The sequence below is a fragment of the Nicotiana attenuata genome, chromosome 12 (assembly GCF_001879085.1).
Source record: "Nicotiana attenuata strain UT chromosome 12, NIATTr2, whole genome shotgun sequence".
NCBI lineage: Eukaryota > Viridiplantae > Streptophyta > Magnoliopsida > Solanales > Solanaceae > Nicotiana > Nicotiana attenuata.
Window position 1 is genome coordinate 30518989 of NC_032000.1, and position 72089 is coordinate 30591077.

Below are 72089 nucleotides of genomic sequence, written 5' to 3' on the forward strand. Positions count from 1 at the left end.
TGCGACAACATAATGTTTTGCCTGACTCTGCTTCATTATGCGACGCATATGCAGTCCGCATAGTCGTTTTGCAATCGCAAAATTGGTTGCAAATCCAGCCTTTGGTAATTTGATCATAACTTTGCGTAGGAATATCCAAATGATGAATGGTTTGAAGCGTTAGAAACTAGACTCGAAGACCTATCATTTGATAGGTTGCTCATCGCATAACATATTATATATATATGTATATATATATATATATATATATATATATATATGCTCGTCCAAAGTGTGGACTTGTGCGAACTCATTTGGAATTTTAGCCTATTATGAAATTTTCCAATTTGACTTAGACTTAGGCCTCTCCTTGCCCCTCTAAAATACTTACCACAAGACTTATACACTTATTTACCAAATCCAATTGATGCCCATCATGTTAATAGCACGTAAAATATTATAATTAGCCTACCTGGCACCACATAATCCTAAATTACTTAGCGAAATTTTCCGGGGCCTTACATTCATGGCTCGATCACTTAGAAATTCTCGAAGGTGGCCCTCGTTGAACAATCGAACCACCTCTTCCCTTAGCTGTCGGCAATCTTCTGTTCTATGTCCGTGCGTACCATGATACTTGCACATCAAGCTCGGGTTTCTTTGAGAGGGATCGGTTTGTGTGGACCTCGGCCAATTGGTGTCTTTGATTTTTCCAATAGCCGACACGATTCCTGATGCATCCACGCTAAAGTTGTACTCTGACAGTCGGGGAGCCTCGGCGGGGTCTGTGTGCTTGTCGAACCCACTCTTGCTCATGAGCCCCGGAGAACTTTGGCCTCGATCGCTTTTCCGATCGCTTCGAGGAGTGTTACGGCTCGAGCCGCTGTTTATTCTGTCGGTATATGGCTGATACCGTTCTTTGTTGAATCTAGATCCCCGATCTATGTCTCTTGGGGGCTTGGCCGCGAATCTGTTAGGATGAACTGAACCCGAGGGGGCTCCTAATTGATCATCTTCGACCCTGATTTTTGACTGGTAACGATTGTACACATCTGACCACGTCACAGCTGGATACTCGATCAAGTTCTACTTTAGCTATCGAGAAGCAATTGAGCTTCAATCGTCCAAACCCTGCATGAAGGCCTACACTACCAATCGTCGGAAATCGGTGACAATTCCATTCTTTCCATCTGAAACCTGGACACGAACTCCCTTAACATCTCGTCGTTCCGTAGTTTTATTTTGAAGACGTCCGACTTTCTCGTGGCCACCTTTATGGCCCCGGCGTGAGCTTTAACGAAGGCGTCCGCTAACATAGCAAATGAATCAATAGAGTTAGGAGCTAAGTTGTGATACCAAATCATAGCTCCTTTTGAGAGTGTTTTACCAAACTTTTTCAGCAACACTGACTCGATTTAATCATCATTCAGATCATTTCCTTTGATCCCACAAGTGTATGAAGTAATGTGTTCGTTAGGGTCGGTTGTCCCGTTATACTTGGGTATATCGGGCATGCGGAATTTCTTAGGAATGGGCATCGGGGCTGCGCTCTGAGGGAATGGTTTTTGTATGAACTTCTTGGCATCTAGACCTTTCAAAACTAGTGGTGCCCCAGTATCTGGTCTACATAGGAGTTATAAGTCTCCACCTTCTTGTCATTAACCTCAATTTTCTTTTCTCTGGACTCGATCCTCTTAGTGAGCTCTTCGAGCATTTTCATAATGGTGGGGTCAGTCCCCAAGTTGTCTCCATTTGGTCCTTCTGGCGTTGGTTCAACGCGTTGATTGTTTTCATGTTCAGCTACACTCGGAGTCTTATTTTGACTTTGCAGTTGAGCGATGGCGATTTGCTGAGCCCGCAACATCTCAAATATCGCCTAGAGGCTAACTCCTCCATCTCCTGCTCCCGGCGTTCCTTGGTCCCTAGGTCGAGCATCCCTGTGTACGCTTCCTTCGGGGTCTGTGCCTAGGCTGGTGTTTATAGCAATATGAGAACCAACATCAACTGGTTCCTCGTTTGGCATTTCCCCAAGGTTTATTGGTGGTACACCGACCCCTACATTGTTGTTTTCTCCAAGACCCTCATTGTCATGAACATGTGCATTTTGTGAGCTAGACATGTTTCAGCCTGAAAATCAAAGATTCTTGACAAGAAAAAGTATAAAAATAACGTGTGTAACAAGAATCAGTAAAGAAATCATCACTATTATCTTTAGCCCCACGGTGGGCGCCAAACTGTTTACCTCGAAAAATACGGGTAACAATTAAATTTGATTTGTGGTTTTAAAGATATGTGATTTAGTTCAATACCAATTAAGAATCAAGAAATTTGAAGTAGAAATGAAAGATAGGAGTGAATCAAACCAATATGACTTAGCAGTAATTGACCTCGAGACGATGACCTCGAGGTGGCTCAGGGCAGTAAGAACAATTAAGTAGAGAAATCAAAGTAAGAACAATTAAGCTAAGGGACAATTCTGGTGAACATCAGACCCAAAAGTAGAGAGTATATTCTTTGCTCAGTGAAAAAGTGGTCTTACGAATGATTGGGGTTCCCCTTTTTATAATAAGGTGAATCCTAAATAAGGAATATTTCTATTTACAGTAGGGAATATTCTTATTACAGCTGTCTTAACCGCCTAGTACGGAGCCGTACGATCCTATTCCGGAATTTGCGCCATGATCTCAGGGACGTGGCAGGAATCTAGCTGGCTCCGGTACAAATTCATAACGGTATTATTTCAAGGTCGAGCGCACTTGGCCTCGGAACTCCTCGAACTTCTGTTCCCGGGCATTACGCCCTTTCCTCGAGCTCGAGCCTAGTCCACTGGCTTCGAACCTGTCCCCTCCAGACTTGGACCTAGGGCGGAACCTCGAGCTTTTGCACCGGAGGCATATGATTTTGACCGTATATAATATCCTTATACACAACTAAACATGTTACAATTCATATAACATTGCAAGTGCAAGGACGAATACATTTCCCTCTACATTCATATATCTATGTAAGTAGCTAGAAATTTGCATAAATACATATGCTTTAATATAATTAGTTCTATTCAAAAGAGGACGAAATGAAGAAAGCAATATAGTACTGCATTTCTTTTCCAAGTTTGAATCTATAGTTTGGATGCCTACAAGCCTACAACTACGGTGTAACTGAACATAAATAAAAAGAAAAATGACGGATAACAGGTATAAACGGCGCAAGTAAATAGTCATGATTGTTTGTATGATATATAGATAACACATAATTACATATTTTAATCAAATGTAAAATTAATATTTATTTCTTGAATCGTGACCGGATTACATAAAATCTCCAAGCATGAGCAAAAATCATCTACCAGTTCATCCTCCGGTTCCACAATCTTCTAACATGTTACCCAAATAATACTAGAAATTGCAAAAGTCACGTGGGCAAATTTTCTCCATGAAAAATGTGTGGTAAAATGGTAGCCTCCTTATGGAATAAGACCCCTTATATAGTAATATGTTTTAGGGTTTAAAATCTTTTTCTAAACATGTTCGGTCTTTCTTTTCTACCAAGAAATATGAATCCATTTAATTCTTAATTATTCAGCCACAACAAGAACCACATAATTTAATTAATGAGTCTTCATATTATATATTGACTTAATTCGAAAGATCCGAATTAATAATATCATAATAAATTATGAATTGTTCCACTCTAAATTTACAATTGCACTCCTTGGTCAATTTCAAAATTCTTTCATTAAACCTTAATTAACTTTCCATGATAAGCTTAAGATATACTAATCAAATAAATTAAATTACTGACAATTTAATTTATTGGTTATTTCCTTAGACTTTCGCTTAGCTTATTTCACGTGACATATATAAAATCCACCTGCAAGACTAACACATGAAAACTTATAGGTTTTCATAAAGGTGTATCATCAATCTCTAGATCGAGACATGGATTCCATCAACTAACTATTACTTCACCAATCTATATTATTATTATCCAATTACCAGGCATATAGACCCACGAAAGAATCTCGCATTAAGAATATAAGTACATTTAATGCCCAGAGAATTTATTTTATTAAGTCAGTATAAAATACATATCTCTACTTGGTCCGTTCAATACATACAAAATATACTAGCACAAGAAGTAGGAATTAAATCATTCCCATATTAATTAAGATAAATTATATTTAATCTTGTGTTACAATCATTCCTGATGGTTTTTCCAATTCCATCATTAGATTGTAAACTCAAACTTTATACTTATAAGAAACGATGGTTTAATCTTCCGTGTCAAGCTAAATTCTACACACTAAATCATATGGTATATAAGTAAAGGACATAGACTAAATTTATGATCTATTTAATACTTTATTAAAATTGATCAATAAATAATTATTTTATAATAAATATTATATCCAAATTCATGTTTAATAGTATATATCCCAACAAAAAAATATTTTGGTTCCTTCACTTGAGAGGGATACATATAAGGAGTCCGAAACCTAAATGCTGGATTTTTGGACTCAAAATACGTTTCTACTGCTAAAAAAGAAGTTACATTTTTATATATAACGCGGTATTATACCGCGCTATACTTTAACGGTGTTTCTGCCGTTAAAGTATAGCGCGGTATAATACCGCGTTATATATATCACTATATAATACCGCGTTTTACTTATTTGTGGGCCCACCAATTAGTCTCCTGCGGTTAACTTATATAACAATAATTCAAACATATATAGCGCAGTATTATACGGTGCTATGCTTTTTTGTGGGCCCGCCAATAAGTGTCTTGCAGTTAACTGACATAACAATAATTCAAATTGGTATAGCGCGGTGACATCAAAAAATTCAGCCCACCGAGCTAGGACTTGCCTTATTTAAAGGCGTTAGGATTTTATGAAAATCCATTCAAAAAATATTCTAACTTCCGTTCAAACTTTTCTTCTTGTTATCAAGTATTTTTTATAATGTCTGAAGAGCCAAAAATAAGGGTTTCATTATACTGGGGGAGGGGGAGGGGGTGAGGTTGTAGCGGAGAATAACTCTGTGAGGTATAGTTTATCTCCACAACGTCATGTTAAATTGCCGCTTACAATGGAGTAAGATAAATTGGTATCGTTGTTACGTAAAAGAATGAGTGTGAGAAAACGTTCGGTGAACCTTAAAGTAACCGGTAGATATCTGTATTCTGTGACTCCGCATGGGTTTGCTTTTTATTCTGAGTTCAACATCGAAGATGATGAAACTCTTAGAGGTTTTTTGCGGATTCCGGATGAATACAAAGAATTTATTATGATAAAATTGTTGGAAATGTACGTCAAGGTTGAAGACGTTCCCAATAATGAGGTTGCGCATAGTAGGGATAACCCCCAATCATCGAGTGGTTATTCTGGAGCAGTTTTTGCCGGACAGATTCCTGATGAAAGAGTTTGCCTTGATTTAAACTTATCACCACCGGCAAATGAGCAGCGAGAAAATAATTTCTCTCCTACTTTACATAATTCACAAGACGACTGGTAAACTTCAATTTTTCTACGCTATAACGATGTTTATTTTTTGTTGAATTGGATTTCTATTAACACTCATATTTTCCACAGGGGGTACCGTCCGGATATGAATTTTACAAGTTATGACCCCACTCCTAGTTGGAATATGCGTAGTTCTGGCGTGTTGGATCACGATGGTCCATCCGAGAGTCATCACCAACAAGAAAATATCCATCATGGAAGGTCAACACAGTACGACTTGTAAGTGAGGTGATATAGCTATATGTAAAGTATTTATCAATTTGAGTAGCTTATCATTTTGTTCTTTTTGGGCAGTGAAAACGAGCAACTTGATGGTCCTGACCTCACTCAGTTGCCCGTAGACGACGTATTTACTCGTGATTTGGCAGATGCGCAGAGTCAGGAAGATAATAGTGATTATGAAAACAATGCTGATGAGTTTGGAGATGACACACCCTTCCTTGACGAGGGTGATTATGAGGAGGAAGTGAATGTCGAACCTGAGCTGACGAGGGAGCATGCTCCTCCACCTCCCGCTAGACCAAGAGTGTACGAGTCCCACGTGCCATTTCATGAGCGGAATATTCCCTACCTTGATAATTTGCCAAGTATGCCGGACGTGGATGCCCTCATAAGGGATCTTGACGAAGTTCGGTCAGCAATGCAGGATGAGTCTAGACCAATGGTGCTGGCAAAGGGCATGTATTTTCCCTATAAAGCTCGCCTAATCAGGGCTCTAAAAATCTACAGTGTAAGAGAGTGCCGTGAGATGACGGTAAGGGAGTCAACTCCGGAGGTATACAAGGCTGTATGCCGTAGAGACTTTATGGGTTGTAACTGGATGTTGCGTGCGAGCAAGAAGAAATCACGGTTGTGGAAATTGGGTAAATATATTAGCACCCACAGATGTGAAATAGACACATTCAATGAGAATCACTTCAACTTGGATGTAGACTTGATTTCTCTTGTCTTGATTCCATACTTGGAAGTGTCCATTAGGTTCAAGATCACAGAGTGTATTACAGCCGTCCACCAGGAATATGGGTGCACTATAACCAAAAGAAAAGCATATCTCGCGCGCAAACGTGCATTTGAAATTATTTATGGTGACTGGGATGAGTCATTTTCATCTCTACCCAGGTACATGGCCGCACTGAAACACTTTAACCCCGGGACTGTTGTTGAATGGAGGCATGGGCGGAGTCCGGGAATACCGGAATATATTTCCAACTATGTGTTCTAGTCATTTAAACCAGCAATTGATGGTTTAGTGCATTGCCGTCCGGTAATTTTTATAGACGGTACTCATGTCTATGGAAAGTATGATATTAAGCTTTTGATCGCAGTTGCAGTAGATACCAACGGACAAATATTTCCACTAGCTTTTGCCATTTGTGCCAATGAAAGTGAAGAGACGTGGACATTTTTTTTGAACCACTTGAAGCAGTACGTTGTCAAACAGTGTTCAGGTATTTGTCTAATATCTGATCGACATGGTGGTATTTTAAGTTCTGTATGACATTTGCCTGAATGTCAAGAACCCTATGCATACCACCGATACTGTGTGAGGCACTTGAAGGCCAATTTCCAAAAGAAATATCCCGACAAGGCCTTGTATGATTTAATTTGGATGGATGCAACTGAGCATCAACAGTGCAAATTCACGAGGCGCATGGAAGCGATCCGTCAGTTAGACGAAAGAGCCTATACTTGGCTGATGGGACATGAGATTCACAAGTGGACATTGCATGCTGATGGTGGCAGACGATGGGGAGCCTTGACTACAAATGTGTCGGAGTCATTCAACGGCTTATTGAAGTCTGCACGTGGATTGCCTGTCACTGCCATTGTCCGGATGACATTCAAATAGATTGCAGAGAGGTTTGTTGAAAGGCATAGAGCTGCATCGGAATTGATGGACAGGGGTGTTCAATTTATGCCAATACCGATGAGAAGATTTGAGAAATATAGGAGGCGAGCACATTGGCATTCATATTTATAGTATGATCACGACCTGGGTGTTTTTGAAGTTCGCACCGCTATTCACGGACACCGAGGGAATAATCTACAAACAGTGAATGAAGCCAGCAGGTTGTGTTCATGTGGGAAATGGACCATCTACCACATGCCGTGCGCACATGCCATGAAGTGCTCTCAACAAGTTGGTTTAGGGGCAACCAACTATGTTGATAGGCAATACAGTATTGCTGCATACGTAAACACTTATAGTGGGCAGTTGCAGCCATTGGGTGCTAAGCATTATTGGCCGCCGTAACCATTTAAAATACTGTGTAACAAGGACTATTTGCGCAAGCTGCAAGTGCAAAAGAGAACGCGTATACGGAACCAAATGGATGTTGGTGATACCGTTTATGTGCGTAAATGTGGCATATGCTCGCAAACAGGACACAACCGTCGTAAATGTCCTTCAGCTGGTCTAGGTGGCGGTGGTAATCCAAATCCTGGTGCAAGTTCATCTAATGTACCCAACTATCAAGGATACACCTAGTGTTTTGTTTTCGTAATGTTTTTTGTAATAAGTGTCTGTACTTGTTTATGTTGCAATATCTATCAAATAAAATTATGTTCCACAGTCTTGTTACATCTTGTTATCTAACATGACCTTTTCAATTGGGATGATGATATGATAGTTCCAACATTCAACTTATTGGTGTTAGTAAAGAAGACCAATATGAAGATTGAAATTTCATAACATAATACTTGAAGAGAAAAAAGCACAACAACCATAACTAAAGCAACATACATGAAAATAAAAGATAATAAAAGGATAAATCAAGACAAAGCTATTTCGTTTCAGAAAAATCAATATGTATAGCGCGGTTAAATACTACATTTTGTGTGTTGTCTTGTCGGTCTGAAAATCTGACCGGCTGCGAAAAAGCTGTTTCGTTTCAGAAAAATCAATATGTATAGCGCGGTTAAATACTACGTTTTGTATGTTGTCTTGTCGGTCTGAAAAGCTGACCAGCTGCGAAAAAGCTATTTTGTTTCAAAAAAATCAATATGTATAGCGCGGTTAAATACTACGTTTTGTGTGTTGTCTTGTTGGTCTGAAAAGCTGGCCGGCTGCGAAAAAGCTGTTTCGTTTTAGAAAAAGTCAATATGTATAGCGCGGTTATATACTACGTTTTGTGTGTTGTCTTGTCGGTCTGAAAAGCTGACCGACTGCGAAAAAGCTGTTTCGTTTAAAAAAAGTCAATATGTATAGCGCTGTTAAATACTACATTTTGTGTGTTGTCTTGTTGGTCTGAAAAGCTGACCGACTGCGAAAAAGCTGTTTTGTTTCAGAAAAAGTCAATATGTATAGCGTGGTTAAATACTAAGTTTTGTGTGTTGTCTTGCCTATAAATAACGGGCGCATTCTAGTTATTTTCTGCGCTTAACAATAACCAATAACAAATATTTCCATAAAAGCAAGGTTTTTTTTTACGCTTTAACAAATGTCTGAACCCCTTTATGTGCCAATGTGCGAGTGCGGCAAAAAATTCATGATGCAAGACTGTTGGGATGATGGTGAAGCTGGACGCCGCTACTGGGCATGTATGAACAAGTTTTATAGGGTTCTCGACGAACCTGTTTGCAATTTTGAGGTATGGATTGATGAACCCTGTCAGCAGGAATACTACAAAGAAAAGTTGCAGCATCTTCATTATTTGTGTTTGAAACAGTGGGAAAGAGAGTGACAATCCAAACGAGAAGTTGTGGAGTTGAAGGAGAAACTCAATGAGGTGGAAGAAGAAAAAAAATTTAAGTGGTTGGAGCAGAGAATACTAGGGGGTGGTGACTAAACAATGACATGTACATCTTGAGCGTAGTAGTGTATCTTTATGTTTCCCGTGTCATGTGTTTTCATTAATTGTACTGAATTTAAGTTATGTTAAGTTTCTCTGTTTGTGTTTGTGTTGTACTGTTAAAATAAAGAAGAAATGGTAATAAAAACATAATGCGCATATTATGTAAGCATAAAAAATTGTTGTTATTATTTATATAATTTTATTATTTACATAAAATACAAAAAAGAAAAAAGAAAATCAATGTGTCCCACATCCTTTGTGCTTCAATGCAGCCGCTGGCCTGAGGCGTATCCCCTCCCGCCCGGATACACTATCAGGATCATCCTCATCACGTCGCCTCTTTATATGAGGATGCGCTGCAGCATGATCGTCAGTTGGCTAGCAGGGTCGGTAGAAGGGGCCGTCGGTCCATCAGCAACCTACAAAACAATAAGTAAGCTCAGTATATGAAAATGTATATTAGTAATGTACCTATTAAGTCAAAAACATTTTCATACCATGGTCTCATCGGGCTCCTGAATATAAGCATCTGTGGTGTCCTCAGCATCGCACAAAGTGGCCTCCGTGACGGGCTGGGATGAAGCCTTAATAAGAAAATTAAAAATTAATTTATGGCAAATTATTGAGAAAAAAAACAAATTAAAATTTAATAGTAATACAAACATACGTGTGCCTATGATAGATCCGCCGCACCCGACGACGATGAGCCAAAACTCAACCTGCGCCCACCATCCACGTCTCGGGTCGGTCGATCCTCAGCTGCGATCGATGGGCCTGAAATGAACTGCTCTATATCTGCGGTGAAGCTCGTGCCCGTGATCAACAATGGATCTGACGGGATCACCTGCGATGCTGGCAGCTCCAGCTGCAGGCTGTACGATGGCATGCTGTTGGGAGGCTCGTCCTGCTGAGGAATGTAACCCGACTGATCAGCTCCAAGATCCTCATCAGGTGCCTCAACAGGTGCCTCAACGCCCCCTTTCTAGGGGCCACCTCCTCGCCGGCCCCACGACCCCGTGGGGCAATCTTGTCTCGTGGGGAACCCTCGCCTTGTGGGACAGCCCTGCCTCGTCCCCGTGCCCTCGGGCGTGCGACAGGCCTACCCCGCTGGTGGTGCTCTGGCGCCACATAATCAGGGTCGTGATCTAGGCGCTCACCCTGTCTGGCTCGCTGCAGTGTCCAGAGAGCCAGCTCTGTCACCTGCAGGCCATACTCAGCAACCGCAGGATCGCCGGCATGCTACTACATATGCAGTCCCAACTGGTAGAATAAATGATGACCGATAGCCTGCACAACATTTAAAATATTAATTACAGAACGCTATTTCACAGTTATAAGTAAGAATACCAAATAACATACCAGTGCCTCGTGCCTCCCGGCGTATCGTCTGTACCGACCGCCAGCTTGATGAATGGGGTTCCCAATAAAAAGTCGGGTTACGCGGCGGTACCAGGACGTATACATCTGAATAGTCGCCGCCTGGATCTGTGAAGGTTGGGGAGGAATTAGGTCCTCTCGCCGCTCCCAAGTATGGACATGCGCCTCTAGCCATGCTACAAATGCGTTGTCCGCCCTCGAATGATCATCCCGCTGATAATGTGTAGCCTCCCATGTAGGCCCCCTCGGTATAGTCTGCGGACAGCCAAACTGGCGAAGTATTCGCTCTGTGGCATGATGCTCCACAATATCGAGGCACATCAGCGGGACGGAAGTGCTCCAAATCAGTCGGCCTACCGAGCAATAATCGGGCAGGCCACCTATAAAGTCGTCGCTGTATGGCGTCCAGATGAACTATCAAATAATAACATAAAAGTGAGTATGCACAACACAAGTGAATTTATAACAAGTAATTTTAGGTACACATTTACCTGTGCGCCCTCCAGCATATCCAACACATCCCTGACAAGGGGGAGATTATGATGAGCATCAATGGCTCGGTAATTTCCACGTCGGAGAAGCCACCTCGTAGCTAGAGGGAGAAACGGAGGTTCTACATCCGGAGGTAACGGTGGTAGAGGTGGCTGCAACTACATGAACCGCTCCCGGGCCTAAACCTAACATACAAGGTTGACGTAAAGCTTAAGAAAATTTTTGACTAGATAGAATTGGAAGTACTGAACAGAGTATTCGAATATGTTGTCACCTGTAGAAGCGGCAGAAAACCACATACGTCGCTCTGGGTGCCCATGCTCGCCTGACACATATGCATGTACAGGTAAGCGAGAACAGCAATACCCCAGCTGTACTGGGGTAAACATCTAGCTGCTGAAGATGATGTAGAAATCGCAAACTTACTAGATTTCCCGAAGTGCTCGGGAACAAGACACCCCCAAAAAGAAGGAGCAACACCAACCTCGTGTAGCGGTAAATATGTAGATCATCTGTCTCGCCGGTGATGTTGTGGTGCAATATCTCCAAATGCTGTCTAATAGCTGTCAAAGCCATGCGACTGGCCCCTGAAGCTGCAGTCTCATCCTGTGGCCTGAAACCAGTAAACTGCTGCAGCAAGTCCAAATACTGGGCACGCGACATAGATCTCATATACTGTGGCAGTGCAACGGGCAGTCCATCAGCAGGCAGCCCATGAGAAACCTCAACATCCTGCAGCGTGATGGTGGCCTCGCCAATTGGCAGGTGGAAAGTGTGCGTCTCCGGTCGCCACCGCTCTATCAAGGCCGTGATCAGAGACCAGTCGAGCTGCAGCCGCCCAATCTAAAAAATCCTATAGAAGCCGGTTTCCCTCAGGCGCTGGACTACGCGGGGATGGAAATCTCTGCCCCTCATAAAGTCCCACAAGTCGTCCACTGTCCTGGCGCGGAGAGTCTAGTCCAGTAGCTCTCCCTCCCATACGTAGGCGGACCTATGATCGCCTTGTAACATTAATAGCTCATCGGAGAAAGATCTAGGATGCATAAGCGGCACGTCCATGTCGTCTACTGTAAATTAAACAATATTAATTATTTGTTTGTTTTGTAAATAATTAATATTTAATTATTTAATTAGACAGAGTATATATCTATAGGTTCCAGGCTCGATATTTGAGGCCCAGTAGCACCAAGCTATCCTGAATTCTTATGCGTGTCAATTTCAATTTTTTTCATAATTTTGTATGTTTGTTTTATAAATTAAATAAATAATTTTTAATTGGACAGAATATATATTTATAGGTTCCAGGCTCGATATTTGAGGCCCAGTAGCACCAAGCTTTTCTGAATTCTTATGTGTGTCAATTTCAATATTTTTAGAATTTTATGTGTTTGTTTTGAAAATTAAATAATTAATTTTTAATTGGACAGCGTATATATCTATGGGTTCCAGGCTCGATATCTGAGGCCCAGTATCACTAAGCTTTCCTGAATTCTTATATGTGTCAATTTCAATATTTTTAGAATTTTGTGTGTTTGTTTTGTTTTGTAAATAATTAATATTTAATTATTTAACTGGACAGAGTATATACCTATGGGTTCCAGGCTCGATATTTGAGCCCCAGTAGCACCAAACTACCTAAATTCTTATGTGTGTCAATTTTAATTTTTTTCATAATTTTGTGTATTTGTTTTATAAATTAAATAATTAATTTTTAATTGGACAACATATATATCTATGGGTTCCAGGCTCGATATTTGAGGCACAGTACCACCAAACTTTCCCGAATTCTTATGTACGTCAATTTCAATATTTTTAGAATTTTGTGTGTTTGTTTGTTTTGTAAATAATTAATATTTAATTATTTAATTTGGACAGAGTATATACCTATGGGTTCCAGGCTCGATATTTGAGGCCCAGTAGCACCAAGCTATCCTGAATTCTTATGTATATCAATTTTAATATTTTTCATAACTCCGTGTGTTTGTTTTATAAATTAAATAATTAATTTTTGTAAATTGTAATTGGACAGAGTTTGTGTTTGATCTATCAATATAGTAGATGCTTAAACTACAGAGATTCTACGCCAAAAGGCTCTACATTTTACTACGCTAAAAGGCTCTATATTTTACTACGCTAAAAGGCTCTATATTTTACTACGCTAAAAGGGCACTAGTCTTTAAGCAAATAAATAATCTAAACTAAATAAAAATAATAAATATATTTTAATAACATAACATTCACGAAATTATATATACAACAGTAAAAGAAATTTATGAACATTTTTATTAACAAAAAAAATTATTTCTCAACTTTTAACTATTTTTTTTAAAACACTAATATCTTAATCCGGATAAAAATAATATACTAGTTTAATCGCAAACAAAACACAAAACAATATAGAAACACATTCAAGACAACTAATATGAATTATTATACGAGTTTCGACATAAACTAAATCGGAATACCTCGATTTATGTTTTTAGAAAACTCGAGAAATTGAAATTTTGAGCCCGAAACGAGGAAACCACAACAATAGAAGGATTGGGTTGGATGCGGGATCTACAATCTTATCTTTTTGTGTGACGGGTGCGGTCCACTCGAATTTTTTTTGGAGAAAACGAGGAGGGGGGGGGGGGGGGGCACTGTTTCTTTTGAATTAAAAATGGGGCTCGATTCTGTTTCTGTCGTGGGAAGAAGAAGGTCATTTTATTTAACAGGTATAGCGGGGTATAATAACACGCTATATATAACGCTGTATTATACCGCGCTATATATAACGCGTTATTATGCCGCGCTATACTTTAACGGCAGAAACACCGTTAAAATATAGCGCGGTATTATAGCGCGTTATATATACAAAAATATCTTTTCTTTTAGACAGTAAAAACGTATTTTAAATCCAAAAACTTGGCATTTAGATTTCGGACTCTACATATAAGCACTAATCAGTATCAGCGCTTCCTTTTCTCTTTCGTTTCAGCATATGATGACTTAAAACTAGTGGAAAGAATCAAATCGAATCATTATGACATTATGGGAATTAAAGACCATCTTGTATCACAAAGAATTTTATACATGATTAATAGTGTAAAAGAATTTTTATAATATCAAATCACCTAAAAGATTATTGTAAACAATATTTTTAAAAAAAAAGTGACTTGATAAAATAAAACGTGTTACCTATTACAATAGGTTAAAATACATTGATGGTATAAAGGAATTTCACATTACTAGTGTATATAAATTTATTATATACATTGTATGTGAATTTACACACAGATACACTATAAATAGTACCGAAGTTAGGAATTTCTTCAAGGTTGTTCAAATTTAAAAGATGTGAATTTTTTTTTTTTCACAAAGGGTGTTCAGTGTGTGTTATATACCTCTAAAACGTAATATTTTATCTATGTATACAGTGCAATTTTTCGACGAAAAATGGTCAATAAGTTGACCACCTTACGACTATGTGGCTTGGCCACTGACTATAAATATTGGCAGGACGTGCAATAGTTTATCCGCTTAGTAAATTAGCACTGATTCAGCAAGTTTTGCTACAAAAGCTTCGACAACTCACAAAAGTGAGTCACCTTTAAGGAAATTAATAGACTTTGTCGCGAGGATGTTTGCATCTACAAATTGTAGAGAAATTGTATTATCTTCATCTTATTTGATGCGGTTCACTTTTCTTTTTATTTATACAAAAAATCCTATTATTCTCATTTTTCTATTAGTGGCATGATTTGTTGTTATATAAAAGTTCACATTTTTTGAGAGTTGACAAGATAAAATATGAAAAGATGTGTAGACCACTCACCACCTCTTATTTAATTATTGAAGGTAAAGATAATGTTGGTACATCGTATCACATAAAAGTAGACGGACGGAGGAAGTAACAATTTGAGACACTGTTCGGAATAAAGAAGGCTGACAGTGAATAGATTTGAGTTGGAAAAACCAAATGAAGCAATGATAAGTGAACAATAACAATAGCAATAGCTACAACAAAACAAGAAGATTGATTTGAATACGTAGAATTATGCTACAATAGTTGTTTGAGGGAAGAGATCAAGAACTGTATTGAGTATAGGTCACAGCACACATTCCAAATATATATGTTCATACGATATATAGTTAACTACTTAACTGAAAAAGAAGAGTGCTTTTATCTTATTTTATTTTGTATGTTTTATTACATAGCAGTATAATTCCGTTGTCATTTACTTTACGACCTAAATTAATGGGTGAATCGACGATATTCGAAGAGTTTCTAAATAATAAAAAGAAAAGGAAGTGTACCATCGCCGAAATGGGAGTAAAAGGAGACAAGTTTAAATGAAGCATGGAATTAAACAGACCCCTCAATTTTCTAGTAATGACAGACTTTAGTTCATCTGGTTTGGATAGTCAACCATTAGATTAGAACAATTATATATATCATTAAGAAATCGAATATGAACAAAAAAAAAAGTTTATATCTATATATAGCTTTGACAGAGTAAACCTTAGTGCTGTCATTGTCTAAGAGAATAAGAAATATAAGAGGTGATGTTGCAAGAAGTATAATATTAATTGGACATGCAATGATCATCTGCAGCTGCAATTGTTCACACCATTCATCTAATGTCGGCTCCATCTCTCAACTTCCAAGTCTTTTTCTGTCGAATTTGTACAAAGTGACAAACCTTTCTAAAAGCCCGTTTGGACATAAGAAATTTTTTTCTTTTTTTTTTTTGGAATTTTTTTTTTTTTTCGAAATCAGTGTTTGTTCATAAAATTTTTAATTTTCACTTAAAGATGCACTTTGGAATTTTTCGAAAATTTAAAAAACTCCAAAACGTTGTTTTTCAAAATTTTCACTCAGATCACTCACAAAACTTTAAAAACACCCAAAATTATATTCATGTCCAAACACAACTCTAATTTTCAAATACCATTTTCACTTAGAAATCTTTTTTCACTTTTTTTTTTAAAAATTTTTACAATTCTTATGTCCAAACGCCCACTAAGTCTCTCAAAGATAAGTTACAATCCTAGATTCAGAACCTACTAACCTGTCTGGCTTGCTTAATTCTTCAAGTTTTTTCCAATAATCAAATTTAATGGCATTTACCGGTCTTGGTTCTGTGCATATATATATTTGTCATTGATATCAAGCAGCCTTGAAAAATTCGGTTTTGTGACTGACCTTCTCTCACTCATAAAACTCTACATACGCCAAAAAATGTCATGTGTATTTAAAACAAGCTTGACTCTATTGTCTTATGATGTGCTTTGTGCCGTCTATTAATATCACAAAATTAGTCTGTCACATCATTATTTTGGATTTATATTTGTTTCCATAATTCTCTTCAACCAATTTTAGGAATCCTTTTTTTTGTTGAAGAATTAACCCAAATAGCTCTCTTAAACTAAAAATAGCCGGCGGATGTATAATATGTATAACTCATATATAATATGTGTATAATCTATATATACCGGCTAGAAAAAAATAATAGTAAATATGATCGGCTATTTGTGTAACAATCCCTTCTTTCTTTTTCATGTAGTTAACAGTGTGTATGAAATGATAGTGACCATGAAAGCTCAAATTGGTACATTATAGCTCTAATTATGATATCTTGGTTATTAGACTATTTCCTCAACGATAACCAATTTTTAGAGTTAGAAATTACCTAGGTTAGCAGTCTATTGTGCTAGTAGTCACCAAAATGAGAACTGAAAGAATAAGAGATTGCAATTCAAAGTGATAGATAGAGTTATACGTTCATCACTCATTAGGATTCCTCATCATATTTCCTAAGTATATTAAAAAAAAAAACATTGCAGCAACGGTACTGGATTTGAAAGGGATATATCACAGACCCTTGAGCTATCCACCAAATGTCAAACAGATGAGAAGCACCAGGCCCAATGGGCCCATTACTTTGCAGACATGGCAACGTAGACACCTGTGCGGCGAACAAACAAACCGCGTGTATGTATATAAACACATTTAAGAGCTTTTATTTGTAAAATAGCCGGCCAAGGATGGGCTGCATTAAGGCAGATTGGGCCCACGAAACAATTCTTTTTTACTAGCTTCGACATGGGCTTGAGGCCCACCAGGCCACATAGGGGGCCCATTGTTTATTTTTAACTTATCTTAAGAGGACACCTGGAAGAAAAAACAGTGAGGACTAATTATAGCCACTTAGTTGATGCCACGTATCCGCTTAGTGATTGAATGCAGCAGATACATATTAAGAATTGAGGTATGAGCGTCAAGTGTTAGACTTGTTCTAAGGTTTTTTCTAAAGGTGGTCATTAATTTTCTGCGGCCAACTGAAGTAAAAACCCTGGTGCAAAGCTTATTCACTTGAAGGCAGGCAGTCTTGTGTTAATGCTTTCCTTCGTTGGAAATACTTTAGCAATAAAGTTGATCCAGAATTTTAATCAATAGGTTTAATCTTTAAGACTTTGAATATTAAAGTCATCATATTTTTAAAGTTATTGGTTCATATCTTATTTATTGTAATTATAGCAAATTCCTAAATATACATTTATGCTCGGTGTGAAAAGCATTAACACAAGTTATTGGTTTACACTTTACATATACCCGGTACCGTAAAGTCGGATCCGGCGCTGTCTGGCGAGGGTCAGTGGCGGAGCAACTCATTGACAAAAGGAGTCAATTGGCAACTCTTTGTCGGAAAATTACTATGTGTAAATACGTTAAATTCTTAATTTTATGTGCATATACTATACATTTATTCCCATGTTTTCTTTGTGTGCTTACTTATTCCCTTTAGCTAAAATCCTATTCCGCCGCAGACGAGGGTCATGCTTGGTACTTGGCATGGTTGACAAAGCACACGACAATATAATATTAGCAGACCATTTCTCAACACTATCAAGTAAAACCACTGTTTGCCGACGGAGGACAAATCGGCCATGGGCCCTATATTTGTGTCTGGACAATAATACATATGATATTTGCGAGAAGTTTTATTGTGTGCCTCACACAACTAATATTAGTTGTGTGCGATCTTACACTTCTGGGTCCACAAAAATTTGGGTCCACAAAATTGTGAGACAAAAAAGATGCCTCATACAACTATAGTGTCAGTTGTGTGAGACACAAAATAAACTTTTCCGATATTTGCACATAAGAAGGCAGCTAAATCTTTGACAGAGGCGTAAGCCATAGTGTCATTGTCTCAAAGAAAAGAAACTAAGAGGTGGCGCAAATTCAATACACTCTTGCAAACCCTATTACTTGGACATGCAATCATTTGCTGATACAACAAACAGTTCGCTCCCTTTTGCCTCCGTCGACTTGACATTCCTTAAATACAGCTCTTTTTACTGACTGTCTAGAATTTATTTCTCTACGTATTTGTGAAGGATTATTAGCCGGCCTTAAAATTTTGAATTTGTAAGCATCTATCAAAAAGAAGTATGTCCTTGATTTGAAGAAAATGATTGATACTCGCGTTGCCTCTAAAACCGTTGATGTGAAATGTTTTATACTCACAAAAAGTTACGTCTACATATGCAAAAGTAAAATTTTCTTTCATGAGCATTTAAAGAAGTTTGACTCTACTATCTTATAATGTGCCTTGTACCGTCTATTACGTTAAACTGCACAATCTAACTCAATCTACTGACAAAATACTTGTTGAGAGATGCAATTGAGATCGAGAGCAAAAGTTTGTTCATTGCTTGAAGAGAAAGAAAGGAATGACGTGTTTTGTAATGTACAGGAGAAAGCTAACTACATAAATGACCGAGCTAACTGACTAACTACATAAGTTAACTAACTAATCAATAAGTGATTTGGTTAAATTAAACTAACTAGAGCTGCTACAGCTGTCAACTAAGTGACAATACAATTGTCATAGTCCTTCACAACCGGCCTCACTAAGCTAGAGGAAATAAAGAAGTTCTTCATCCCTAGCTTGGAAAGTAAATAGTGATGCTGGTGTTTAGTAAGTCCCTTGGTCAACATGTCAGCCTATTGTTCTACTGAAGCTAAGTAGAAAGTCTTGAGAAAACCTTGTTGAATCTTCCCTCGAATGAAGTGACAATTGATATCAAAATATTTACCAAATATTGGATCATCATACGAACCTATTGAAACCGTCAAATCCCGATTCCGAGGTCATTTACTCAAAATGTTGACCGAAGTCAACCTTGGCCTTTTAGGCCAACCTTAAGGAACCAAGTGTTTCGATTTCAACCCAAACTCTTCCCAAGTCCCGAACCCACCATCACCGCAAGTCATAAATCAGCAGAAGCAAGTAGGGGGAGTCTTATTTAGGGGAACGGGGTTATAAAAAGTAAAACGACCGGCCGGCTCGTTACACAATGTACTCCGTAAGTGTTTAGCCATACCTTGACAAGGTAGTGATGAGGCTATGACAAAAAACCTACGTAATAAAACCTGTACAAGTACATATAACGCAGCAAAATAACAATAAAATGATAAATACTAACTGGGAGGAGACATGCTAAAGGGGAAAAATATCATAAACACGGCAAGTACGAAATCACGAAATAATATCTTTCGAATTAAGCAACAATATGACCAAGTAAATCACTGAAATCGAAAGTCAAATAAATCAACGATATGAAAATGGCACGGCATCACCCTTCGTGCTTCTACTCTTGTCCTCACCATGCAATAATATGAATATAATGGCATGACTTCACCCTTCGTGCTTTTACTCTCGTCCTCACCATGTAAATAATATGAATGAAATGGCATGTTATCACCCTTCGTGCTTTTACTTTTGACCTCACCATGTAATAATATGAATGAAATGGCACGTCATCACCTTCGTGCTTTTACTCTCATCCTCACCATTTAACAATATGAATCCGAATAATAAACAATGCGGGGAATAATTTAACTTCAAATATGATGCCATGATATCACACTTTAACTTCCAAAAGATTCAACATCTTTAAAATAAGCAATAAATACGAAATAGATAGTTAAAGAAGTAATAATCTAACATAAATATGGATAGCATAATTAACAAGACAATATAATACAAAGAAAGAAGTTTCACCCACATGTTTTAACCCAATGACAACGCATAAGTACTATTCACCTCACATATACGTTGTCCCAACACATAAAACACGTAGCAAATAGACCAAAAAGTCCTAATACCTCAAGTCAAGGTTAACCACGATACTTACCTCACTCAAATTAACGCTCAACCGCGACTTTTCCTCTAGAATTAGCCTCCAAAACAATCAAATATAACCAAATATAGTTCAAGTAATTCAAATAAGAAAATACCCACAAATGAAAAAGATTCAATCTTTAATGTTTTTGGAAAAAGTCAACAAAAGCCAATCCCGGATGCGCTTGGTCCAAACGCGAGAATCGCGAAGCACCTGACGCGTTCGCGATGCACAACGGCTCGAATGGCCTATGCATTCGCAATGTACCTAACGCATTCACGAAGGCTTCACCCCCTAGCCTTCGCAGTTGCGAGCCAGGGCTCATGTTCGCGTAAAGTACAAGATTGCCTTCCCCCAGAATCCCATAAACCTTCGCGTTCGCGAGAGGACAGCCGCATTCGCGAAGGGTAAGCCCTCCAATGCTTCGCGTTCGCGACCATGCCTTCGCGTGCTCGATGAAGAAATCCACCCCAGCCCCAAGTTAACCTTTGCGACCGCGAAACGCAATGCATCGGACATCAGCAACAATAAAAAAACCAGCAACTTTCTAAACATGCATACAAGTGTAGTAACATCATACAAACTTTCTCGCACAATCAAAATACAAAAATATCACCTAGAACTACGAATCAGACATCAAAATACATGAAATTTTTAAAGAAACTCAAGAACTTCCAAATTCACAATCGAGCGTCCGAATCCTATCAATTCAACTTCGTTTTGCATCAAATTTTACAGACAAGTCTTAATTAGTAAAATGAACCTATACAAGTCTCGGAACAAAAATCCGAATCGGGTAGCCATAAAGTCAACCTACGGTCAAACTTCGAAAATCTTTAAACCTTTAAATTACTAGTTTTCAACAAATCACATCAAATCAAGTTAGGAACTTCCGAATTCATTTCCGGGCATATGCCCAAGACCAAAATTACGATCCCATCGGCATCGTCAAAATACCGGTCCAGGGTTGTTTACCTAGAATGTCGACCGTAGTCAACTCAAATCCGTTAAGCTAAAATTCATACTTTCTTCAATTTTTCACATAAAAACTTTCTGGAAAAAGACTAGGACTGAGCACGCAAATCAAAAAATACTAACTGAGCTAATAGAGGTCTCAAAACACTGAAATAAGTGCTCGAAGTCTAAATGACCTATCGGGTCATTACATTCTATACCTCTAAAACAAATGTTCGTCCTCGAATAGACATAGCAAGGTACCTGGACTGGTGAAAAGGTGTGGGTATCTACTCCGCATATCAGACTCGGACTCCCACGTAGCTTCCTCGATCGGCTGACCTCTCTATTGCACTCTAATAGAAGGATAACTCTTAGACCTTAACTTCTGGACCTGCCGTGCTAGAATGTATACCGCCTCCTCTTCTTAAGTCAAATCCTTGTCCAATGGGACTGAGCTGAAAGCTAATACATGGGACGGATCACCGTGATACTTCCGAAACATGGAGACATGGAACACCGGGTGAAATACTGATAAGCTAGGTGGCAATGCAAGCTTTTAGTCCACCTCACCAACTCTCTCAAGGATCTCAAATGGTCTGATATACGTAGGACTCAACTTGCCCTTCTTCCCAAACCTGATCACAACTTTCATGGGTGAAACCCATAGCAAAACCCTCTCTCCAACCATGAATGCAACATCACAAACTCTTTGATCAACATAACTCTTCTGCCTAGAATGTGTTGTACGAAGTCGATTCGTAATCATCTTGAACTTTTCCAAGGTATCCTGAACTAAATTGGTACCCTATAACCGAGCCTCTCCGGGCTCAAACCAACCAACTGGAGAACAACACCGCCTCCTATATGAGGCTTCATAATGAGCCATCTGAATACTTAATTAGTAGATGTTGTTGTAGGCAAACTCCGCTAGCGGCAAGAACTGATCCCAAGAACCACCGAAATCCATAACATAGGCGCGGAGCATATCCTCTAATATCTAAATGGTGCGCTCGAACTATCCGCCCATCTAGGGGAGAAATGTTGTACTTAACTCAACCCGTGTGCCTATCTCATGTTATACGACCCTCTAGAAGTGCGATGTGAGCTGCATTCCCCGATCAAAAATAATGGACACTGGCATACCGTGAAAGACGAACAATCTCGCGGATATAGATCTCAGCGAGCTACTCTGAAGAATAAGTAGACGCAACTGGAAAGAAGTGCGCCGACTTGGTCAACCTATCCACAATGACCCAATGTCCGTGGGAGCCCAACAACTAAATTTATTGTAATACGCTCCCACTTCCCCTCGGGAATCTCAAGTCTCTGAAGCAAACCGCTAGGCCCCTGATGCTCGTACTTTACCTGCCGACAATTCAAACACCGAGCTACATACGCAACTGTATCCTTCTTCTTTCTTCTCTACCAATAATGCTGCCTCAAATCCTGATACATCTTGGAGGTACTCGAATGAATGGAATATCGCGAACTATGGGCCTCCTTAAGAATTAACTCACGGAGTCCATCCACATTGGGCACACAAATTTGACCCTGCATCCGCAACACCCCATCATCTCCAATAGAAACTTGTTTGGTATCACCATGCTGTACCGTGTCCTTAAGTACAAGCAAATGGGGGTCGTCATACTGACGCTCTCTGATGCGCTCATACAAAGAAGACCGAGAGACTGTGCAAGCAAGAACTCGACTAGGCTCCGAACTATCTAACCTCACGAACTGATTGGCCAAAGGCTGAACATCTGATGCTAGTGATCTCTCACCAACTAGATTATATGCAAGACTACCCATACTCACAACCTTTCTACTCAAGGCATCAGCCACCATATCGGCCTTCTCGGAATGATACAAAATGGTAATATCATAGTCTTTTAAAAGGCGTAACCACATCAATTGCCTCAAGTTGAGATAATTTTGCTTAAGCAAGTACTGTAGACTCCGATGATCCGCAGATACCTCGTACGACACACCATAGAGGTAATGCCTCCAAATCTTTAATGCATGAACAATTGCTGCCAACTCTAAGCCATGAACAGGGTACTTCTTCTTATGAACCTTCAACTGTTAAGACACGTAGGCAATCACCCTACCATCGTGCATCAATATCGCATAGCCCAATACGCGACACATCACAATACACAATGTAGGATCCTGAACATGTGGGCAACACCAATACTGAGGCTGTAGTCAAAGCTGTCTTGAGCTTTTGAAAGCTCAACTTACACTCATCGGACTACCTGAATGGGGAACTCTTTTGGGTCAATCAAGTCAATGGAGCTGCAATGGATGAAAACCCCTCCACGAACCGACGATAATAACATGCCAAACAAAGGAAGCTCCGAATTTCTGTAGATGAAGTAGGTCTAGGACAGTTTTGAACTGCATCCATCTTAATAGGATCCACTTTAATGCCTTCGTCAGATACAACATGCCCCAAAAAGGCAACTGAATCCAACCAAAACTCACATTTTGAAAACTTGGCTTATAACTGACTATCTCTTAGAGTCTAAAGTACAATCCGAAGATGTTGCTCATGCTCATCTCGATTGCGGGAGTAGATCAAAATATCATTAATGAAGATGATCACCAAAGAATCCAAATAGTGCTTAAATACCCGATTCATCAAATCCATAAATGCCGTTGGGCATTTGTCAATCCAAATGACATCAGTAGGAACTCATATTGCCCATAGCGAGTCCAGAAAGCTATCTTCGGGACATCCAATGCCCTAATCTTCAACTGATGGTAGCCAGATCTCAAATCAATCTTCGAAAACACTTTGGCACCCTGAAGCTAATCAAATAAGTCGTCAATCCTTGGCAACAAATACTTGTTCTTGATAGTGACTTTATTCAAATGCTGATAATCTATAAACATCCTTATCGAACCATCCTTCTTCTTCACGAACAACATTAGAGCACCCCAGGGCAAAACATTAGGTCTAATGAATCCCTTATCAAGCAAATCCTGCAGCAGCTCCTTCAGTTCCTTCAACTCAAGCGGAGCCAATGGTATGGTGGAATTGAAATAAGCTGTGTGCCCGGAGACAAGTCAATATAAAAGTCAATATCTCTGTCGGGTGGCATCCCCGGAATATCTGCAGGAAACACCTGTGGAGACTCACACACATATAGTACTGAATCCATCGAAGGAACCTCTACACTAGAATCACGAATAGAGGCCAAATATGCTAGAATAATACAAATCTATTGGAACCGTCAAATCCCGATTTCGAGGTCGTTTACTCAAAATGTTGACCGAAGTCAAACTTGACCTTTTAAGCCAACCTTAAGGAACCGAGTGTTTTGATTTCAACCCAAGCTCTTCCCAAATCCCGAACCCACCATCACGGCAAGTCATAAATCAATAGAAGTAAGTACGTGAAGTCTTATTTAGGGGAACGAGGTTCTAGAAAGCAAAACGACCAGTCGGGTCGTTACACAATGTATTCAGTAAGTGTTGAGCCATACCTTGACAAGGTAGTGATGAGGCTATGACAAGACACCTATGTAATAAAACCTGTACAAGTACATATAGCACAACAAAATAACAATAAAATGATAAATACTAACTGGGAGGCGACATGCAAAAGGGGAAAAATATCATAAACACGGCAAGTACGAAATCACAAAATATCTTTCGGATTAAGCAACAATATGACCGAGTTAATCATTAAAACCAGAAATCAAATAAATCATTGATATGAAAATGGCACGACATCACTCTTCGTGCTTTTACTCTTGTCCTCACCATGCAATAATTGAATATAATGGCATGGCATCACCCTTCGTGCTTTTACTCTCGTCCTCACCATGTAATAATATGAATGAAATGGCACGACATCGCCCTTCGTACTTTTACTGTCGTCCTCACCATGTAATAATATGAATCCGAGTAATAAGCAATGCGGGGAATAATTGCAAATATGGTGCCATAATATCACACTTCAACTTCTAAAATATTCAACATATTTAAAATAAGCATTAAATACGAAATGAAAATTAAAGAAGTAATAATCTAACCTAAGCATGGATAATTAACGAAACAATATAATACAAAGATACAAGTTTCACCTGCATGCTTTAACCTAATGACAACGCATAAGTACTCATCACCTTACATATACGTTGTCCCCATATATAAAACACATAACAATAAACCAACAGGTCCTAATCCCTCAAGTCAAGGTTAACCACGAAACTTACCTTACTCCGCAATCAAGTCAATGCTCAACCACGACTTTTCCTCTAGAGTTCGCCTCCAAACCAATCAAATCTAACCAAATATAGTTCAAATAATTCAAAATAATCTTTAGAAACTACTCATGAGTGAAAAAGATTCAATCTTTAATATTTTTGAAAAAAGTCAACAAAAGTCAACCTCGGGTACGCTTGATCAAAACTAGAGATTCGGACCAAAACCCAATTATCGATTCACCCCTAGCCCGGTTATGTGATTAGTTTCGAAATCCGACCTCAATTTGAGGTTTAAATCTCAATTTCTCAAAATTCTAATTTCTACCTAAATCCCTAATTTCATCCATGAAAAAGCATAGATTAAAGGTTAAAATCAATGGGTGTTTATGAAAATATAAGGAAACAAGTTAGAATCTGCTAACCTATGAAGTTGGGATGAAAAACCTCTTCAAAATCGCCTCTAGGCCGAGCTCAAACTTAAAAATGGTGAAAAATAACTTAACTCCTGACTTTGGGATGTTTAAATCACTGGTCATCAGGTGCTCTTCGCGTTCGCGAAGCACCTGATGCGTTCGCGATGTACAACGGCCCGAGTGGCCTACGCGTTCGTGATGTACCTAATGCGTTTGTGAAGGATTCACCCCCCTGGCCTTCGCGTTCGCGAGCCAGGGCTCGCGTTCGCGTAGAGTATAAGACTGCCTTCCCCAAGTATCCCATAAACCTTTGCGTTTGCGAGAGGACGGTGGCATTTGCAAAGGGTAAGACCTCCAATTCTTCGTGTTCGCTGCCATGCCTCGCCCAGCCCTAAGTTCACCTTCGCGATCGTGAAGCATAATGCACTAGACATCAGCAACAGTAAAAAACTAGCAACTTTGAAAGTTCAAAGTGGTCCGTAACCTATCCGAAACTTAGCCGAGCCCCTCGGGCTCCAAACCAAACATGCACACAAGTGTAATAATGTCATACGAACTCGCTCGCGTGATAAAAATACCAAAATAGCACATAGAACTATGAATCAGACATCAAAAATCATGAAATTTTCAAAGAAACTTAAGAACTTCCAAATTAACAACCGAGTGTCTGAATCCTACCAAATCAGCTCCGTTATGCACCAAATTTTGCATACAAGTCTTAAATAGTAAAATGAACCTATACCAAGTTCCAAAACTGAAATCCGAACCCAATAACCATAAAGTCAACCTATGGTCAAACTTCGAAAATCTTTAAACCTTCAAATTACTAGTTTTCAACTAATCACGTCAAATCAAGTTAGGGATTTTCGAATTCAATTTTGGGCATACACGCAAGTTCAAAATTATGATACGGATCCACCAGGATCATCAAAATACCGATCCGGGGTCATTTACACATAATGTCCATCGTAGTCAACTCAAATCATTTTTAAAGCTAAAATTCATATTTTTTTTCAATTTTTAAAAACTTTCCGAAATAAAGATATGGAGTGTGCACGCAAATCAAGAAATATTAAACGGAGAGAATAGAAGTCTTGGAACACTAAAATAAGTGCTAGAACTCTTAATGACCTATTGGGTCATCACACATGGGGACCCTAAAAATCTTCACCGGCCACTCTAGTTTCCCGAATGAATTAGATAGGTGATGGTAACACAGGTGAGTCACAAGCCTATAATCCATACAATAATAAAAGCACGAAAAGCCTTAGCAAAATGTTATTACATTTTTAATCAATTAAAATAGCTTTTGTATTAGCGAAAATAGTCATTTAATTATTTTCCTAATATTTAGGACTTAAAAATCCATTGAAATTTGGTTATTAAAGCTTTCCTAATTTGAATTATATACCTTAAAACTATGACTTTAAATGTATTAAATTGTACCTTAAATAAATAGTTATAAATTCATCTATTCGGAGCGTTAATTTTTAACTATCCTATCCTTTTTTCGAAATCTAAATTGATAGAGTAATTACCTCTTGCATTGTCTTTGTTTTTCAAACATCTACTATCTACTACTTACTATTATAACAGCATGAAGATGTTATGTCAATAATGGTCAATGTTTTTATCCTTTGAAGATAAATTTACACTAGACAAATTATTATTACAGCACTTTAAAATTAACTCAAGTTTTAACTATTAAAATTTCTCTTATTTGAACAATGTATGAACTCAAACATTTAGGCACTTAAAGTATATCACAAAATATATCTTACTAAATTTAAATTTAAATAAACTAGTACTAATTAAAACTTCAAAGGGTAAAAGGTGTCCACGTTATAAATGTTTGGATAACATTATTGTTACATTTAAAAATTTAAATCTTGGATGAGCTAATATTAATTTGGATCAACAATTTTTTTGATTCCGTTTAAGGTTGAGAACAAAAAATTAATGTCTAAAATAATTAACTAATTAGCAGTTAGAAGTATCTTCAATTTCTTTCTAAATTCATTATATAAGTAAAATTACTTTTCAAGTTGAAAAAGCTCTTAGGCTACATGAAATTATCTTTATAAAAAGAGCATTGGTAATGAACGATATAAAAGATAAAGCAAAATAATTATTCTCCGGTATCAAAAGTCTAATTAGTAAAAATACAAACTTAAATAAAAAACAGTAGTAGACAAAATGCATTCTAAACTGAATTAATTATGTAATTAATTTTTTGCTTCTTTTAACTTTCATTTCAATGCATTATAGCTCCCTACATTTTTTAAATATTAAATTGTTTTGGTGAAATATTAACTCACATTAGTCATTATTAGACTTTGCATCATTACCTATCGACTTTTTCTATGAGTTATAGGGCAACTGCTTATTTCTAAATATCTAAAATACCAAAAAATTTATTTTATTTGAAAAGTATTTTTATAATTTATTTGTTTTCCGTATTAGGTAAATTGTACAAAATTTAAAATTAAAATAAGTCTAACGAACCGGCCGGTCGTTTTGAAAATTAACGCCCCGATCCCCTATTAACTGCTTCCCCCGCATCTGTTTTTGTTGTTGTAATTTGCCGGGATGGTTCATCTTGAGTTTCACAGTGTTTTGGGGCACTTAGTCCCAAAATGAGAGTTTAAGTTTTAGAATTTAGACCGTAGTCGGAGTAGTGTGAAGACGGATCCGGAATGGAATGTTGTTGATTCCGTTAGCTCCGTTGGGTTATTTCGAGCTTAAGCGCGTGTCCGAATTGTGTTTTTGAGATCCGTAGCTTATTTAGGCTTGAAATGTCGAAAGTTGAATTTTTGGAGTTTTTGGGCCGAGAGTGAAATTTTCATATCGGGGTCGGAATCTGATTCCGGAAGTTGGAATAGGTCTGTAGTGTTGAATATGACTTGTGTGCAAAATTTGGAGTCAATCTGACGTGGTTTGTTTGGTTTCGACATCGGTTGTAGAATTTTGGAATTTCAAGTTCATTAAGTTTGGATTGGAGGGTGATTCGTGGTTTTAGCGTTGTTTGATGTGATTTGAGGGTTCGACCGAGTTCGTATGATATTTTAGGATTGGTTGGTATGTTTGGTTGAGGTCCCGGGGGCCTCAGGTGAGTTTCAGATGCTTAACGGAATTGAATTTGGACTTAGGCAAATTTCTGATGTGCTGAACCTGTTGTTTTCGCACTTGCGGATTTTGGACTGCAGGTGTCCACAGAAGCGGTTTGGCAATCGCAGATGCGGTCTGAGGCAGGAAGACCACTGGTTGCAAATGCAGCTCAAGGACCGCAGAAGCGGAACCACATCTGCGTGGAATGGAGCGCAGGTCCGGTGCTTGGAGGTTTAATGAATTTTCGCAGGTGCATTTCCCTAGTTACAGAAACGGGACCGCAGAAACGGCCCCATGACTGCAGATGCGGTAATCGCTGGGCAAAAATATAAAATTTCGAGGGTTTGAAGTTCATAACATCAAATTCGATTTTGAGCTCGGGAGAAGGCGATTTCGTGAGGTTTTTGAAGAGGAAAGTGGGTAATGATTCCTAACCCTATTTTGTTTATATTTTATCAATATATTGTTGTTTTACTCATCTAATTAAGGGATTTGAGTGAAAAAATAGGAATTTGGGGGAAAAGTTCCCCAACCGAGTTTTTTGTGTTTTGATCGGGTTTTAGTTGTCGGAATGCAATAATTTTTGGACGAGGTGTGGTAAGTTTTACCTCATTCCGAGATGTGGGCCCGGAGAGGGTTTTTGGGTGTCTTTCAATTTTCTCGCCGTAGCTTTAAATTCATTAGTTAAATAGTTGATTGTAGTTTTATTTACGTTATGTAATTGATTTGATTAGATTTGGGCCACTCAGAGTTGGATACTCGTGGCAAGCGTGATATCGATTGATCTTAAGCTTGTTCGAGGTAAGTAGCTTGCCTAACCTTATGTGGGGGAAGTCCCCTTAGGATTTTGGTACTGTTCTTATATGAATGCCGTGTATGTGAGGTGACGAGTGCGTACATGTGCTAATTGTTGAAAACCCCCCGTTTTTATTAAGTAAATATCTATGTTTTTCTTTTAATTGAGCAAATGCTAGTATATGAAGCCTCCGGTTTAGCTTAGGAAAGCATGCTTATGTGACTTAACTGTCTTATCTGCTTTAACTGCTTACTTGGATTTTTTTGTAGCATGTTTTGAGTAGGAATTACCTGCCTTTTTATACGAGCTTGAATAGAACTGTAGATTTTCTTGTTGAGACTATTGTATATTTACTTTGGGACTACGGAACGGTATTCCGGGAGATCCCCCTGCATATTTATATTTGGGACTACGGGATGGTATCCTGGGAGATCCCCTTGTACTGGATATTTACTTGGGACTACGGAACGGTATTTCGGGAGATCCCCCCGCATATTTACAATTTGGACTACGGGACGGTATCCCGGAAGATCCTCTCTACAGTTACGTTTGGGACTACGGAACGTTATACTGGGAGATCCCCTGTTGCTATCTCTGTGTACTGAGTTATTTCTTTCTGTGATTTCATTCTTTACCGACTGTTAGTATTTTTAGCTATACTGTCGTATTTCATACTGCTTACCTTGTTATATATATAACCAGTAGGGCCCTGACCTTTCCTCGTCACTACTCGACCGAGGTTAGGCTTGGCACTTACTGGGTACCGCTGTAGTATACTCATGCCCTTTCCTGCAAATGTTTTTCGTGTGCAGATCAAGGTTCTTCCGCTCAGCCATACTATCCGTGAGGCGAGGAGATCCAGAGACTTCGAGGTATATCTACCTCGTCCGCAGACCTAAAAGTCCCTCTCTATTCTTCCTTCAGTTATAGACTTCTTGTATTTTCTTTCGTTTAGACTTCTGGAGTTAGAACACTATGTATTTCTTTAGCTTGTGATTCATGAGATTCCGGGTTTTGGAAGTGCTATGGTCTGTTGAGAGTGTTGTTATTGTATATGCCGAGCGGCATTTTAAACTCTTTTATTATATCACATGTAAATGGTTAGTTTCGTATCTTTATTTCATTTTTCTGCAAATTGTTAGGCTTACCTAGTCGTAGAGACTAGGTACCGTCACGACAGTTCATGGAGGGAGAACTTGGGTCTTGACAAGTTGGTATCAGAGCTCTAGGTTCATAGGAATCATGAATCACAAGCCGGTTTATTAGAGTCTCACGGATCGGTACGGAGACGTCTGTACTTATCTTGGAGAGGCTATGTAACTCTTAGGAAAATTCCACTTCATTTGATTTCCTTTTCGTGCGAGATTATTGATATCCAAATTCTAAACCTCTAACTTTTATTCTCTTACAGATGGTGAGGACACGTGCTACCGGAGATGACCAAGCACCCACGCCCCTTGCTAGAGCCGCCAGAGGCCGGGGCCGGGGCAGAGGTCGAGGACGCACATGTGGTGCAGCTAAAGCACCCATGCGAGCTACCACAGAGGAGCCACCAGCAGCTCCAACCGGAGCCCAGGCGCCTGATACTCCTACTGCTACTATTACTCCAGCTCTCCCGGAGACCCTTGCACAGTTCATGAGCATGTACACCACTTTAGCTCAGGCAGGGTTGATTCCCCTTGCTGCAGCAATATCTCAGGCGGGGTGTAATGACCCGACCGGTCATTTCGAGCATTTGTACATCGCTCACCAGTTCTCGGGCATGACTATCCCCATATTATGTATTGTGACTTATGTAAACCGTCGGTTGTGGTTTTCAGGTTAATCAGAATGGACATGGAACGATGGTGCTCAACTTGAAGCTTTAAAATTGAAAGGTTTGACTCAGTCTTGACTTTTTGATATTTGAGCTTGGATTTGGATTTTTATGATTTGGTTAGCTCTGTTGGGTGATTTGGGACTTACGAGCGTGATCAGAATGTATTGTGGAGTCCCGTGGTAAATTTAGGCTTGAATTGGCGAAATTGAAATTTGCTTTCAGTTGGTAGTGGAAATTTGATATCGGAGTCGAAATGGAATTTCGGAAATTGGAGTGGGATCGATGTGTCATTTGTGACGTGTGTGCAAGATTTCAGGTCATTCGGACGAGGTTCGATAGACTTTTTGATCGAATGCGGAATTCAGAACCTTAGGCTTGACTCCGATGTTGTTTTGTTGATTTGATGTTGTTTTAGGTGTTTCAAAGATTGTTATAAGTTCGGATAGTGGTATATGACTTGTTCGTGCTTTTGGTTGAGGTCCCGGGGTCATCGAGGTAATTTTGGATGGTTAACGGGGAGTTTGAAGTTGGAAATTTGTAGCTGAAGCTGCTGAATTCTGTCATAACCGCACCTGCGGATTAGGGACCGCAGTTGCGGGACTGTAGAAGCGGACTATTAGCCGCAGCAGAATTGGGTGAGAAGAGCTGAAGGCGCAGTGAGGAAGTTGGGTCGCACCTGCGAGACTGCATGTGCGGTAGTTTATGCGCAGGTGCGGTTTTGAGGATACAAGTGGAAATTGCAGAAGCGGTCGTTTGGCCGCAGAAGCGGCTCCGCAGGTGCGAAAACCCTGGGCCAGAAAGTATATAAACCCTCCTTTGCGATTTTTGGGTTGTCCTTCACCATTTTCATTCGGGTTTGAGCTTGAGGGAGCATTTTGAAGAGGGATTTCAACGGGATTTCGTGGAGGTAAGGTTTTTGGACCCTAAACTTGTTTCTATGATGAGTTTTGACTCATTAAGCTTGAAATCTAGGGAAATTAGTAACAAAAATTGGGGGTTTAGGGCTTGGAAATAGGAGACCTTAATCTAGGGATTTGAGGGGTCATTTGTGGCCGGATTTTGGTATTTTTGATATGTATGGACTCGTGGGAGGATAAGGATTTTATTGATGTAATTTTTATCGAATTCCGAGACATGGGCCAAGGGGTCGGGTTTGGCCAATTTCGGGAATTGTGTTGTAATTTGATTATTTTCGCATGGGCTTCGTTCCCTTAGCATATATTGATGTTGTGATGCTGGTTTTGGATAGATTTGACGTAAGTTGAGACCGAGTTGAGAGGCAAGGGCATCGCAGGGTAGTATTTCACCCGGTTTGAGGTAAGTAACGATTGTACATTTAGACTAAGGGTATGATACTCCGGTATTTCGTACTGTTTTGATAAATGAGGTGACGCACATGCTAGGTGACGGGCGTGTAGGCGTGCACCTGTAGGGATCGTGACTTGGTCCGTCCCGTGGCGACTGTATAATTGCGTATTTTGATATATTGTATATGATATCCATGTGTTCTAGAAATTATTTTGTTAACTTAGGCTGAATGCCATGTTTGGGGCCTTTTGTTTATCGTGAAAATGGTAATAACAATTAAATATTGATTATGGGACTCTAAAAATACGTGATCAATTTTATGCTAGTTGTTAAGCAGTTGATGCTATGTCTGTGAGACTTAGAAACGAAATAAGAGGTAAGGGTAAGGTGATTATCAAACCGATAGGTTAACAATCGGGGCCTCGAGCTTGTCGATTCGGGGGTCTCAAGATCGATCCCGGAGCTCGATAGTGGGCTATCAAAGGTGGTTGATGTATGTCTAGCAGTTATAATAAAATTAACGAGGGCTCTTTATGGCCAATGGTAAGCAATAAATGACGAACAATGATAAAGATAATAAATGGAAGCAATAATATCAAGAGAATATGTTAGAAAGTAGGGAGAATGTTCTTGTATATTTCGTGTAGAGCAACTGAAGCAACAAAACCTACAAAATGACCAGGATCCCCTTTATATAGGAAGGGAATCTCAACATAGTACAAAATGCATTAATGAAAAAGAAGCGGAGATGGGACAACTAGATATGACACCCTGATTCAGGGTTAGGGTATTCTACTAGGCTCTGTCAGTCCTAGCCGTGTACCTTGGGAACTCCCCTCGTTTCCAATATAGCCATTGGTCTGCATAGCTTTGAGGTCGAGCATCGACAACCCTCAAAGGTGAATCTCGACCCCAGTGTTGAGCCTTTGGGAAGTATGTTCACGGGTCATCATAATGATGGGGAAATTGGACCCCCCCAATTTTATCGTGCACAGATAGTCTCCGCGTTTCTTAGAGTGAAAGTGATAGAAACGACCTTGAATTTTTGCCCCCTCTGATACTTTTGTAGTGACGGAAGTCATAAGGTGCTAAAAGACGATGCACACGTAGCCCCTAAAGTTCCTTGCATTGATTATGGCAGTTAGCTGTCTCTTGGCCTCCTTCAACGTGTACGCGGGGCTTCTATAAATACTCCCCTTCTCGTTCTTTACAACTCACTACATTTCCAGCCCCTAGAAAAGGTTCGTTCTGCCTTTACTTCTGTTCTTTCTTAGGAACGCAAATCCCCTTTTTCTTCCGGAATTTTCTAGGAATGGCAGAGACTTCTGCCTCTGCTTCTCAAGAGAATGTGGCCTCATCTTCTTCACTTTTATCTCAAGGTGAAGTGGGCATACCTTCTTGTGCTGAGGAATATGTCGCAGGATTTTTTACGATGGCTTCTAATTTCAAGGTCGAGAGGCCTTGTTCGAAGCCGGGGTGCCGTGAACCCGTGACTCAGTGTATTAGCTCGATAACAGACATCAGAAGAATAAGAGCTGATAGTCGCTGGGGGGACGCTGTGCTTGTGGAGATCCCTTCTTGGGAGGAAGATATTACGATCTCTCAGTGTGTATACTTACCCGTTTACCTTAGGGCCGGTGGGACCATCTTCGCCCCCGATCGATCCCGTAATTCTCGACTTCTACCAATGGTATCAAGTGACCCTTGGCCAAATTCATCCATCATTATGGCGTGTTGTTTATATGATCAGGCACTACGTGAACATGATCCAGGAGATGTCCTTCACCCTCGATCATTTGATCAGGATGTACAGCCCTCGTCTCTTCCGCGGGGGTCTAGTTAAGCTCCACTATCGAGCCCCGAGGGACCTCTTCGCCTGTACTAAGGAGCTCGGGAATGGGGGATGGATAAGCCGATTTATCCGAGTAAGGACTTCTGACCTGATCCCGGCGGAAAGGATGCCGTTATCCGAGAAGTGGAATGTGGAATGTAAGTAGACACATTATCTAGCATTCCCTTGCTTCTCTTTGACTATGTTCTTCTAGGCACTTAATTTTTCTTGCCAATGCAGTAGCAGCAATTTATCCTGGCGCGGTTCTGGACCTCCCGAATTGGGTCGGCCGTCTGGACTCGCTCTGCCCGTATGTTGAGCGAGTGTGGCGTGATCTATCCCAAGCTTGATGGGAAGCTAAGGATCATGGTGAGCCTCTACCCCTGCTGTAGTCGCATTTTTCGATCTAAATCGCTATTAGCAGTGTTCTCGTTCCTTGTGCTTACCTCTTGCATTTGTGTAGGTCTGGAGGAAGTCCCTTAGATGAAGGGAGCATTGCCTGGCGGGGAGGGTGCTTTGGCACCCGATGACGGGAAGAAAAGGCAAAGGGATTTATCGGATGGACCTTCGGAATCCAAGAAGATTAAGGCAGAAGAAACTAAGGCCGACCCGGTAGCCCTAACTCTGGAAACGGCAGAAAACCCTCGGGTTGAAGGTGAGGGGGAAAATAGCTTCTCGACAGCGCCCGAGGGAGTGATAAACCTGGCCGATCCTTGGGCCTAGAGATGGTGGCTTCCGAGCCGGAGTTTGATGTCGTTGCGATCCAGTTTTGTAGCGGAGAGACAATTGAGGGAGTATTAGGTGCTGCCCCCGAGCTGGCCGATGGCTAGGGTTCCCCTCGAGCAGGGATGCCTTCGGTAGGTGGTTCGGAGGGGCCTAGTTCTGGGGCCCCGAATGGACAAGGGATGGTCCTGATCGACCCTACTAGTGCCGTAGTCGTGATTGATTCTCTTCAAGGAATGACCCTCCCTCCTAAGGGAGTGCAAGATGCCCCGCATGAAGAACCTTCCTATGTGGGGATACCTATCAAAAGCGGAGATGCGCTCGAGAGGCTTCTAACCGTTCCCGAGGGAGTCCCTGAGATCGATGCTTCACTCGTCTTTGGTGAGATGAGCAGGCTTTGCGAGCAGGTAATTTGTGCAAATCCTGTCTGTTGCTCTGGCCTCGAATGCTCTGAACTTTGAATTTCTAACTTGTCTTTTTTTGTGGCTTCAGGCCAAGGCGCTTTATAGTTAGACTTTCACACGGTATCAGGATGAGGTGACCCGCCATTAGCGCGAGAAGGCTTAACTTACTAAACAGGTTAGCTAGTCCCCGTTTGCCATTATTTGAATATTTTGCCAGATTCCAGTGTTTTAACCTCTTGGATCTGATTCGTGTAGTTTAAGAAGGAAGGTTCCCTTCCGAGGGAGGAGCGCCGGGTCAGAGACTCCAAAGTCTCCGCACTCAAATGGCGTGTGAGGGAGATAACTTTCGATAGGGATGCCCTCTAGGAGAAGATGACCTTGGTCGGGCGTCAGCTTAGCGATGCGAGGGAGGATAGTGAAAAGTACAGAGGTCTCCATTCTGAGCTGGTCTGTATTGCCCGGGATCAAAACTAAAGCTGAGGCACTTACATCTTTGCATAGAGAGGATGTCATTGCGACAGGCGCTCAAACCGCGAGGGCGCCTGAGGAGGCCGATCTGATATTGACTCAAGATGTGGAGCGTGCTCGATTGGGATCTCGGAGGCAGGATTTTGGGGAAGTACATGCGGGAGATATCATTCTATCTGCCGAGCTCGGGAGGGTGAAGACCCTAGAGAGGAAAGATGCTGCCCTCCTTGCTTTCGGAGGTGTGCCGGGCAGTGGCTCAGGAGGTGATAAAACTGAAGGCGGAGCCCCCGAAGGGGAAGAGACCGTCGAAAAGGGGCCGCTGAAGGGCCCGTAGTTGTTGGGGTGCAACCTTTGGTGGATCCATCGAAGATGTTGGCTCCATGACAAATTAGGATTCAGTTTGCTTCTCTCTTTGTAAGAGTTTTTTCAATACTTGTAAACATCCCCCCTGTGGGCCATAAGAAGGCTTTTTGTTTCCTTCCCCTTCTTTCCCTTTTGTTTTTCGAAAATACTATGTAATGTATCTTGGCCTTCGACCTGAGATATCAGGCCTCGGGTTAGACCCTCGTACCTGCCTTTTTTATGCATCCGACCGGCACGACCTTTGATCTTAGCGCCAGTGACAATGACTCGTACATATTGGGTCGGTACGCTCTTTTAACATAAGCTGTCAATTGAGCTCTGATGCTTTTTGCTCTTAGGCATTTTTACCTAACTCTTCCGGGTTCAGTCTTCGAGTCATGTTTTGACTCGAGCTCATTTGACCCTAAAGTTTTTGGATTTATGCGCGCTGGCGACGATGGCTTTTATGTCTTGGGTCGAAGCGACCGTTTATGCAGACTGGCAATAATGGCTCTTATGCCTTGGGTCGAAGCGACCGTTTATGTGGGTTGGCAATAATGGCTCTTATGCCTTGGGTCGAAGCGACCATTTGTGTGGGCTGGCGACAATGGCTCTTATGCCTTGGGTGGAAGCGACCATTTATGTGGGCTGGCAACAATGGCTCTTACACTTTTACCTTAGGCATATTTAGTAAACTATTTTGGGTTCAGTCTCTGAATCGGGTTTCGACTCGAGTTCATTCGACCCTCAAGTTTTGTGTTTGCACGGGCTGGTGACAATGGCTCTTACGCCTTGCCCTTAGGCATATTTAGTTAACTGTTTTGGGTTCAGTCTCTGAGTCGGGTTCCGACTCGAGCTCATCCGACACACAAGTTTTCAGATTTGTGTGGGCTGGCGATAATGGCTCTTACGCCTTGGGCCGATGCAGCCTTTTATGCGGGCTGGCAACAGTGGCTTTTACGCCTTAGGTCGAAGCGACCTTTTATTGGCTTTATTTTCCCTTGTTAAGGACTTTCTTAAAATGAATTTTGCCTGACTCTTCGACGGTTCGTTTAAGAACCTCGATTATGAGCCGTTATATGGTGATGGTCAAGCACCTCGGGAAGTTTGGCTCGGAGGCTGAGTATCTTGAAGCCTGTGATTTGGAGCTGACATGGTCGAAGCTCTTTTGCCTATGTCGAGGGTAGCCTATTTAATCGGTTCTTTTCGAAGTAGATTCGAAGTAATTGAAGGCCTGTGATTTTGCAGCGACGGTCGGGCGTCCCTGAGTCGCGTTAGTTTGGCTGGTACAACCTCATGACCGTAGTCATTTGTGCTTGGTCAGAGCCATTTTTGACCCGAGTGAAGTAGTTTAGGCGTCTATATCGAGGGTATGCATTTTAGGGGTCTTACAAGTTCAATATATAGCCTTAACTTTGAGATTGGGTTTATGCCTTTAGTAAGGTCTTACAAATTTTCATGCCTGTGAGGTCTTACAGTTTTTAGATACTTGGTACAAGTATGGTTCACGCCTTGCTTGAGGTCTTACAGATATTGATACTTGGTACAAGTGTGGTTCATGCCTTGCTTGAGGTCTTACAGATATTGTTGTTGCCTTATGTAGGTCTTACGAGTCCGAGTCTGCCCGTTCGGGGTCTTATGGCCTCAGGTTTTCTAATGAATGGTGATTGGCGACAGTCCCCGAGTCATCGAGGGTATCCTGGCTTGGGAGCCGTTACTTGGAAGCTTGGTGTTGCCTCATTGAGGGCTTACGATTTTGGTGACTCCGACCCTGAGGTCATGTGATTTTTTGAGATTTTGGCTCCAGTCTCCGAGTGTTCGGGACACTTTCGGTTTTGGAGACGCTTTATGATTTTGATATTACCTTGTTGAGGGCTTATGAGTTTGCAGTTCTGACCCGGGGGTCGTTCGGGTGCCGAATTGTTGACGCCGCTCTCCGAGTGTTCGGGACCTTTTTGACAGAGGGGTCCTTTTTGCTAGAACGTCGTGAAACGTGAAATGCTTTGATGAAAAAGTATTCTTCGATTACTTGGTACAAGTATACATGTTTTTGCTGTTAAGGGCTTGGTCGCTCTATATGGGCATGGTTCGTTCGACCGTTTGGCCCGGTACACTACTTTCCTATCGATGCCCCATTTGTGATATCTTGGCTTTCCCGAGTAGGTGACCTTTCGGGGGGATGCCCCCCAGTATTCGAGGTGGATTGCAAAAGAAATGTTGAATACTTCTTGAGCCTCTTTAGGTAGCATATGGTCATTGCCTCGTTAAAAACCTTGCCGGTAAAACCTTTCTAGGGACAAAATCCGGTCAAAGAAGAAGAGTGCAACGCATGCTCGAGGGTGTTTTGGAATTTTCAATCGAATGCAGAATAATACTGTTTTAGCATTGATATGTTCCAGTTGCTTGGAAGCTATTTGCCCTCTATGGTACCGAGCTTGTAAGACCCTTTGCCGACTACTCCGAGGACACGGTACAGTCCTTCCCAGTTTTGTCCTAGCTTTCCTTCATTAGGGTTTCGGGTATTAAGAGTGACTTTCCTTAGGACTAAGTCCCTAACTCCGAAATATTGGAGGTTTGTTCTCCTGTTATAATACCTTTCGATCCTTTGTTTTTGGGCGGCCATCCGGACCAGCGAGGCTTCTCGTTTTTCATCGAGTAGTTCAAGGGCCGTTGTCATGGCCTCGTTGTTCGAGCTCTCAGTGGTGTGTTGGAATCTGGCGCTCAGCTTCCCGACCTCCAATGGTATTAAAGCCTCGGCGCCATATACTAGAGAGAAAGGTGTTTCCCCTGTGCTTTATTTTGAAGTTGTTCGGTACATTTGCACACTGGTGGTAAGGCGTCGACAGGATTCTCTTGATTTTATGATCCTCAAGGAATTGTGTTACCTTGTTTCCGATTAACTGCCTCCCATTATCGCATGTTATCTCAGAGGGAATCCCGAATCGGTATATAATGTGGTCCTAGATGAACTTAATGACTTCTTTTTCTCTTATTTTCTCGAAGGCCTGCGCTTCCACCCATTTTGAGAAATAGTCAGTCATAAATAAACTGAATTTAGCTTTACCTGGTGCCGTCGGCAGGGGCCCGACGATGTCCATTCCCCATTTCATAAATGGCAGGGCGATAAGACCGAATGAAGTTGTTTGTTGGGTTGGTGAATCATATGGGAAAATCTCTGGAATTTATCGAACTTTCGGACGAATTCCTTGGTGTCGTTTTCAATGTTGTCCCAGTAGTAGCCTGCCCTGATCACCTTTCGGACTAAGGAGTCGGCGCCGGAATGGTTTTCGCAAGTACCCTCGTGAATTTCTCAGAGTACATAGTCTGTATCCCCTGGCCCCAGACATACTGCTAGGGGGACATCGAAGGTTCTTCTGTACAGAGTCTTGTTTTCATCGAGCGAGAACCGGGCTGCTTTGGTTCATAGGGCCCTTGATTCTTTTGGTTCTGTGGGCAATTTTTCGTCTTCTAAATAATCAATATATTTGCTTCTCCAGTCCCATGTTAGGCTGGTGGAGTTAATCTCGACCTGACCTTCCTTGACCACTGATTTAGATAGCTGAATAATAGCCCATGGAGTAGGTCATCTTCTTCAACAGATGATCCCAAGTTTGCGAGGGCATCGACCTCGCTATTCTGCTCCCGAGGTACGTGGACTAAGGTCCATTCTTTGAAACGGCGTAATATGACTTGGTTTTTATCCAAATACCTCTGCATCCTGTCTTCCTGGACTTCGTAGCTCCCATTCACCTGGTTTACTACCAGGAGTGAATCGTATTTTGACTCGATGGTCTCAGCTCCCAAGCTTTTGGCCAGTTCTAAACCTGCAATCATAGCCTCGTACTCGGCTTCATTGTTAGTCAATTTTGCAGTTTTTATAGATTGTCTAATTAAGCCGCCCGTAGGTGGCTTCAGGACTATACCGAGTCCGGATCCTCTCACGTTTGTGGCGTAATCAGTGAACAGGGTCCATACCCTGGAAGACGTGCCTGATTTTAGTAAAAGTTTCTTTTCTACGTTGGGCATGAGGGATGGCGAAAAATCAGCCACGAAGTCTGCCAGAATCTAGGATTTGATGGCCGTTCGAGGTTGATACTCGATATCATACCCCCCGAGTTTGATGGCCCATTTGGCCAATCGACCCGATAGCACGGATTTGTGCAATATGCTCCGGAGAGGATATGTCGTTAGAACGCAAATATTGTGGCACTAAAAATAGGGCTTCAATTTTCGCGAGGCGGTTATTAATGCGAGAGCTAATTTTTCTAGGTGTGGATACCTAGTTTCGGCATCCCCTAGGGTCCGGCTTACGTAATAAATAGGAAATTGCGTACCTTGCTCTTCTCGAACCAGCACGCCGCTTATCACTATTTCTGATACGACTAGGTATAGATACAATATTTCATCCTCCTTAGGTGTATGGAGCAGAGGTGGACTTGTCAGATATTGTTTCAACTCCTCTAAGGCGTGTTGGCATTCTGGAGTCCATTCAAAGTTGTTTTTCCTTTTGAGTAAAGAGAAGAAATGATGGCTCCTGTCAAATGACCTTGATATGAATCTGCCCAGAGCCGCTATTCGCCCTGTCAGCCGTTGCACGGCCTTTACCTTATTTACCACTGTGATTTCTTCGATGGCCTTGATTTTATCGGGGTTAATCTCGATCCCACTGTTTGATACCATGAAGCCCAGGAATTTGCCCGAACCCACTCCAAAGGCACATTTCTCGGGGTTGAGCTTCATCTTGTAGCTTCTGAGGATGTCGAATGTTTCTTGCAAGTGAGTCAAATGGTCCTCTGCGCGCAGGGACTTAACCAGCATATCATCAATATAAACTTCCATGGATTTGCCTACTTGATGCTCGAACATTTTATTAACTAGACGCTGGTATGTAGCCCCTGCATTTTATAATCCGATGGGCATTACATTGTAACAATAGGTACCATAATTCGTGATGAATGAATTCTTGTCCCTATCCTCGGGGTTCATCTGAATTTGATTATACCCCGAGTCGGCATCGAGAAAGGTGAGGGTCTCGTGGCCGGCCGTAGCATCGATCAGACGATCGATGTTAGGGAATAGGAACAAATCCTTGGGACACGCCTTATTTAAGTCTTTTAATCTACGCACATTCTTAGCTTATTTCCCTTTTTGGGTACCATTAGTACGTTGGCCATCCATTCAGGGTACTTTACCTCTCTAATGGACCCTATTTTAAGAAGTTTCGTTACCTCTTCCTTGTTGAATGTGTGTTTTACCTCAGACTGTGGTCTTTTTTTTCTGCTTTACCGATTTAAACCTGGGGTTGACATTTAGTCTGTGGGAGGTTATTTCCGGCAGAATTCTTGTCATATCTAAGCGGGACCAGGCGAAATAGTCGATATTTTTAATAAGAAATTGAATGAATTCTTTCCTGAGTTCGGGGGTCAATCCGGTTTCCAGGTATACCTTACGATCTGGGAGGTGTTCGATCAAAACAGTCTACTCTAGATCTTCGATTGTTGATTTTATTGCATCCGACTCTTCTGGGGCAACGAAAGTTCGACGAGCGAAGAAATCTTCTTTGTCGTCCTCGGGGGTCTGTATGCTCCTAGACTCATCCGAGGTCAGGTGCGTAAAGGGTCGGCACCTCATGGTAAACCGTGAAAATATCTTTTGCCGCCTTCTTTCCTCCATATATAGTCATTATGCCATCCCTTGTAGGAAATTTTATCATCTGGTGCAGAGTTTATGGTACTGCCCTCATGCTGTTTAACCATGGCCTACCAAGCAATGCATTGTACCTTATGTCGCCACAGATGACTTGGAACTCGGTGTTTTGAACCGCGCCGGACGTGTCGACTGGGAGGGTGATTTCTCCTTTTGTTACTTCGCCGGTCATGTTGAAGCCGTGGAGGACCCGGGAGGCGGGTATGACCCGATCGAGCAGCCCAAGCTGTTCTACTACCTCTGACCTGATTATGTTGGCAGAGATTCCTGGATCCACGAGCACACGTTTAACTCGAAATTTGCTTAAAAGAAATGAGATTACCAGCGCGTCGTTATGTGGTTCCGCTAAGGTCTCGAGATCCTCTTTGCTGAATTCGAGGGTGTCTTCGGCCACGCAGTCACGGGTCGTCCCTTCTTCTGGATATTTTTGTCCGTTTGATCATTGGTCCTTGGGGAATGTCCGTCCCTCCAATAATTATATGAATGACATGCCGAGGAATCTTTTCTTTGCCCAGGTTGGATTTTGCCGAATTTCCCACGGGATTTTTCGACGCGCTTTCTGGTGAATGCGAGGAGCGGTGCCAGAGCATTGGGCGTTGTATGAGGTCGTGCCCTTGGAGGTCGGCTCCAGTGCGTTCACAGGGTTCTGTGGTGGTATACCGACGCCCGGAACAGCCACACCCTTCCCTCCATGGTTCTTGAGGTAGCTGTTTTCGCCTTTATTTACTGAGTTAGGCATTCCGACCTGAAATTCAAAGATCTTGGACAAGAACAGGTGTGAAAGACAACTTGCGTTGTGTAATGAAACCAGCAATAAAATAATCACTATTATTTTTATCCCCACGGTGGGCACCAAACTGTTTACCATGAAAATGGTAATAACAATTAAATTTTGATTATGGGACTCTAAAAATACGTGATCTATTTTTATGCTAGTTGTTAAGCAGTTGATGCTATGTGTGTGAGACTTAGAAACGAAATAAGAGGTAAGGGTAAGGTGATAATCAAACCGATAGGTTAACAATCGGGGCCTTGAGCTTGTCGATTCGGGCGTCTCGAGGTCGATCCCGGAGCTCGATAGTGGGCTATAGAAGGTGGTCAAAGTACAACTAACAGTTATAGTAAATATAATGAGGGCTCTTTATGGCCAATGGTAAGCAATAAATGACGAACAATGATGAAGATAATAAATGGAAGCAATAATACCAAGAGAATATGTTAGATAGCAGGGAGAATGTTCTTGTATATTACGTGTGGAGCCACTGAAGCAACAGAACCTACAAAATGACTAGGATCCCCTTTATATAGGAGGGGAATCTCAACATAGTACAAAATGCATTAATGAGAAAGAAGCGGAGATGGGACTGCTAGATATGATACCCTGATTCAGGGTTAGGGTAATCCACTAGGCTCTGTCAGTCCTAGCCGTGTACCTTGGGAACTCCCCTCGTTTCCAATATAGCCGTTGGTCTGCATAGCTTTGAGGTCGAGCATCGACAGCCCTCGAAGGTGAACCTCGACCCCAGTCTCGATCCTTTGGCAAGTATGTTTGCGGGTCATCATTATGATGGGGAAATTGGGCCCCCCGATTTTACCGTGCACACCTTTGTGCCGAACTGTTTAGACCCTTAGGGGTGTTTTACTGATTTTCCTCACACTGTTTTGATTCGAAAGCATAACCTCAATCATGTTCTGTTAATTGTTAAATCCGGTTCATTACTCTACTTCTTAATATATGAAAACTGTTTGGGCTGAGTTCCCTGATTTTTACTGAAATGCCCGAGTGGCTGTGAGTTTAATGACTGGGAGAGAGGTCGAGGACCGGATGGTGAGGACTATATTATATATTTATGGATCGGGCTACACGCCGCAACAATACTTATATTTAGTGATCAAGCTGCACGCCGCAACGATATATATATATATATATATATATATAAAAGGATCGGGCTGCGCACTGCAGCGATATGACGCTTGGGATGAAGGACCCCATCCGGAGTCTGTACACCCCTAGTGAGCGTAGTCGACTATATATATTGGATCGGGCTGCACGCCGTAGCGATTATTATTAATATTATTACTATGAGCTAATTATTGAGCTGGACTGCTGAGAATGAGTACTGTGTGACGAGAGCTGAGTCACAAGTGACTGTGAGGCTTGCCCGAGGGGCTATACTTATGGGTGATATCTTGCCCGAGGGGCCTATTTATGATATTTACTTATTTCACTCTTCTTTTATATTAAGCCTCTATTGAAAATGTTGAATAAATGATTTCAAAGACTTTGATTTAAACTGGAGATTTTATGAGTAAATTGACTATTGAACTGCAGATTTTTGACTTGATATTTCTGGAGATTTTATGATATGTGACCTTAAATGGTCGTCACTGCACTTAGACTTTGTGTACTTTAGTTACTTACTGAGTTGGCGTACTCACGTTACTCCCTGCACCTTGTGTGCATATCCAGGTGCCCGAGCATCAGAGTGAGAGCTTCCAGTACTCTCAAAGCATCATTTAGAGATCACAAGCTAGCTGCACGACATTCGCAACCCTGATTTCCTCCTTACTATCTTAGTATTCTATTATTTCAGACTTATGATGTATTATTCAGTCAGTTTTTTTTGGTTGTATTTAGAGGCTCTTGACCAATGACACCAGATTTGTTGGGTTGTGTTGGTATTTTGTACCGGTTTTTCCGCATATTTTGTTTTATTCATATATTTCATATGATAAATTTGGGACTTATTCGATATTAGAAAAATGATTTTTATAAAAGATTTTGTTGTGGTAAATGTTTGGTTGGCTTGCCTAGTACTGTTATAGGCGCCATCACGACCGGGGTATTTGGGGTTGTGACAGCGGGGGAGGAGCACAGACTCCCGCCGCCCGCACCCCAGAGTAGGGGGTTCAGGTTTATCAGATCCCAGAGGTTATACCAGTACCGCTTGTAGCCCCAGTTTAGCCCGAGGATAGGGAAGTAACTTCAAAGGAGGAGCAGCGGAGGCTTGAGAGGTTCAAGAAGTACCAGCCTCCTACATTCAGTGGTCTAGCATCATAGGATGCCCAGGGATTTCTAGAGGAGTGCCACCGTATCCTCTACACTATGGGTATATCAGGGTCGAGTGGGGTTTCTTTCACTGCCTTCTAGCTTCGAGGAGCAGCCTATCAGTTGTGGCGTACTTTTGAGTTGGATAGTCCGATTGAGGCAGCTTCCTTTACATGGACCCAGTTTTCAGATATGTTTTTAAGGGAGTACGTTCCTTAGAGCCTCTTGGACGCATGGCGCACGGAGTTTGAGTATTTGCGCCAGGGTTCTATGACTGTTTTGGAGTATGCTATCTGTTTCAGTGACTTGGCTAGGCATGTACCGACCTTGGTTTCTACAGTTCGTGAGAGAGTTTGCCGGTTTATTGAAGGACTCATTCCCATTATCAGGTCTAGCATGGCCCGGGAGTTAGAGATGGATATTTCTTATTAGCAGGTGGTGAGCATTGCTAGGAGAGTAGAGGGCATGCTTGCTCGGGATAGAGAGGAGAGAGAGGCCAAGAGGTCTCGAGAGTCGGGCCATTGTTCTGGTGCCCGTGCCCTAGTTGCAGTTTGTAATGGTAGGGGTTATATGAGTCGCCCCATTCATTCAACTCTTCCAGCAACCAGTGGTATTCTAGCTCCTCCTAGACCTCAGGAGCCTTATTATGCACCTCCAGTATCTAGTGCGCCTCCTGCACGAGGTTCTTTCAGTGGTCAGTCCAGCAGACCTGGCCCAAGCTAGTTACAGCCGCCACGTCCTACCAGAGCTTATTTTGAGTGTGGCGACACACGATATATGGTGAGGGATTGCCCTAGACTTGGGAGGGGTGCACCTCCACAGAATTCTCAGCCACAGTATGCTCCCCAGAGTTCCCAGGGTATGATCACAACACCAGTTGCTACCCCACCTGCTCAGCCAACTAGAGGTGGAGGTCGGGAGGTAGAGGTTGCCCTAGAGGGGGAGGCCAGGCCAGATTCTATGCCTTTCCTGCCCGTACTAAGGCTGTCGCCTCCGATTATGTCATCATAGGTATTGTTTCGGTTTGTCATAGAGATGCATCGGTTCTATTCGATCTAGGCTCTACTTTTTCTTATGTGTTCTCTTATTTTGCCCCGCATTTGGGCGTATCTCAGGATTCTTTGAGTTCTCCCGTTTATGTTTCTACTCATGTGAGAGATTCTCTTGTTGTGGACCGCGTTAATCGGTCGTGTTTGATTGCTCTTAGTGGTTTTGAGACCAGAGCCGATCTATTATTGCTCAGCATGGTAGATTTTGATGTGATCTTGGGCATGGGTTGCCCATTATGCTATCCTTGACTGTCACGCCAAAACCATGACGCTGGCTATGCCAGGTGTACCGTGAGTAGAGTGGAAGGGTACCTTAGATCACACTCCCAGTAGAGTTATTTCATTTCTTAAAGCTCAGTGAATAGTTGAGAAGGGGTGTGACGCGTATATATAGCTTATGTGAGAGATGTCAGTATTGATACCCCTATAGTTGATTCAGTCCTCGTATTGCAGGATTTCTCTGATGTGTTTCCAGTTGACCTTTCGGGCATGCCGCTCGACAAAGATATTGATTTTGGCATTGATTTGTTGCCGGGCAGTCAGCCCATTTTTATTTCTCCTTACCGCATGGCTCCTCCTGAGTTGAAGGAGTTGAAGGAACAATTACAGGAATTGCTTGATAAGGGCTTTATTCGGCCTAGTGTGTCACCTTGGGGTGCTCCTGTCTTGTTCGTGAAGAAAAAGGATGGTTCTATGCGTATGTGCATTGATTATCGCCAATTGAACAATGTTACAGTGAAGAACCGGTATCCGTTATCTCGTATTGATGTCCTGTTTGATCAGTTATAGGGGGATCGAGTGTTTTGTAAGATTGAATTACGTTTAGGTTATCATTAGTTGAAGATTCGGGAGACAGATATCCCGAAGACTGCCTTCAGGACTCGGTATGGTCATTACGAGTTCCTTGTTATATCATTTGGGCTGACCAATGCCCCAACAACATTTATACATTTGATGCACGGTGTATTCTGGCCATATCTTGACTGGTTCGTCATTGTCTTTATTGATGACGTTCTGGTATACTCCCGGAGTTGGGAAGGTCATGAGCAGCACCTGAGGAAAGTGTTTCAGACCTTGAGAGAAACAAAATTATATGCGAAGTTCTCAAAATGTGAGTTTTGGTTGGATTTTATGGCATTCTTGGGTCACGTAGTATCGAGTGAAGGGATCAAGGTGGATCCGAGGAAAGTGAAAGCAGTACAGAGTTGGCCCAGACCATCCTCAGCTATAGAGGTCATAGTTTTCTTGGCTTGGCAGGTTATTACCGTCATTTGTTGAGGGATTTCATCTATTGCGGCACCTATGACCAGGCTGACCTAGAAGGGTGCTCCATTCAGGTGGACGAAAGAGTGTGAGGAGAGCTTTCAGAAGCTCAAGGCATCTTTGATTACAGCCCCAATATTGATCTTGCGTACAGGTTCGGGGTCTTATACTGTCCATTGTGATGCCTCGAGGATTGGCCTTGGAGCGGTATTGATGCTGGATAGTAGGGTGATTTCCTACGCATCTAGACAGCTGAAGGTGCATGAGAAGAATTATCCTGTCCATGATCTCGAGTTAGCTGCTATTGTTCACGCCTTGAAGATCCGGCGCCATTATTTGTACGGTGTTCCTTGTGAGATCTATACTGATCATCGGAGTTTGCAGCACCTATTCAAGTAGAAGGAACTTAATTTCCATCAGAGGAGGTGGTTAGAGCTGCTGAAGGACTATGATATCACTATATTGTACTATCGGGGAAAGGCCAATGTGGTGGCTGATGCTTTGAGTCACTGGGCAGCGAGTTTGTGGAGTTTTGCTTATCTACCAGCAACAGAGAGGCCCATGGTGATGGATGTTCAGGCCTTAGCTAGCCAGTTTATGAGGTTGGATATTTTGGAGCCCAGTCGGGTCCTAGCTTGTGTGGTTTCTCGGTCTTCCTTATTTGATCGTTTCATAGAGCGTCAGTATGATGACCCTCATTTTGCGTGTCCTCAAGGACAAGGTTCTATATGGTGATGATGTGACCATTGGTGATGACGGGGTATTGAGGATGCGGGGTCGAATATGTGTACCCAATGTTGATGGGCTTCGGGAGTTGATTTTTGAGGAGGCCCATAGTTCGCGGTATTCCATCCATCCGGGTGCCGCGAAGATGTACCAGGATTTGATGCAACACTATTGATGGAGGATGATGAAGAAACATATAGTTGGGTTTATAGCTCGGTGCCTCAATTGTCAGCAGGTGAAGTATGAGCACCAGAGACCGGGTGGCTTACTTCAGTAGACAGAGATTCCGGAGTGGAAGTGGGAGCGGATCACCATGGACTTCATAGTTTGACTTCCACGGACTTTGAGGAAGTTCAATGCCATTTGGGTGATTGTGGATCGGCTGACCAAGTCCGCACACATCATTCTTGTGTGTACTGCTTATTCTTCAGAGCGATTGGCTGGGATTTATATTCGGGAGATTGTTCATCTACTTGGTATTCCAGTTTCCATCATTTCAGATAGTGGTACTCAGTTCGCATCACGGTTCTGGAGAGACGTACATCATGAGTTGGGTACTCGGGTGGAGTTGAGCACAACATTTCACCCCCAGACGGATGGACAGTCTGAGCGCACTATTCAGATTCTTTAGGATATGCTCTGTGCGTGTGTGATAGAGTTTGGAGTTTCTTGGGATCAGTTCTTACCACTTGCGGAGTTTGCCTACAACAACAGTAACTAGTCCAGCATTCAGATGGCACCGTATGAGGCTCTATATGGTAGGCGGTGTAGATCCCCGGTGGGTTGCTTCGAGCCGGGCGAGGCTAGATTATTGGGCACAGACTTAGTTCAGGATGCTTTGGAGAAGGTTAAGGTGATTCAGGATAGACTTCGCACAACCCTGTCTAGACAGAAGAGTTATGCAGACCGGAAGGTTCGCGATATTTCAGTTATGGTTGGAGAGCGGGTCTTGCTTTGGGTTTCGCCTATGAAGGGCGTTATGAGATTTTGGAAGAAGGGCAAATTGAGCCCAGGGTTTATTGACCCCTTTGAGGTATTGCGACGAGTTGGGGAGGTTGCTTATGAGCTTGCCTTACCTCCCAGCTTGGCAATAGTTCATCCGGTATTTCATGTTTCGATGCTCCGAAGGTATCACGGCGACCGGTCGCACGCGTTGGATTCCAGTTTAGTCCAGTTGGACAAGGATCTATCTTATGTTGAGGAGCCAGTGGCTATATTGGGTAGACAGGTTCGAAAGCTGAGTCAAAGAGCATTGCATCAGTAAAGATTCAGTGGCGGGGTCAGCCGCCAAGGAGGCGACTTGGGAGACCGAGCAGGATATGCGCAGCCGTTACCCTGATCCTTTCACCACCCCAGGTATGTCTCTATACTCGTTCGAGGACAAACGAATATTTTAAGAGCGGGAGGATGTAATGACCCATCGGGTCATTTTGAGAATTAACACCCGGATCCCCTATTAACTAACTGCTTCCCCCGTGTCTGTTTTTGTTGTTGTAATTTGCCGGGATGGTTCATCTTGAGTTTCGTAGTATTTTGGGAAACTTAGTCCCTAAATGAGAGTTTATGCTTTAGAATTTGGACCGCAGTCGGAGCAGTGTGAAGACGGCTCTGGAATGGAATTCCATTGATTCCGTTAGCTCCGTTGAGTGATTCCCGGCTTAGGGGCATGTCCGGATTGTGTTTTTGAGGTCCGTAGCTTATTTAGGCTTGAAATGCCGAAAGTTCAATTTTTGGAGTTTTCAGGCCGATAGTGAAATTTTGATATCGGGGTCGGAATTCGATTCCGGAAACTAGAATAGGTCCGTAGTGTAGAATATGACTTGTGTGCAAAATTTGGGGTCAATTGGACGTGGTTTGGTTGGTTTCGGCATCGGTTGTAGAATTTTGGATTTTCAAGTTCATTAAGTTTGGATTGGAGGGTGATTCGTGGTTTTAGCATTGTTTGATGTGATTTGAGGGTTCAACTGAGTCCGTGATGTTTTAGAATTTGTTGGTATGTTTGGTTGAGGTCCCGGGGGCCTCGGGAGTGTTTCGGATGCTTAACAGAATTGACTTTGGACTTAGGCAAATTTCTGATGTGCTGAACCTGTTGTTTTCGCACCTACGGATTTTGGACCGCAGGTGCGGCACCGCAGAAGTGGTTTGGAAATCGCAGATGCGGTCTGAGGCATGAAGACCACTGGTCGCAGATGCGGCTCAAGGACCGTAGAAGCGGAACCGCATATGTGTGGAATGGAGTGCAGGTGTGGTGCTTGGAGGTTTAATGAATTTTCCCAGACGCGGTTCCCTAATTGCAGAAGCGGGACCGCAGAAGAGCCCCCATGATCGTAGATGCGGTAATCACTGGGCAAAAATATGAAATTTCGAGTGTTTGAAGTTCATAACATCAATTCGATTTTGAGCTCGGGAGAAGACGATTTTGTGAGGTTTTTGAAGAGGAAATCAGTGGGTAACCATTCCTAACCCTATTTTGTTTATATTTTATCAATATATTGTTGTTTTACTCACCTAATCAAGGGATTTGAGTGGAAAAATGAGAATTTGGAGGAAAAGTTCCCCAACCGAGTTTTTGGGTTTTGATCGGATTTTAGTTGTCGGAATGGAATAATTTTTGGACGAGTGATCTCGTGAGTGAATGGGTGTTCTAAATTGGTAACTTTTACCCGATTTCGAGATGTGGGCCCGGGGAGGATTTTGGGGCGTCTTTTTAATTTCTCGCTGTAGCTTTAAATTCATTAGTTAAATTATTTTCTTGTAGTTTTATTTATGTTATGTAATTGATTTGACTTGATTTGAGCCACTCGGAGTTGGATACTCGTGGCAAGAGCGTGATATCAGATTGATTTTGAGCTGGTTCGAGGTAAGTGGCTTGCCTAACCTTGTGTGGGTGAACTCCCGTTGGAATTTAGGTACTGTTGTTATATGAATGCCGTGTACGTGAGGTGACGAGTGCGTACATGTGCTCATTGTTGAAAGACCCTATTTTCATTAAGTATATCTATGTTTTTCTTTTAATTGAGCAAATGCTAGTATATGAAGCCTCCGGTTTAGCTTAGGAAAGCATGCTTATGTGACTTAACTGTCTTATCTGCTTTAACTGCTTACTTGGATTTTTGTGTAGCATGTTTTGAGTAGGAATTACTTGCCTTTTTATACGAGCTTGAATAGAACTGTAGATTTTCTTGTTGAGACTATTGTATATTTACTTTGGGACTACGGAACGGTATTCCGGGAGATCCCCTGCATATTTATATTTGGGACTACGGGACGGTATCCTGGGAGATCCCCCTATACTGGATATTTACTTGGGACTACGGAACGGTATTCCGAGAGATCCCCCTGTACATTGATAATTTGGACTACTTGACGGTATCCCGGGAGATCCTCTATACAGTTACTTTTGGGACTATGGGACGTTATCTTGGGAGATCCCTTGTTGCTATCTCTGTGTACTGAGTTATTTCTTTCTGTCATTTCATTCTTTATTGACTGTTAGTATTTTTAGCTATACTGCCATATTTCATACTGCTTACCTTGTTATATATGTATATATATACCTGTAGGGCCCTGACCTTTCATCGTCACTACTCGATCGAGGTTAGGCTTGGTACTTACTGGGTACCGTTGTGGTGTACTCATGCCCTTTCCTGCACATGTTTTTCGTGTTCAGATCCAGGTTCTTCCGCTCAGCCATACTATCCGTGAAGCGAGGCGATCTAGAGACTCTAAGGTATAACTGCCGTATCCGTAGACCTAGAAGTCCCTCTCTATTCTCCCTTCAGTTATAGACTTCTTGTATTTTCTTTCGTTTAGACTCTGGCGTTAGAATACTGTGTGTTTCTTTAGCTTGTGATTCATGAGATTCCGGATTTTGGGAGTGCTATGGTCAGTTGAGAGTGTTTTTAGTGTATATGCCAAACGACATTTTAAACTCTTTTATTATATCACCTGCAAATGGTTAGTTTCGTATCTTTATTTTATTTTTTCACAAATTGTTAGGCTGGCCTAGTCGTAGAGACTAGGTGGCGTCACGACATTTCACGGAGGGAGAACTTGGATCGTGGCAATAAGACATCTAAGGACTTTTATGCAGCAAGTTTTTTTTCATTGAGTTGGCTAAATCGGGAGGGGGGGGGGTGCAACATTGGTTCAAGGTGGTTCAACATTGGTTTAAGGCTTCGTAAATATTTTTTAATAGGAAACTATTTTTTTAAGAAAACAACTTGTTTAAAAGTAAGGCAATTGAACCCACTTAACTAAAGTTGTGCCTTGTTCGGATGGTTCAAGAGGGATCATCTTTTGTCAATGGTCGCGTGTTCGAACCATAGCTCCAGCTTATCTGGCCCTCATCGTTATCAGCCTTCACTTCTTCTTAGTCTCCTTTTATTATATATATATGAATTACTCTCATAGTTTCAAAATAAAATAATTTCTTTTTATTATTTGCAATTTTGTGGATTTTCGTGGCATTTTCTATTAATTGTTTGCATTTTTGTTTGTGCATTTTAATTAGTAAAAATACAAAAAACATGCTGCATTTGCATCGAGGGTTTGACTTTGCATTTTTAAAAAATTAATTAGTAAGTATTTATTTTACAAAAAGAAAAGGAAAATCACAAAAAATAGTCATCTTGCACCTTTTAGTTTTAATTTTGATTTTGAGTTAGTTTTTCTTTAGTTTGTTAATTGAGGTAATATTTAATTTTAATTAGTATCTTGTTAAGTTAATATGGCTTCATAATTTAAATTAGGATTTTAGGTTTAACTTTGAAAAAATAAAAGAAAAAGGAAAAGGAAAAAGAAAAACAAAAAAAAGGATTTAGAAAAATGGGAATAAAAAGTGGAAGAGAACCAGTTTTGGGCTGAAATTGTCAAGCCCAAGCTGTAACCCGTCCAAAGACCCTCCAAAACCGGCCCAAGCCCGTCTCAAAAGACTCGGTCCGTCCTTCGCCATCCAAAATGATCCCGTTTAGCCAAGAAAGATCAGAGCCATCGAGGTTCCTCAATCGAACGGCTGTGAACTAGGGTATCTTAAGTATAAAACTGTCCTAAACACCCCCTACCCCCTCACTCATCTCCCTCACAACCACTCTCCTCAAACCCTAAACGACCGCCGCCCAGAGACTCCCTCACCACCGGTGGCGGCTCCACCGCCAATCAACCCCATCTTTACACCTTACACTCCCCTTCACCTCCTCTTTCCAAATATCCAACTAGTTTTCCTCCAATCCCCGCCAAACCTTTCGAATCTCGAATCAAAGAAAAAGCCCTAAATTCCAAAAAAGTGTCCGAATTAGTGGGATTTTGTGTTTTGAGTTTGGAATTGAGTTCAGTCGTGTGTTCTCATTTGAGAACAGATGATTGAAGTTTATTCCGGCCTCAAATTCATGGGTTCGTCAAGGGTCAGTTTCAAAGAGGGTATCCATTAGTGTTGGGGAGGTATGTCCCATTCTCCTGGATTCTCCATTTTTGCTCTTTTCTTTTTGGCTATCCACCTCTGTCTTTTTCTTCTTTTCTCTTTGTGTGTCTCCTTTCTGCCTGTGTTCGTTTCAGTTTAGGTTAATTATCCCCTTTAGTTTTGTTTTAATTTCCAAAAAATATGTCTTGAATTCAAAAAAACTATTTTGTTCAAAACCGTTTGTGTGTTTAGTTTTGTAATAATCATGTGTTCATCTTGCATTTCTTTTAATCAGTAATTTAGTCCATTACTTTAGTAGCTTCAGTTTTCTAGTTTGATTAATCTAAGAGTTTAATTGCGGAAATTGTTTCCGTTTTTTTTTCTTTAGTATTTCAGACTTTTTATTAGGCTAATGGCTTGTTTGAGCTTTAGTTTTTTTCTGGCCAACTCAAGAAAAGAAGGGCAGGCCCAGTCGTGAATTGGACCATTGGGTCGAATTGACCCATGTCCATTTGGTCTACTGAGGTAAAATACAGGGGTAATAGGGGTAAAATGGGTAGGACACCTAGAGAATCTTTTAATAACTGCTAAGGAAGCTTCTTAGAAGCTGAAAATGGGTTTTACTTGGCCAATAAGTTAGAAAATCAGGGACTAAGCAGCAAAAAGGGAAATTAAGAAAGGGGTAAAGTGCAAAGTCTAGCTTACATTTGCTGCACTAGTAACTTGCCTATAAAGGCATTGTTACTTGCATCTTAAAGGGAGATTTTTGAAAGCTGAAAATCCACAGAAAAGAAAAAGGCTAAGAATTGGAGAAAAGTTACTATTTCATTGAATTTTCAGTGGTTTTTGATTGCTTTTCAATTTCTGAAACTACTTTTAACCCATCCGAGTGAGAAATGGTTTGATCTTAATCATCAAAAGCATGGTTTAAGTTTGGTTGGGTCGTGGGTGATTTGACATTTATTACTTGGAGCTGGTTATACGACATTCATGGGATTTTGAGTTGTTTTGGCTGGTTGTTTGTCACTGACTTATGGTGTTGATTGCTGATACTGCTCTGCTGATACTTCATTTTCTGCTTTGCTTTTCAAATTCCAAGTACATTCCCTTCAATTCTGATGGATGTAGGTTGCATAATGAAGATGAAAATGAGAGTTTGAAATATGACATCAAATTTGTGTTGTTTATTTACATTTTCTTCATGATGTTTATATGCTTGGTCATTTGATTCAATGTAGTTTAGTCGTTTTCAGCTGGACTAGCTAGGTTATTATGTTGTAATTGAATTATGGACTGTTGAGGCAAAAACTTGATCAAGCATGGATTAATAGCTACGTTTGCGTTTAGGCTCTGTTAGCTAAATGAAGGGTAATTTGGAACTGTCAGGGGATTCCAGCAGTATGGTTCTTCAATATATGACTTTACCTTTGAGTTTGGTTAAAATAGGTCCTTTGCTTGTATGTGATTCTGTATTAGAACAGCTGTTGATAATGATTGTATAGTCTATCATGTTTAAAAGTGTTACGGTATATTGTTAAATGCAAGTTGGTCGTTAGGAAAGGTTCATTCATGTATTCATGGTAGCCATAAGTTGATTTGCTTGTCAGTTGTTTAGCTTCTATACAAATTAGTTTCTTTGATCTGCTCTTTGTTTAAGTAATCAAATTCAGGGATGAAATTTGTTGGTATTAATTAAGGAACCTCAGATTAGCATAACAAGTTTGGTTTTCAATTTCTATAAGCGGATTAAGTTAAACTCGCATAGGCTCGATTAAGGTCTGCATGCTAACACTTCCCTTTCCCTCGTTAGATCTGGGCTTTATTTGAGCCAAAAACCTTGAAATCACTGAAAAAAGAACAATAGCGATCCCTGTTAATGTGTGCTATATGTGGTCAGCATTTGGTTTTATCGTACGGTGAACCAGTTGGATCACAAAACTGGGCCCAATATTGCCCCATGTGGGTTGATGGGCGAATATCAATTGATTTTCGTATTAGGTGCTGGAGTCCATCGATATGGGCTCATTTGGGCCCAAGTCCGGAGACTTTAGGATTTGACTATTTTTGCTTTATCATGTATTCTTTTTGTTTTCTTCCAAAGGTTGTATTGGGCCAGCAACCCTCTTGATTAAACGGATGCCTTAGTTCTTATATAAATCCACAATTCCCCTATGATCCTTTAGTTAATTAGTCTTTTATTAATCGAGGCGCGCCATGAATACACAATACAAATAGTTATGGCCCTCATGAGTTAGTATAGAAACCTTTAAGTAGAATATTTTGAGTTGCGCCGTGCCAAACAAAAATAACAACTGCATGGCCCTCGTTTTAATTAACTTTCTTTTAAATCTTTAGAATTCGAGGCATACCATTTAGCAAATTTCCATGGCCTTCACAAATTTTAAAACGCGAATTTGCTTTAGGCGCGTACTTTAATAATATTACTTTCCTAAACTCGGGTGCGCATTTATGTGACCCAAATCCAAATCTCAACGTTAGCTGAAATGTGTTGCAAACTGCGGGTGCATTTATGTGACGTGGTCTGAAACATATTTTAAATAACGTTGCAATCCTCATTTAATTAATTAAATGAAAGCGGTTTAAAGTAAAAATGCACATATGTTTATAATTGTTTTAAAATCAGGTAATAGGCCAAATTATAACAGTTGAGCGACCGTGCTTGAACCACGGAACTCGGGAATGCCTAACACCTTCTCCCGGGTTAACAGAATTCCTTACTCAGATTTCTGGTTTCGGGACTGTTAAACAGAGTCAACCTTTTCCTCGATTCGGGATTTAAATCGGTGACTTGGGACACCATAAATCTCCCAAGTGGCGATTCTGAATTTCTTAATATAAATAAATCCCATTTCGATTGTCCTTTAATTGGAAAAACTCCCTTATACCCTTCCGGGGTGTAGTGAAAAAGGAGGTGTGACAACTTTGGCGACTCTGCTGGGGACATGAACCCCGAACTTCTGGTTCGGGGTTCAGAATTCGAGCTTAGATAATTGTTGTATTTGGCTTTGTTTATTATTTGATTTTATTACATGTTTGGGACTAATGTGCAAAATGTTGCTTTTTACCGCCTTGATATTATCTGAACTGTATATATAAACTGCTGCGAAACCTTTCTCTTATCATCTTCGGGGATGTGCTCGCTGGTCGAGACTCCCTATTCTGTTAGTGTCATACCTTGAAATAAGAAAGAGGCTTGGACAAGTTACTAAGCCGGATGACCTTTTGGTTCCCGGTACGTAGCCCCCTCCTCGACTCGAGTTGTCCGCTCGGGTACATAGTCTAGAACATATACCTAGGTTTTAAACCTAGAATAACTCAGCCTCATGCCAGATCCCTAGTAGGAGCGATTTGTTGCATCACGTGCATTTGACTTAGGGTACTCAACACAGGGGTTGGGTCCTTCTAGGACAGGTGTACCCAAAATAACAGACCATCCTGATGCATATTTTACGTTCCATTTGTTGCATTTATTTGCTTCGGGTTTGCATGCTGACCGGCCTTTGAGTTAGGGGAGAAAATTGGAAAAAGAAAATAGCAGTGTAAGGGTTAAGTGAGTTAGTCACCTGTTTTTGGAAAAAGAAAAACTAATGTCCAAATTTGTACTGAAACTCTGCCGAATTTTTGAGAGAAATGAAAAAAAAAGAAGAAAAGTCTTTGTTTTCAAAAATAGTTGGTTTTGTTTTATTCGCCCGAACTACGCCAGTTTGATTCCCACAGGGCATGGGATACGTAGGCAACCCCCATCGGGTCTAACTTCCCTTCTGCAAAATTAGCCCAAACAGAACAAAATTTTATTTTTTCATGGTAGGTAGGTAAGGTGATGCCATTCTCGTCGCAAATAGCTGAATGTCCCTAAAAGGGCGCCGGAAGGCCTTTTTTGCAAGAACAGCCACCTTTGGTCATTTTTATTTTTGGGTCAGTTAGCGAGCACAGTCTTAAAATCTTCCTCCCCGAAGTGCTGAAAGGCCGTATTTGCAAAAACTGGGTTTTAGTTTGGAATAAACTTTTAAAAATTGGTATTGTTTCCCTTGAGTCAAAATGAGTCATAGTTTTCTTTTAATCACCTTAATAAATGTGCAGGATGAGCACAATTCAAAATGAACCTTTCTCAATCATGAACAAAATCCCCTTGGAGTTGCATATGTGGTGGGATGATCTGTGTAAAGAAGGGCAAGACAAGGTCAAACAATATTTGTGAGGTCTTACCGGTTTGTTGAAGATTAGGCCCAGGGGAGACATCATAAGGGCATTGGTTACATTCTGGGATCCGGCACACAACGTGTTCCATTTTTCAGATTTTGAACTCACCCCGACTTTGGAAGAAATTGCCGGGTACATTGGGAGTACTGAGGTTCCTTTAAGACACAAGTACTTGGTTGCTCCGAGAACCGTAGCTGTGCACAGATTCTTAGACTCACTAAAGATATAGGGGGTCCACAACCCAGATTTGGCAGCTGGTTTTTGCACTCCACAATTTATATTCCAGAGATGTGGCCACATAGGAGGGTTCAACAATAAACAAAATATGTAGCAAAGGGAACCGCCACAAATGGGAAGAACATAGGTGTTTTGCTTTTATGGTGGTCTTCTTGGGACTTCTGGTGTTCCCTAGGGCAGATGGAAATATCGACATAAAAATAGCTGGGGTTGTCAGCACTTTACTTACCCAGTCCAAAAGCACCCTCGCACCCATGATAGTAGCTGAAATCTTCCGCGCTCTCACAGCCTGCAAAGCCGGAGGAGACTTCTTTGAGGGGTGCAACTTGTTGCTTCAAATGTGGATGATTGAACACCTATGCCATCGTCCACAATTCATGAGCTATGGGTCAACAGAGAAAACGTGCATAGAGGAATTTTATACGAGGATTGATGGGGTCAGCTTGCCAGAAGGGGTCACAGGATGGATATCACACCTCCGTTCCGTCACTGCTAGTGAGATAGAGTGGACGTTTGGATGGTTGCCTGTGGATGAGATCATGTATATGCCAGCTACCGAGCCTCACTTCCTTTTGACGGGTCTCAGGAGCATCCAGCCATATGCCCCGTATCGGGTTTTGAGGCAGCTTGGGAGATGCCAAATAGTGCCAAAAGATGAAGATCTCAGTGCCCAAGTAGTCGAGATTGGTCCTGATGGCCAGTTTCCTGAAGCAGCAGTCCGCCAGATTTGGAGCGAGTGTCAATACTTGGCGGCAAATACCTGTGTACGGGATCGATCCAAAGGAGAAGTTTCACCAGGGTACCATGCTTGGTATACAAGGGAAATTGCATTTGGGAGGCCGGCCAAAACACCCCACCTTCAGGAATTTGCCGAGGCATCACTAGAACAGTGGGATTGGTTAGCCAAGGAGAATGAATACAGTACAACCATAAGCGGGCTAGAAAAGCAAGTCCAAGACCTTCAGTTTGAAAATGGTTTGCAAGCCGCGGCGGATGAGGGTGAAAAGAAAAAATTAGCCAAAGAAAATGCAGCCTTACGAGCTCAAATTCGAGAGATGAAAATAGCAGCCAAGAATCCCGCCCGAAGTGTAAAGGATGAAAAGCTTATAAAGAACCTTAGGAAGAAAGTGGATGATTATGGTTTTGATTTGAACAAAGTGGAGAACGAACTAGCCAGGGCTCGAACACAATTGGCTAAGAATGCGAGAGAAAGAGCACGCCTGGTTAGACAGTTAAAAGAGCAATATGACAATGAGGTTGCGGGGTTAAAGAAAAGGGTCATCACTGTCGAGAACAAAATGATCAAACAAGCCAAGGATTTTAAAGCTGAAAGGGAACAATGTTATGATCTTATGGCTTAGATGGAGGAAGAAATACAGCAATTGCAAAATCAACACCTTCACGTCTCTCAAGTGTTAGTAGCCCGTAATCAGCAGGTCGGGCGTCTACTTCAGGAAAAGGGTAGGATCCGAGAGAGGGTCAGGGCTATTGCCGATTATATTGTTGTGAAGTGCCAAGCATGTGAAGATATGACCCGCACCACTTTCTTTGTGGCAGTGATGACATTTGTCCGACAAATCATGAGCGATTTGGAGAGGCTCTAAGGGGATCTTGCATATAGGCCCGCGGAGAGGCCGAATGATGCCCCGCGGGCCCTAGGAGCTTTCGAGGCATTAATGTATTCGTGATCTTTGATTGAGTCTGTACTTCCCTATTGTTGAAGTCCGTCAGTTTGTTTTAATTTAGTCCTGTTGAGTCTGTATTTTCATCTTTTCAGAGTCTGTTAGTCCTGTTGAGTCTGTATTTTCATCTATTCAGAGTTTGTTAGTCCTTTTGAGTCTGTATTTTCATCTTTTTAGGGTCTGTTAGTTTTGAGTCTGTCAGTTTTGTAATCAAAGCATTTGTTTTTATGAAAAAAATCCCAAAATATTTTATTATTTTATTTATTTATGCCACTAAGAACTACGCTTGGTCTGATTCATGCGGGGTCATGATATGTAGACAATCTCCATAGGATTCGACCGTAACCAAATGGAAAAAGAGGAAAAAGAAAGGCAAAGAAAAAGAGAGGAAAAACAAGAGAGAAAAAGAAAAGAAAAGAGCGAAAATAAGAAACCGAAGGAAGGAAACAATGGCAAAACAAGAAGGAGAAATGAGAGGATAAAAACAAAGAGAGTAAAGGCAAGAATGAAGAGAGAAAAGAAAAGAAGTTACAAATGTAAATAAGGGAAGCCGGGATGACGCATGCAACCGATCAAATGCATAATAGAAACGGTTAACTGCTTAGGTGCATTCATGCCCCAAAATGTGAGGTTACCAATCTGTTAAAGCCCTAACCGGTAACAAGGTTGTTGTTGATGTATTGAGTCCAGGCAGGTGGTTAGTTGGTTGGCATTCTAGCACCTCACTCCTACAACGCCCGGTCAGAGGAAAAGTTGAACATGGCCAACCAAGAACTAGAGGCAAGTATTGTCGACCCGTCAAAAGAGGTGGAAGAATTGGATGTTAATGCGATGAAAGAAGAGATGTATAAGCTGAAGCAGCAAATGGCTGAAATGTACCAGGCCTGGGCAAAGGGGCATCCACAACCAGTTTATCCCGTCAACCCTGCTTATATCCCACCATTGGCTCAACCTCAGGACCCCCCTACTATGAACTCATCTCCAGCCTTTCCCACCTACCAACAATGCTATGGCACTACCTCCCAAACACCACCAGCTCCACCACCCAAACAAGTCCCATACCCTCCTCCACCAATCACTCCTGTTTTTGTGGCACCACCACCTGCTGCATTACATAAATCTTCCAGTGAGCCTTTGTTCCAGACTCATGACAACCATTATTATCCACCAGAACCTACCTTCAAAGTGCCAGAACCATGTTCTCACACTCATCATTTTGACCTCTCGGCAGAAACTGAGAAGCCTCCTAAGAATCCCGAGCAGGAGGAGATGATTAGGAAAGTCAAAAGCTTGGAGCAATCTTTCAGGAATATGCAGGGGTTAGGTGGTCAAGTAAGCGTGGCGTATAAAGACCTGTGTCTGTTCCCAGATGTCCAACTACTAGCAGGATTTAAAATGCCTAAGTTTGATTTATACGACGGGCATGGTGATCCAGTGGCACACCTGAGAGGGTTTTGTAGCAAGATGAGAGGAGAAGGCGGGAGAGATGAATTACTGATGGCGTACTGCAGTCAAAGTTTAAGTGGCTCAGCTTTGGAGTGGTACACTCGACAAGATCATGATCGGTGGTACACATGGGTCGATCTAGACCAAGCCTTCGCATGCCATTTTCAGTATAATCTTGAAATTGTTCCAGACCGTCTGTCATTAACAAAAATTGAGAAGAAGACTGGGGAGAGTTTCAGAGAATATGGCTTCCGTTGGAGAGAGCAAGCAGCTAGGGTAGACCTTCCGATGAAAGAAAGTGAAATGGTTGATTACTTCTTGTAGGCCTTAGAGCCCACTTATTTCGGTCACTTGGTGTCAGCGGTAGGGAAATCCTTTAATGAAGTGGTAAAAATGGGAAGCATGGTAGAGGAAGGCCTCAAGTCTAACAAAATAATGAGTTATTCAGCAATTAAGGCGACCGCCCAGGCTATTCAAAACGGCACTGGGGTGTATTGGGAAAGAAGAAGAAAGAGGACGTTGCAGTAATTGAGTCAAGATCTTGGTCCAGGGGCCCATCACCTTATTAAAACCAGCCTCGATCCCATCCCCAAACTTACCCCCACACTCCATATAGCCCACCACAACACTACTACCCACCTCCAGATCCCCACTTCTCTGTCCATCATGCTCAGACATACACTCAACCTCCAGTCCATGCATAATGGCGTGCGCCAACCCCACAGAATACTTACCCAACCCCCCAAAATACCTATCCACCACCAAGAGCCTACAGAAATCCCCCTGGGACAGGTTTCCGACCAAATCAAGCCTTTAAGAATGAGAGGGTGCAGAAGTAGAAGACTTTCACTCCATTGGGAGAATCATATACCAGTCTATTCCACAGGTATGTTGAATCCGATTGAGCCTAAGTTGCGAAATCCCCCTCCGAGAAATCTTGACCACTCGGTGAGTTGTGAATATTGTTCAGGAGCCCCGGGGCATGACACAGAGAAATGCTAGAAATTGAAAACAGCTATTCAAGAGCTCATTGATACCCGTTGGATCGAGGTCGAAGCCCCGGAAATGCCCAACATCAACCAGAATCGCTCCCGACCCATCATGAGACCAATATGATTGAGATAGTGCAAAAAGAAGGAGATCCTAAAAAGCCCTCGCAGACTGTAATGATGATCAGGTCCAGTGAAGTCAGGCCAAGTGAGAAGTCAACTAGTGGGAAGTCCTTGATCAAGTTGAAAGAGACAGATAGTAAACCAGTTGTGGTGGTTCAGAAGGAATCTTCGAGCAAGGTTGCAGGCAAACAAGAAAAAGAAAAAGTGGTAGTGCCAGGGGCAACCAACAAGCCCGTTGTAGTTGTGGAAGGTGCTCGCACAGAGCCTGTTATTATCAAACCGGCAACTCAGTTACCAAGTCAACAGCAAGGCTGTCCCTGGGAATTATGGCCGATGACAGTGCTTTACAAAGGGAAAGAGGTTAAAGAAGAAGTTTGTGAGACCCATGGTCTGACTCGCTCAGGGAGATGCTTTGCCCCCGAGGAGTTAAGAAAAGCCAAAACCGCCAAAGATAACCCAGTGTTAGTGAAGAAAGCTGTGACCGAAGAAGTGGAAGAAGAATTCTCGAGGAAGATGAAAGTGTAGGATTATTCTATTGTAGAGCAGTTAAGGAAGACCCCTGCTCAGATCTCATTACTCTCATTGTTAATCCATTCGGACGAGCACCGCCGGGCATTGATGAAAATCTTGAATGAGGCCCACGTTCCGGACAAAATCTCTGTAAACCATCTGGAAAAGATAGCAAACAAGATTTTTGAGGTAAATAGAGTTACTTTTTCTGATGATGAATTGCCCATGGAGGTACCGAGCATAACAGAGCCCTTTACCTTACGGTAAAGTGTGAAGATTCCGTAATTACCCGGGTACTAATTGATAATGGGTCCAGCGCCAACATTTTCCCTCTCTCCACCCTAGACAAATTGAAAGTAGACAATGAAAGAATTCACAAGAACAGTATTTGCGTTCAGGGGTTCGACGGTGGAGGGAAAGATTCAGTCGAAGACATAGTGCTGGAGCTGACAATAAGGCCAGTTGAATTTACTATGGAATTCCAGGTGCTCGACGTGGCGGTTTCTTACAATCTTTTGCTAGGCCGACCCTGGATTCATGCCGCCAAGGCAGTGCCATCTACCATGCACAAGATGGTTAAATTTGAATGGGACAGATAGGAAATTGTAGTGCACGGCGAGGATGGTTTGTGTGCCCAGAATGATGCCATTATACCCTCCATCGAAGTTGAAGACGACAAGGGACCGTGGGTCTATTAGGTTTTTGATGCAGTATCAGTTGAAAAGATCCCAGAAGGGGAGTGTGTTCCAATTCCGAAGGTAGCAGCCGCATCAGTCATGGCAGCTTCCGAAATGTTGAAGAATGGTTTTGTACCTGGCAAGGGTTTGGGTGCGTCCCTGCAAGGCTTCGTATAGCCAGTGTCTCTTCCCAAAAACTTGGATACTTTTGGTTTGGGGTTCAAGCCTACAGGTGCAGACATAAGGCGAGCCAGAAAATTAAAAAACAGAGTGCATGGGTTCTTCCAAAGCCTGTCCCCCGTCTCTCCCGATCCTTTGTCAAGCCTGGTACTAAGAAGTGCCCAGCAACAAAAATGCCTGGTTCTATGGTTGGTCCTGATAAGGAGTTGCTTGAAAGGTTTGAAAAGTTGTTCGACGAGGTGAATATGGATGAAGCTGGAGAGGGATCGAGCTAGGCGGATGTGCAATTTGTGGGGCCCTGTGTAAAGATCAACAAATGGGAAGCTACTCGTCTACCTACTCGGAGGGAGTCGTGGTAGTCGGCTTTGATTTTTCTTTCAGTTTAATCTGGATTATTTCCAGGGTTGTAATTCAGATTCTATGTTCCGTCCGTTTGGATGAATTAAACCTTGTTATCTTTAAATTTCAATGAAGTGCAATTTTCCCTTCTTTTTTATTCCTGATAGTTTTTATTTTTGTTTTTTCTTTTTCTTTCTTGTACAGTCCTTCTTATGATGGTGTCATTGACATGACATGAATGAGGAATCTCCGGCCCAGTCTTAAATGCCAATCTAATTCTGAAATAATAATACAACACATTGAGTGTGATGATGAAGTGGAATCTGATGATGATGAGGCTTTTGAAGAGATCAGCAAAGAATTAAGCCATTTTGAAGAAAAACCCAAACCTAACCTGAATGATACAGAAACAATCAACTTAGGGGATCAAGATAATGTCCGGGAAACTAAAATAAGTGTCCATCTTGAACCACAGCTCCGAGAGGAGATAATTAAAGCACTGTTTGAGTACAAAGATGTTTTTGCATGGTCATATGACGACATGCCGGGTCTAAGCACTGACTTGGTTGTTCACAAATTGCCCACTGACCCGGCATTTCCCCCTGTCAAGTAGAAGCTGAGGAAATTTAAAACTGATATGAGTGTGAAGATCAAAGAAGAGGTTACCAAGCAGTTCGATGCAAAGGTCATTCGGGTCACACGGTATCCCACCTGGTTAGCCAATGTTGTGCCTGTACCAAAGAAGGATGGTAAGACCAGGGTATGCGTTGATTACTGTGATTTCAACAAAGCGAGTCCGAAGGATAACTTCCCATTACCAAATATCCACATATTGATTGATAATTGTGCCAAACATGAGATTGGTTCTTTTGTGGATTGTTATGCGGGCTATCACCAGATCTTAATGGATGAGGAAGATACCGAAAAGACGACATTCATCACACCATGGGGAACATACTGCTACAGGGTCATGCCATTTGGTTTGAAAAATGCTAGGGAAACCTACATGAGGGCGATGACAACCATATTCCACGACATAATACACAGGGAGATCGAGGTATATGTGGATGATGTAATTGTAAAGACCAGGAAGCAGTCTGACCACGTTAGGGATCTGAGAAAGTTCTTCCAAAGGCTTCGCAGGTACAATCTTAAGCTCAACCCTGCAAAATGCGCTTTCGGTGTTCCATCTGGAAAATTGTTGGGATTTATAGTCAGCCGTCGAGGTATTGAATTGGACCCATCAAAAATCAAAGCCATCCAAGAATTGCCACCTCCGAAGAACAAGACTGAGGTGATGAGTCTGTTAGGGAGATTGAATTACATCAGCAGGTTTATCGCTCAGCTTACGACAACGTGCGAGCCTATCTTCAAGCTGTTAAAGAAGGATGTTGCGGTCAAGTGGACAGACGAATGTCAAGAGGCTTTTGATAAGATAAAGGGGTATTTGTCAAACCCACCGGTGTTAGTCCCGCCAGAGCCAGGGAGGCCTTTGATTCTGTATTTGACGGTTTTGGACAATTCGTTTGGATGTGTGTTAGGTCAGCATGACATCACCGGTAGGAAAGAGCAGGCCATATACTACCTCAGCAAGAAGTTCACAGCTTACGAGGTTAAGTACACTCAACTTGAGAGGACGTGTTGTGCCCTAACTTGGGTAGCATAAAAGCTGAAACATTACTTGTCATCGTATACCACTTACCTCATCTCTCGGTTGGATCCGTTGAAGTATATCTTTCAGAAGCTTATGCCCACAGGGAGGCTCGCAAAGTGGCAAATCTTGCTCACGGAATTTGACATTGTCTATGTGACCCGGACTGCAATGAAAGCCCAGGCACTGGCCGACCATTTGGCCGAGAATCCGGTGGATAAGGAATATGAACCTTTGAAGACATGCTTCCCTGATGAAGAGGTAATGCATGTTGATGAGTTGGAACAAGTTGAGAAGCCAGGATGGAAACTTTTTTTTGATGGGGCGGCTAATATGAAAGGCGTGGGGATAGGAGCAGTATTTATTTCAGAAACAGGTGAACATTACCCTTTCACGGCTTAGCTTCGTTTTTACTGTACTAATAACATGGCCGAGTATGAGGCATGTATTTTGGGTTTGAGGGTGGCTATAGACATGGGTGTCCAGGAAGTCTTGGTCATGGGGGACTCGGATCTTCTGGTACACCAGATTCAAGGAGAATGGGAAACACGAGATTTGAAGCTTATATCGTACCGACAATGTTTGCATGATCTTTGTCAACAGTTTCAATCAGTAGAGTTCAGGCATATTCCAAGGATTCATAGTGAAGTTGCTGATGCTTTGGCTACTTTGGCATCAATGTTGCATCATCCAGATAAGGCTTATGTGGACCCTTTGCAGATTCAGGTCCGCGATCAGCATGCTTACTGTAATATGGTGGAAGAAGAACTTGATGGTGAACCGTGGTTCCATGATATCAAAGAATACCTCATACTGGGAGTATATCCAGTACAGGCCACAGGGGATCAAAAGAGAGCAATTCGACGTTTGGCAAGTGGATTTTTCTTCAGTGGAGGGGTGTTGTACAAAAAAACTCCAGATCTTGGGTTGTTAAGATGCATCGATGTTAGACAGGCCACAACTATTATGACCGAAGTACATTCAGGAGTTTGTGGACCACATATGAGTGGGTACGTGTTGGCAAAGAAGATTCTCCGAGTAGGCTATTATTGGCTTACTATGGAGCGGGATTGTATCAGTTTTGTGCGCAAGTGTCATCAGTGTCAAGTGCATGGAGATTTTCCATTCTCCACTATCGGAATTGCACACAATGTCTGCACCATGGCCTTTTGTTGCGTGGGGCATGGATGTCATTGGGCCAATTGAACCAGCAGCATCAAATGGGCACAGGTTCATTCTGGTGGCCATTGATTATTTCACCAAGTGTGTTGAGGCTAAAACGTTCAAGTCTATGACCAAGAAAGCGGTGGTTGATTTTGTGCACTCAAATATCATTTGTCGGTTTGGGATACCAAAGGTGATCATTACAGACAATGGGGCTAATCTTAATAGTCATCTGATGAAAGAAGTATGTCAGCAATTCAAGATTACACATCACAATTCCACTCCTTACCGCCCCAAGGCAAACGGAGTAGTTGAGGCGGCCAACAAGAATATAAAGAAGATACTGCGGAAAATGGTGGAGGGTTCAAGACAGTGGCATGAAAAGTTGCCTTTTGCATTGCTGGGTTATCGTACTTATGTTCGTACTTCAGTAGGGGTGACTCCTTATTTGTTGATGTATGGCATCGAGGCAGTGATGCCGGCAGAAGTGGAAATCCCATCCCTCCGGATTGTCGCAGAAGCTGAAATTGATGATGACGAATGGGTCAAAACCCGCTTGGAGCAGTTGAGTTTGATCGATGAGAAAAGATTGGCAGCAATGTGTCATGGTCAATTGTATCAACAGAGAATGGCGAGATCATATAATAAGAAGGTGCGTCCACGAAAGTTCAAAGTGGGTCAGCAAGTGTTGAGACGTATTCTTCCACATTCGGCTGAGGCCAAAGGCACGTTCGCCCAAAATTGGCAGGGGCCGTTCATCGTGATGAGAGTGTTGTCCACTGGTGCTTTGTGTTTGACAAACATAGAAGGCTAGTGTGTTGAAATGGCCATCAATTCCGATGCGGTCAAGAGATATTATGTATGATCTTCTTTGTTTTAGTTGTATTTCTTTATACTTGGCATGTTTTGAAGATTGGAATGACGAAGGCATTTTGTTATGCTATCTAAACACTTTATCCTTTGTTACCTCCTTTGAGCCTTATTTATTTTCTTTAATACCCCTCTCTTGGAATCAGTAGCAAAGTCCAGAAATGCAAGCGTAAAGGATAAGTAAAGGAAAAGAGAGAAAAAAGAAAAATGAAAAAAAGAAGAAGAAGAAGAAAAGAAAAAGAGTAGAAAAAGAAAAAAAAAAGGAAAAAGAAAGAAAAAGAGTATAAAAAAGGGCAAAAGAAAGAAGGAAAAGAAAAGAAAAGAAAAGAAAGGAAAAATCACAACAACAAAGTAATTTCTATGACATGAACTACGTTCGACCTGATTCCTTTTAAGGATAAGTAGGCAGCCTCACGGTTCGGTCCCACAAAACAAAAATCCAAAAGTCCCCAAGCAAAGAAACTGGGGCAGAAGTTGTGGTTGTTGTAAGAAATGTAATTCCGAAAGTTGTAATTNAGCGGTACTTATTTCAGAAACAGGTGAACATTACCCTGTCACGGCTTAGCTTCATTTTTACTGTACTAATAACATGGCCGAGTATGAGGCATGTATTTTGGGTTTGAGGGTGGCCATAGACATGGGTGTCCAGGAAGTCTTGGTCATGGGGGACTCGGATCTTTTGGTACACCAGATTCAAGGAGAATGGGAAACACGAGATTTGAAGCTTATATCGTACCGACAATGTTTGCATGATCTTTGTCAATGGTTTCAATCAATAGAGTTCAGGCATATTCCAAGGATTCATAATGAAGTTGTTGATGCTTTGGCTACTTTGGCATCAGTGTTGCATCATCCAGATAAGGTCTATGTGGACCCTTTGCAGATTCAGGTCCGCGATCAGCATGCTTACTGTAATATGGTGGAAGAAGAACTTGATGGTGAACCGTGGTTCCATGATATCAAAGAATACCTCATAATGGGAGTATATCCAGTACAGTCCACATGGGATCAAAAGAGAGTAATTCGACGTTTGCCAAGTGGATTTTTCTTCAGTGGAGGGGTGTTGTACAAAGGAACTCCAGATCTTGGGTTGTTAAGATGCATAGATGTTAGACAGGCCACAGCTATTATGACCGAAGTACATTCAGGATTTTGTGGACCACATATGAGTGGGTACGTGTTGGCAAAGAAGATTCTCCGAGCAGGCTATTATTGGCTTACTATGAAGCTGAAATTGATGATGACGAATGGGTCAAAACCCGCTTGGAGCAGTTGAGTTTGATCGATGAGAAAAGATTGGCAGCAGTGTGTCATGGTCAATTGTATCAACAGAGAATGGCGAGATCATATAATAAGAAGGTGCGTCCACGAAAGTTCAAAGTGGGTCAGCAAGTGTTGAGACGTATTCTTCCACATCAGGCTGAGGCCAAAGGCAAGTTTGCCCCAAATTGGCAGGGGCCGTTCATCGTGACGAGAGTGTTGTCCACTGGTGCTTTGTGTTTGACAGACATAGAAGGCTAGTGTGTTGAAATGGCCATCAATTCCGATGCGGTCAAGAGATATTATGTATGATCTTCTTTGTTTTAGTTGTATTTGTTTGTACTTGGCATGTTTTGAAGATTGGAATGACGAAGGCATTTTGTTATGCTATCTAAATACTTTATCCTTTGTTACCCCCTTTGAGCCTTATTTATTTTCTTTCATACCCCTCTCTTGGAATCAGTAGCAAAGTCCAGAAACGCAAGCGTAAAGGATAAGTAAAGGAAAAGAGAGAAAAAAGAAAAATGAAAAAAAATAAAAGAAGAAGAAGAAAAGAAAAAGAGTAGAAAAAGAAAAGAAAAAGGAAAAAGAAAGAAAAAGAGTATAAAAAAGGGCAAAAGAAAGAAGGAAAAGAAAAGAAAAGAAAAGAAAGGAAAAATCACAACAACAAAGTAATTTCTATGACATGAACTACGTTCGACCTGATTCCTTTTAAGGATACGTAGGCAGCCTCACGGTTCGGTCCCATCAAAACAAAAATCCAAAAGTCCCCAACCAATGAAACTGGGGCAGAAGTTGTGGTTGTTGTAAGAAATCTAATTCCGAAAGTTGTAATTTTAAACCCATTTGAATTGTTTTTGAGCCTTTAATACCCTTTCTTTCTAACCCTATCCAAAAGCCCACATTACGGTCCAAAGAAAGACCTTCTGATCAGTCTTTAGAAATGCCAAGTCGAGCAGGAAGAGGTGATTCATATCAGGGGCAACACTCCGGTCCAAGCAGGAAAAATAATGAAAAATGAGAGAGTCTTATTGGTGAAAACCCTCACGGGCACCGTAAGGCGACGAGAGCTGAGAGAAATGAAAAATGAGAGAGTCTTATTGGTGAAAACCCTAACGGGCACCATAAGGCAAAAGTGAGTTGAGAAGTGAACAAATGAGAGAGGTCTGTGGGTGAAAACCGTTCAGGACACCGCAGGATGAACAAGGTTAGGGTTTGGGTGAAGAAATCAGGATATGGAATTCCGGGGCAACAAAGTATGGCAACTGAAAGTTGATTGGTTGGACGGATTGGGCCGGTTAGTCCGAAATGCATGTCATGATCAATGGTACCAGCCGTTCCACTCAGATAAGTCTCTTTTCCCCTTTTCCTTTTAGTAAGTTGTCCAGTTTTGGATTTTCTTTATCCTTAACTCTCAAGGTCATTGCATTTCATTTCTTTTGGGGTTTTGCTTCTTCAAGATATTCCAATGTCAGTTTTGTTCAAAGCAAATAAGAAAGGGTTTCAAAGCTCACTACCAGCTTCCAAAATTGCAAAGTACAGTGTGGCCAGAGCACACCAAAGGTAGCATGATGTAAAGCGGGATACATGGAATCACCGAAAGTTTCATCGGTGGAATGATTTGGTAATGTCTTGGGAGACACAAAAGTTCAGATAAAGGGGTCAGAGGCGTAAAACAACACTATGGGTATAGAATACTCGGGTCGTCAAAGGTCATGGGGTTTGAAAGCCAGTCAGAAAGTCAAGCGGTTCAGGGCCGGTTCAGGGAAGCAGGTCAAAACAAAACATGGCAGCGGAGAGACCTTCAGCAAGAATGCCATCAACTAACCACCATTTTAAACTGACAAGATTTTCCTTTGATTGAAATAGGGGCAGAAAATTTCGTTTGTTTCGGAGAAATTCTCCGTAGGGGAAAGAGCAAGCACCAAAACAGGTTTGACCGTAAACTTTCAGGACCCTCCTGGAAAATGTGACCTAGTTAAATTTCAAACAATCATGAACATCATAGTTTAGCACAAATATACCTCAAAGGAATATAAGTTGGTTTCAAGGTTTGCATGTTTAGGATATGATTCAATTAGGAGTTTTCAGGAACCTCCTGAATAATGGGACCTAGCTTTAAGAGTGCTGTCAGACAACAAGATTTAGTGGAAGTCATACCTTTAGAAGATATAACTTAGATTTAAAATTGTAGTTTAGTTAAGAGTTGTCAGGACCCTCCTGGATAATGGGGAATAGTTTAGGAATCTCTTAGATAACAGGGTTTAGCGGAAGTAATACCTTTAGAAGATACAGCTTAGATCTATAATTGTCGTTCAATTAAGAGTTGTCAGGACCTCCCTGGATAATAGGACTTAGCTTTCAAATTCTTAATAATAGTTGGTAGAATGATTCAGTTTAACACTCACCCATGTGCCCAGCTACCAAACTGGGGCAGAAAATTTTCTTTGTTTTGTCTATTTTTGTTGGAATCAGGTACCCGCTTGAAGAACAGGAAAAAAAATTCAAATTCAGCAGTTCGGAGCCCGCCTGGAGAACAAGGGAATACATTTCAATTTAGCAATCAGGAGCCCGCCTGGAGAACAAGGGAGCACATTTCAAAGTCAGCAGTCAGGAGCCCGCCTGGAAAGCAGGGAATACATTTCAAGTCAGTAGTCAGGAGCCCGCCTATAGAGCAGCGAATACATTTCAAGTTTAGCAATCAGGAGCCCGCCTGGAGAGTAGGGAATACATTTCAAGTCAGCAGTCAGGAGCCCGCCTGGAGAGCAGGGGATGCATTTCAGGTCAGCAGTCCGGAGCCCGCTTGGAGAGCAGGGGATACAA